The following is a 72,089-nucleotide window of genomic DNA, read 5'->3' as shown; positions in this document are numbered from 1 at the left end:
ATCTCCAAAATTTTAACTCAGAACTGCTCCTGTCTAAGGGAAATACAGAGACAAAGAGTGGTGCAGAGACTGAAGGAAAGGCCATCTAGAGACTGCCCCAATTGGGAATCCATCTCACATGCAGAAACCTAACCCAGACACTATTGCTGATGCCAATAAGTGCTTGCTGACAGGAGCCTGATACAGCTGTCCCTTGAGAAGTTTTGCCAGAGTCTGACCAATACAGATGTACTCAACCATTGGACTGAGCACCGGAACCCCAATGGAGGAGTTAGGGGAAGAACTGAAGGAGCTGAAGGGACCTTATCTGGCATCAATGGGAACAGAGGCCCCTGGTCCTGTGAATGCTAGAACAGTGAGGTGGGTGTGGGTGGATGGGTCAGAAGCACCCTCATAGAAGAGGGGTAAGGGGGATTTGATAGGAGGGTTGCAAAGGGGAAACCAGGAAAGGGGATAATATTTGAAATGTAAATAGATAAAATATCCAAACAAGAAAGAAAAAAAAACAACCAATTATCTTTTAATTTCAACTTCACTTAAAAACATAGAACATGGGCAGGATAAAACAAAATTCTTGGCAAATATATTACTCCAACAGTCAATTATATGAGATTATCTTTGTATTCTCCAGGGAACTCAGCAGCCCTCTACTGACAGTATTTCTTTCAGTAGCTGGTCTTCCAAGCCTCTAACACAATGACGCAAAACATCCTTATATTCAGAATGCTTTGCTAGCTCACTGTATCTAACTCTTCACAACTGTAGTCATGTTTATCAAACAACAACTTCACTCTCACCATCAATTTACCATAGTACTTACTATTCTTCTTCCTGAAATCAAAGTCATATCAATAGACACTTAAAGTGTACTACTATACTGTGACTCACAATGGAGTGCCATATGTACTACTGTAGTTAGAAGTGAGTTCTGCAAGGATAGAACCAGTTATACAACTTAAGACTTCTGTAAAATCTTAAGTGCTCTTAGATGCTGAGCTCTCTCCAGCCCACAAATTGTATATTTACAGTAAGTGCTAAAAATTGTTAGAAACTTAAGTTCAAACATAAAATAAAAATGGCTTGTGGTATAACAAGCAGGTGTATATAGACAATTAAGAGATGAAAACAACATTCATCTCTTGTAGGAAGTATCCACTACTCTACAGTTTTCTAGTTATATAAAATTCTGCCATAATAAGTTAAATTTGAAATTTTAATAATAGCTTAGTTTAGAGTATTTCTAAGATTTTCTTTTTAAAAAGGTCAAAATAAACTTAGGAAAGTCATAGTTCACTTGGCTTCTACTTCTATGTCATTGTCTATCATTGAAGGAAGTTGAGGCAGGAATTCAAGCAGAAATTTGTAGTCAGAAACTGAAATGGATACTATGGAGGAACATTGTTTATAGGCATGTACACTTGGATTACTCAATTTGCTTTCTTATAAACCTCAAAACCACCTGCTCACAAATTGTACTAACTTGGTGATGGATTCTTCTATACCAATTATCAATCAAGAGGAAGTCACCACAGCCTTGCCTACACTCCATTATGATGGAGGCATTTTCTAAATTAATGTTTCCTCTGCACATAAGACTCTCTTATCTCTTTCCAACATCACATTTTCTCTGCTTTTGAGTGTACACAGAACAATCTCCATTCTTTGTCTCAGGAAACAGACACAGACAAGATTGGCACAGGTTTGGAACTGAAATATGCACAACACATTAGAAAGAACTAAGGACAGACAGATCAGATACACAAACAGACAGAAGAAAGACCAGTCACCACAAACTACATACAGGCAGAAAAACAGGGACAGACATAAATAATTAAACTGTAGGCTCACTCTTTGTCAAACTAATGAAAGAAAGAGTTTATGTCTCTGTTCTTTAATGTGACATCTACAGATTTGGTATTTCCTCTGTGGTTTTTGTATTTTTTTCCGCCATGGAAAGTCTCATGTGTCTTCTATAGCTCCATTTATATTGTCTCTGACCATCAACATCAATAAAAAACAAACACCATTAATATTTAGCAATTTTTTATCATGAAATTCAGTTGCTGGCTAGTGTCATTGATTCTGAACAGAAGATGTTTAACAGTAAGCTAATTTCCCATAATTTCCTGTTGATAATGAACATAGGCATAACTATAAAGGGATATAAATATTATCTATTGATAAATATAAAAATGTAATTATTATTTCTGCATACAAAGTTAAGAATATTACAATCACATAATACATTGAAATTGACATTTTAGAAACTAATTTTGAATCTGTTTATTCTGGCTTCTATTTTTTCCTGTAAAGAGCAGGGGATATGTGCTCAGTATGTCATTATTTTTGCTCTATTATGGGTAGAAAACTAATGTCTGCAAGCATTTTTTGTTGTGCTGGAAAAGGATTTCCAAATGGATATTTCTGTATGTAATCAAGTCCCAGAGCTCACTGGAGTACAATAGTCACATTGTACAAGAGATATTCCAGCTGCTCTCATGTATTTTATCTGTCATGAAATTGAGGAAGCAGCTCATGTTTTCTAGCAGACTTGAATGGGCTCAATTTAAAATGAAGCCAGATGATTCAGGAACACCAAAATCTCAGGTTCAAGGTTTCTCTCTCTCTGTATTTATAGGTTATAATGTCTCAATGTGTCACTTAGAAACCTGTTTTTTCTAAAAATAACTTTAGTAATTTTTATACAATTACACTTACTTTGTCAACCAAATTTTTAAACAAAGCATGAAGTTAATAGAAAGAATTCAAAGAGTTAAAACATTTCAAATATGCAATAAAATAAAATAAGATAAAATTGAACTGCCTTTAATTTTATATAATAATGACGAGTAGCCAAACCAGAGTGAAAATATGAACCCAGAAACATAATCAACATCCCACTATTAAGGTGCTCTATATCAAGTTAGGTTATATCATCATAAAATTACCGCTTTATTTTCCCAATCAAATACTATATTCTTTATTTTTTAGACTTAGAGGTATATTTTTGTGTGCTTAGATTGTGTGTGTGTGTGTATGTGTGTGCATGCACTTCTGTTTTACATATCAGTACACATGGTGTTTGTTTCTGTGAAAATGCGTACAAAAGAAGGGAGTGATTATCAGAATTCACAGCATTATATCTTATTCTCTTAAGCAACACTCCTTAGAAATTTCAACTCACTGTTTTCTTAAATATATCCATGATGAAGTAAAAAGCTGGAATCTGCAAATCTCTTATCCACTAGTACTGAGCAATGTGAGCATTCATGTTTACATTCTGACATGAGTTATGAAAAATAAAACTCATATACACATTTTGACATTGCAACTATCTTTACCCATTGATTCATTTCCCAAACAGTATAAAATGCAATATTAATATCTAACAATAATCACAATTAGCCTCTTCCACATTTTTCTGATGGAATTTATCATTTCCTTATTCCTGAAAGTGTAAACCATAGGATTGAGCAATGGTGTCAGGACATTGACAAATATAAGTGTGTCTTTCTCAAAGGAGAATGGAGATGTATCTCGGGCATATATTAATATGCATGGGACAAGGAACAAAACCACAACAGTAATGTGGGCTCCACAGGTGGAGAGAGCTTTCCTTCGACCTTCAGAACTATGAGCTCTTAGAGAGAACAAAATGACACCATAAGAGACAAGCAACAGTGAGAAGATAATGATGCAGATAGCACCACTGTTTGCAAACACCAAAAGAACAAATATATGAATGTCAGTGCAGGCAAGTTTCAGCAATGGAAACAAGTCACACATATAATGATCAATGACATTGGGTCCACATAAAGGCAGCTGCAATGTGAAGATAATTTGTATGATAGCATGCAAGAAGCCCCCTGCCCAAGATATTGCTACCAAAATGCTACAGAGCTTCCGGGTAAGGATGGAAGTGTAGTGCAAAGGCTTGCAAATAGCCACATAGCGGTCATAGGCCATGACTGCTAGGACAATCATTTCTGCTCCTGAGAAGAAATGGACTGAAAACAGTTGTGTCATGCAGCAGCCAAAGGAGATGGTCTTCTTCTCATGTAAGAAGTCTATGATCATCTTGGGTGTGACAGTAGAAGAGACACATGCATCCAGGAAGGACAGGAATGCCAAGAAGAAGTACATGGGGGAGCCCAGCAGTGCAGGACTATACATGATGGTCACCACAATTATCATGTTGCCCCCTACAGTTGCCATATATACCAATAAAAATACAACAAACAATATTTTTTCAACTTTTGGGTTCTGAGAAAGCCCCAAGATTATGAACTCAGTAACAGAACTCTGGTTTTGCATAATTCTCAAGAAGTAAGTCCAAGTAAACTTTCTTTGCATATAACTTCAGTATGAAAATAGGCTTCCTATATGTTTATAATATTTCCATCAACAAGATATATATTCCTATGCAAATAGATATATTTGCATTGAGGACTCTATTGCAATTTAAAATAAAATATTAGAAAAAATGGAGAATATTCTAGAGTAACATGAATTGAGTGAATGCTGAATTATTGTATATTTCTAAGAAAACCTCTTTTAAATTTTGATTATGAACACATCCATTTGTATGAGTGGAATAAAATATTGTAACTTTGCATCATCAGCTCTTATATATCATTTTGGCTTTCCTGAAGTGAATATTAAAGAACATTTTAGAACTATAAACTTGATATTTATAAAAGGCCAGGATTGATTATCCTGTATTTTCTTGCTGAAGCACTGCCTTATATAGCAATTGAAGAAAAAGTAAACTATATATTAGGGGCACATAAAAATCCCAACTATATTTTAAATTTGTTTAAAAGTTAAAGTCATATTGTAATTCAAATAAATTGTTCTTAACAAAAGAAATTCTGTTGAAATTTTATAGTCTAACACTATACAAGATACATATGTTGAAAAAGTTAAAGTTTCACTTTTATTTCACTTTAAAGTGTGACCATAACTTTATGAAAGTCATCCAGTTGACATCAAATCAAAAAGAGATATAAAAAAAGTCTCCTTTCACATTTTCAAACTCCTGTTCAACAGTATATGACATTTTTACTATTTAATTTGTCTGATGTTCAAACCCAAAGAAACAAGGAACAGTTAACCATAGATTTTAAGAGACAGATGTTCCAAGAACCATGAGTCTTCCATGGAATCAACTAGATGAACAGTGATGTTGTTTATCTTGCTTATTGGAGCACTAGGAGTTGTTCTTTCTAGTTCCTTTCCTAAATTAAAACTAAAATATCTTCTTACGTTGATTCTATGTGAATGAAAGACCCCCACAAAGGAAGTAGTAAATGACGAAGGTTCAGAAGATGATGGACCAGAAACTCACATATGAAAATTGGTGATATCACATAACTGAAAAAGAGAAATTATTTATCAAATTAATTTTACAGACATAAGACATAATTATGTTACTTACTTGTGTTATGTTAATGTGTTAAGCAAGTATTTGGTTGGAATATTTATTTTAAAAATCTATGAGTAAAAATAATGCAGTTGTATCAAAAAGATAGTGGTAATCTTAATTGCAATAATTCAACTAGATCACAGACTATTTTACTTCTAAAACCTACACAATTCATTTAAGATGGAGAAGTTGAGCCGGCGTTTACATAAAGCTTTCATCCCTATGTTCCAGCATCTTTTGTAGAGTAACATACTTGCACAATATATAAAGCACAACAAGGACATCAAGCCAGTCACACACCCTGTATCTACACTGGTGCACTGCTTTCACATACCAATGTTTGTTGTAATTAAAATATCTGAAATGAGAGTACAGTGTAGTTGTAGTTTATGATTATATTTTAGAGCAGTCAGAAGATATGTAAATTAAAGGCAAGATGCATTCTTAGTCTAAATTGCAATATAAAAGGAATAACAGTGAGATATACACTTTACATGACTTAAGAGCTTCCTCCCTGAGTATTCATTTTCATTACACTTGGAATTGCTTGTAAACCTGCATGGTGAGTGCCAAACAAACCATATTCCACTATGAAGCGTATAAATCACAATCATCAATATGGCAAGATATAACTAAAGCAATAAGGTGGCACTCCTATTTCAGCAGTAACCAGCCGCTTTGGAATTGAACTTAAGAGCTAAATGCAACAGGAGGAAAACTATCCCCATTACTATCCAACTATAAGTTTAGTGTAGGCATGGGTCTTAGAGCAAAGTCTTTTTCCACCTCTTTACTAGATCATTCCAACCCCTAACTAAATCCAAACTCTTATTTTTAAACCTTTGGACAAGTTTAGATCTCATCCCCTGTCAAGGAAGTTATTCTTTGCAGCAAATGGAAACCACTACAGAAAACTGAACAAAATACGTGGATAGACTAATTATGAGGAACCCAATCCCAACAGAAAAAGCTACCACACAGTTTCAACAACTAAGTTACACCTATGTTATCTCAGAAATATGACTGCCTTAACAAGACCTGAATAATGAGTAGGACAATAGACATGCTAATGCGGGAAAGGAATTCTCATGGGCCCCACCGCTAGACAAAGAACCACAGGCCAATAATGACTGCTGAGGGACTGAGAGCTACTCTTTCCTCAGGGTGTGCTCCCTTTTAGGTGTCCAATAACAAATGGTCAGCCCTTATATCATTTGCATACATGCAACAACATACAAACTGAGCAGGTTGTATTTTTATATTTTTGTATTTATATATTATGTCACAATAATATTTTTTAAAAGGGACAAAATAATTTAGAGGTTGTTAAATGAAGATATGAAGAAGATTCTAAAACAAATAGGAAATACATTATAAATGTGCTTAACAAAGCAGCTTGATGTATAACACCCACTTGCCATTTCCTGACTTACCACAGGAGGACTTTTTACCCATAACAGTAAATAATCTTTATGTTACCAGTAGCGGAAAAGTCATACTTAGCCTAGGATGGATACAGGCTCACAATGTCTTTGAATTCTTGGTCCTGTTGACTCCATTTCCAACTTCTGGGATTATAAGCATGTGTAATCACAAGCAACAGAATGTATATATTTTAGTAATATATTCTGCAAATTGCATTTCAAGAAGAACGTGAATATTGATGTCAAGATTCTTTAAAAAGTGCTCTGTGCCAAAATTGAAATAAAATATTGAATCATTTAAAAATGTCTTTTTAAAAATAACATGTAAAAATGAATCTCAATGACTTTAAAATTATTTATTAATGCAGTAAATATAGAAAACATATTAGATATTATTTCAGAAATTTAAGTAGGTATTAATTTCTGAAACCGTCCTCAAGCCCACACTTTTATTCAAAATATTAAGTGAATTGAGAAACATTTACCATAGAATATAATGGAGTATGTATAATATTGAAAACTGAGAAATATGTAAAACTATCTTAAGAGTTCTATAATTAAGACTATTACAAATTACTATCACATGATACTACAAATAAAAACCTAAGTAAATGACATAAGAGAAGAGGGATTTAAAAACCTTTCTAAGTGAAAATGAGTATGTGAGAGGAATTTTAACAGATCATTCAGTGATATAAATAAATTTTAATATTTATTTATTGAATAAATAAAATGTTATTTTCTAGAAGAGAGCCCAATATTTTGACAAGTATGCTGTTTTACTATTAAAATACTATAAATTAAACACTAAGATTACACAAAATTTAAATCCCTCTCAATTTGTGAAAATAATGTCAGATTTTAAAACCGTTCATCTAATTATCAAGAGTGGAAGTAATGAATAGATATAACAGGGCATGTTAATGTGGATTATTTATACTGTAAGTTTTTCACCAACAACCATATATTGTTCTTAACCCTTCCTCAGCTCATTGTTCTTTGTTCCAAAGCCATATTCTTATTTAGGAAAAACTCATTTCTTTACATTATTATCCATATATATATACATATATGGATAGTGATATATATTATATAACATATATTGTATTATTTTAAAAATATTCCTTGATCTTTTCCATAGTAGTTATGCATTTTCAAATAACTTTAAGGGTAAAATATTGTGCTGAGGGATACAAAGCAGAAACTAGGGTTCCTGGATCACCTCCTAAGCATATGTAATATCCTTACCTTGCTTGATCAAGTGTCACTTCTATGAAAAATCCAAAGATAACTATCCTTTCCGTTCAGTCCTAACCAAGATTCTTTGTTGTTTTCATCTCTTCCTTATACATCTAAGAGATAGCAGAAGAGAAGTCCTGGTGGAGAACGTTATCTCTGCTTCTTTAGTGTTGTGTTCATCATGGTTACTGAACATCAGATAAATGAAGATGCCAAATGTTTCCTACCTCAATACATCTGGCATTTAAAAAGGTTTCTCTGAGACATCATGAATTTGTGAGACTAATTCTTAGCTCCCCAAGGTTTGTAAATTTTAAGGTCCCAGGAGATTCCATGACATAATTTTGTACAACTTTCAACTAGTTTCAAAGCTTATAATATTTCCACATCCATCTAAAGTTATCCTATGTGTTTCTACTATTTGGAAAGGGTTCTATATGAAAATAATTCTGTATGCTTCATTTGAAGAAGAGTAGACTCCTCTGTGCATTAATTGGTGGCATGTTGTATCTCTGTGCAGAACCTAAGGGAAAAGCCTTGTGTCCAGAGAAATGTGTTAATTTATTGGTAAGGAAAATGTCCACTGTGTTGTTAAATACTGTTAAAAACTGCTCAGGAAAAAATATTTTTGTAGAAATATATGTGAGGTACATAATAATTGAAATAAATTATGCCTTAAGATATTCATATTTTGTTTTCCTATTTATCACAATTCGATATACTTGCACAATATCTTATGATCACATATTGTTCATCAGAATCTCTTCCTTATCCATGTCCCATCCATCCTGTCCTCTTTTTATTATCAATATGCTCCCTGCTATATTCATGTCTCTTTTACTGACCACAGAATTTATTCAGGATGTCTTGTATGTATATGGATGGGACTTATTTCTGGGACCATGGACCACTTATCTGTGGCTTCAAGGTGAAGAAAATACTATCCATTTGGCATATAACTTGAATTGTCAATACTTCTCCAGGAAGTGTAGGACTTCATGAGACGATGATAAATGACTGATGATATGTTGCAAAACCTAAACTTAAGTTTGTCATATGTTGGAGTCTATTGTTTGTTAATGGCTAAAATGTCCATTCTGTCTATATCTGACAACATATCATAGTATAATCTTCCATTATCTAGGAATAAATAGATTACAGAGTATAGTATACTTGCATGAAAATATAGCAATTAAATGCTAGAGGTACTGAAGTCCAGGCTCATGGGTGTTGGGAGAGAGCTTATTAGGTATTAGAGGAAGGAAAGGTAAAGAAAAATAAATAATTATATTACAATAAAATTATTTGAATTCCTCAACAATAGGAGAAGGAGAAGGGGGATGAGGAGGAGAACAAGAAAAACAAGAAAAAAAATGAAATATAAGCAAAGTAGATATGAACACCTACTTTTAATTCTTTACACTCTTTCTAAGATCTGGACCTTTTCCCTTTACTGTGTCATGAATTAGGTTACATAATGTTCCTGAAATTATATATGTCTCAGATTTCATATCTGTCAAAGATTCTAATAGGAAAGATTAGCATCATGGCTTAGTGAACATTACTGTTGTTTCATGTAGCTTTCCTGTAGAGAGTACTAAGTACAGTAAGAAACTGTCAAAAAAATCCCTATGTTCAATTAAAAATTAGTTAAATCTAAGCTTCTTTCATGTGCAATTTAATATGATCACTAATTACAAACAAAGAATGCCATCATATTTTCAATAAAACACTTTATAAAATTAGTGTTAAAATAGCTTGTAGAGAGGATAACAGGGACATGTTTTATTATCACAAGGATTATGATCACAAATCTTAGTGAATATGATTTATGTAACACAAGATCCACTATGAAATATTTTTTTCAACATAGAAAAGATATTACTTGAAAATTAAACTAAATAAAAATAAAATTAGTTTTTTTTTTTTTAAAAATAGACAAGTGTATCCAACTTTTCCCTCATACTCTTGACTTCAGCATGCAAAGTAAAACTGTGTAGCAAAATCAAAGGAATGCATGTAGGTCCTATGTTGGAAACTTTTGTTCTGTCTGATGTATGTTACTCCAAAATTAGATCAAAATCAAAAGTCTGGAGAATGAGAAATGATGTGATCAGTACTACTGATCACAGTAGATAGTTATGTACCCACTGGCACACACGCAGTTACTAATGCTCAGAGAACAATATGGAAGAGAAGTGGGGGAGCATCCTAGCTAGGGGATGGGAAGGGTGCTCGTGAATATCCTCTGGACATGAGGAAGGCAGCTTCATGAACTCACTGAACTCACAGTAACTACGGTTATCTGCAAAGTACCTGCAAAGCGTCAATGAAGACAAATTCCTGGGTCTCTGTGGAAAAACATTGAAACTAATGGCTATAAGCTATTGTAAACAGGCAGCTTTTGTGGAAATTTACCAGCCTCAGTAGTCATAGACCTCGTAAATAGGTAGCCTTGGCAGATAGTACCAACTTAGATAAAGACAAGTGAATCATAGTCAAAGTCATAGTGACCTGTCCCCTGAACCTTCACCCAGCCCATACCCTGTTCTGAAAGATATCTGTACTCCCCCTGAACACCCATGATCTGGCATCATCCCCTTCCACATGTTCTGCCTTTTTGTGTTTATAATCCCTGTGTGAATAAGAAAAAATTATGATTTGATTTAAAAAATAAATAAAATGAAAGTATATTTTAAAAAAATGTAGATAATCATTTGAATGTCCCTATCACATTGAGGGGCTATTGACACTTGATAGTTGATGGGGTATGAAAAAGCATTCTTTACTGAGGATCTGGCCAATGGTAGATTAGCCAGTCTCCAAGGGCTAGTAAGTGACACATTTGCATATGGGCAACTGGATTAAGTTGATTGTCAAAAAAAGATGGGATTCATCATGTTGGAAAGGGCATTAAAAGTTGAGGGTAGATAGAAATTGTAAAATTGTACAGACAAATAACAACTGCTCACAAAGAAAAACTTAGTTTACTCCAATGTACTCTCAAAGGATATACAAATCATATTGAAGGACAGGCCCAATTCCCAGTTGTAATGGCCAAAACACAATGAACTAAATGATAATTTTGGAGATTTTTTAGTGTTACAAAGCTTTCTCTGATAATTTTTTAACTTACCGATCATTTGCTTACATGATATGATTTCTGGTTTTGTGTTTTAATGTGTGTGTGTGTGTGTGTGTGTGTGTGTGTGTGTGTGTGTGTGTGAGTGTTGCTAGTATTCATATTACATAATTGGTGGGGGACTTGAGACAAGATAAGAGAATGGAAAGAAGTAAAATATATTGTACAAAAAATAAAACCATTCAACAACAACAACAAAAAGTCAGATGATACAGGACAACTGGAGATCACATTGTAGAGATCAGGTTCTGCTTTAAAGTCTTTCTGCATTTCTAAGTTCTGGAGTCTCAGGATGCCATTTTATTTTTATATGGAATGAGGTCATTGTTCATCCGCTAAATTCACAATGAAGTAAAATGCTCACATCCACAAATCCCCTGTGCACAAGTACTAGATTAAAAATGTACTTCTCTAATTATGACATTAAAAGTTTCTGAAAAGTAAATTTCAAATTGTCATGTTGTCATATAAACTGTTCTTCCCCAATGAAACAAACATTATAAAATTTATCAGAAACTACAATCAATCTCTTGTAAAAATAATTTTGATATTTCCTTCTGGTCCCTTAGTTCCATCAATGATGACACTGAAACTAGTTATTATTAAATGACTAGTGCATAAGCTGTGGTTCATTACCACAAAATTATTTAACCCTTTTAAATCATTCTGTGTCTATCATGTCGTTAGTTACCTCTGCTTCAGTCCCACCATGCTTCTTTCATCTCCCAGCTTGTTTAATTCCTCTTAACCCTCTCTCTGTCTCCTAAATCTTCCATCTCAGCTCTCCTCTGGCTCTCTTTCATCTCTTAATACCTCCCAGAATCCCCTATCTTCCTGCCAGTGTCCCACCTTCTATTTCCTGCTTCAGCTCATTGGCCATAGGCTTTTTTATTGACAGATAATGTTTATAAGAGATTCTGTCTACAATCTTTTCCACATTTTCCTGATAGCATTCTTCATTTCCTTATTCCTGAAAGTGTAAACCATAGGATTTAACAATGGTGTCAGGACATTGACAAATATAAGCATTTTTTTCTCAAAGGAGAATGGAGATGTAGGTCTTGCATATATTAATATGCATGGGACAAAAAACAAAAGCACAACAATTATATGGGATCCACAGGTAGAGAGAGCTTTACGTCGACCTTCAGAGCTGTGGGCTCTCAGAGAGAACAAGATGACACCATAGGAGACAAGCAACAAAGAGAAGATTATAATGCATATAGCCCCACTGTTGGCAAATATTAAAAGGACATAAATGTGTGTGTCAGTGCAGGCAAGCTTCAGCAATGGGAACAAGTCACACATGTAATGATCAATGACATTGGGTCCACAGAAAGGCAGCTGCAATGTGAAGATAATTTGTATGATAGAATGCAAGAAGCCTCCTGCCCAGGACACCACTACCAAAATTCCACAGAGCCTCTGGGTCATGATGGAAGAGTAGTGAAGGGGCTTACAAATGGCCACATAGCGGTCATAGGCCATGGCTGCCAGGACAATCACTTCTGCCCCAGTGAAGAAGTGGACTGTAAACAGTTGTGTCATACAACATTCGAAAGAGATGGTCTTCCTTTCGTAGAAGCAGTCTATAATTATCTTGGGTGTGACAGTAGAAGAAGTGCATGCATCCAGGAAGGACAGGAATATCAAGAAGAAGTACATGGGGGAGCCCAGTAGTACAGGGCTGTAGATGATGGTCACCACAATTATCATGTTGCCCCAAATAGTTGCAATGTAGATAAACAAAAATAAAACAAATAGTATTTTCTCCACATTCAGGTTCTGTGAAAGCCCCAGGAGTATAAACTCAGTAACAAAGCTTTGGTTTTGCATGATTCATAAGACAGTGAAAGTAAACTTTCTTAACATAAAATTTTCAATGATGAGAAAAAAAGCTACTTATAAGTTCATGATGTCAGCATCAACAAGTTTGTACATATCTAAGGAAATTATTTTGATTGACTCTAGTGCAATTGAAAATAAAATGTGAAAATGTTTTGAAGGCTATAGTTGCGTAACCTGAAGAATTGAAGTAAAGATAGATTATTAAATACTTGAAAGTAGTTACAACTCAAATATTGCATACAAAGATATTTAGTTGTGTGAGTGGAAATAAATATTACATCTTTGAATTATCAGCTTTAAAAAATCTGTTGAATTTTCTTCAAGAGAAATATTAGAAAAATATTGAAATTATTACTTAAATAGTAATGAAGCAACAGAATCTATAAATTATTGCTCTCTATTCATGAATGAACCATGGCTGAGTAGCCTGCAGTATATTGTCAGAGCACTTCTTATATACCAATAGAAGAGACACAATACGTACTTTTGATTACCACTAAAAACTTGACTAGTCTCAAACTTTTTTTACTCTAGGAAGCAGATTATAACCTCAAATAAATTATTCTTCACTTCTACTTCATTTCCAATTGTGTCTAGAACTCTATGAAAAGTACTCTATTGTCATCAAACAGACATACACACAAAGTAAAATAAAATACCAAAGTAAAGTAAAATAAAATGCCAAAACATCCCATAAGCAAATAAAGAAAGAAAATGTTATAGCTCAGATCTCAAGCTCCTGGTAAATACTATTTGACCAAAGATATTGTTACTATATTTGTAAAATGTTTTAATCTAAATTATAAGATCAAATGAACAGGAAATCATTAACCAGTGATTTTAAGAAATGAATGTTCCAAGATCTTTGATGTCTCCAAGGAATCTATTTTGAACAGTGAGCTTTTAAATTTATTGCTCCATTGGTGGATACTCTTTCTATTCTCCTTCTGAGTATTAACATGAAAGCACCTTCTTATGATGTTTCTGTCTCAGTGAGGCATCTTGAAAAGACAACAGTAAATGATGAATGTTCAAGTGATGGACCAAAAATTCACATTGGTGCAAAGCATATCTACAGAAGAGAAATCATTCATTTAATTGGAATTAGAGTCTTGATATTTAATTATTTGCTATATAATTATGTATTGTTTACTTGCTAAGCAAATATTATTTAATAATATGATAAAACATACTTGGGGATTTGTAGGACATTACTATAAATCATGCTCAAAAACAATTTATACATTCAGCTTTAGGGATTATGAAAAAAAGTTAAATAGAAAAATATGAAAGTGCTATTCATAGTAACATGACTTCAACATTCTACATTCAATTCATTCATTTGAAAATTTGCCTGTCTCACATATAGGAAGCTCTTTAATAGACACTAAAATTATATTCCATCTTATGTACTCGTTTTCCCTCCTTTCCATCGCTTCAAAGCAGATTTGTTGCATTTCCTGTCTACACAACTGAAAGTTCATAATATGATTTTTATGTGTATATAATTCCTTGAACATATATGCACATATAAATATATATGAACAGATACATATTTGTTATTTCAAATCTGTAACTAAAATCAATTTAATTATATTGTGAAGAAAAAATGTGACAATTTTAATGACTATAATTTAAAACGAACAGAAAAAATTTTACTTACTAATGGTCCATCAGGTGCAATTGCTGTACTTAAACCAAGAAACCATTTCATAATGTTCTTAGAGCAGTTACTCATTAGAATCTGAATCTATTTACAGGCTACTTCAAAAGAAACAGGAGTAAACTAACCCTACAAGAACATTGGGTCAGAAAAATCATTTATGATAGACTGAGAAAACTACTTTACAATTTACTGATACGCATTGACTTATAAAGCAAGATGGACAATGTACCAGTGTAACTAAGAAGACCACAAGCAAGGTGCCATGTGTCAAAATATGATATTAAAATCTGTATCCCTTATAATGATAGTATTTGTGTAAAAAACAAAACCTATGCTAGAATCCTAGGCCCTGCTCCCAGCAGGCCTAAACTTCTACTGTTTACTGTTTCTGTCAGGATATTTTATACACCAAATATTCTATAATCCTTGGGTTTCACTTGTGCAAATACATTTCTTTAGAAGGAGTATGAAAAGTTCTTCTTGTGGAAAGCACATGAAAATAATGATGGAATTAGAATGTGGGAAGAATGGTATGAAATATTAAGAGCAAGTTGCTTACAGACAGGCAAGTAAGTGACCTTCACTTTCCTCTCCTCCAAGTCTAATCCCTTAGCCTCATCAGCAGTTCTGTAACAGATCACCTGCTGCAACCTCTAAGTCCTTTCTGCCACCATTTGCAGCAGATCACAAAGTTCTTTTCCAATAGTCTCCCTCACCACCCCATCACATTAATTTTGTCAACAGCTGCCACAGGCATTCCCTGGGAACCTGCGGGCCACACTGGAAAAGAAAGCAGGTAAACAAACTTCATAATATGTCTTCCTCCCCAAATCTAATCCCATAGGGTCATCCCACATACTATTGCACACCACCAACATAGCCTTTCACTCATCTTCACAGCATTTCCACTGGATTCTGCAGAGCCAGGTGGTATACCCTGAATTCCTACCTTCTGTGGAACCTGTCAGCCACCTCCTTCCATGCAATTCCAATTCCTAAGTGAAAGTGCCCAGTACTTAGTTTAAGTTCTACCTACAACATCAGTCCTCATACTAGGCATGGTTTCTGAAGCATTCTTACCAGTAAACACAGAGTCATTCTCCTCAGAACTAAAGAAGAAAACATATAATAATGAAAGGAATATCTACCCCATAAAGACAAGAACAGATATTAGCACAAAGGATTACAATTATGCCAAACTTAAATGCCTAAACTCAAATGTAAACACAGAATTAATGATTGCCAGGAGTCTATGTCTCCACTTATCTCAGCAAACCTGTGACAATAATCCCTAAGAAATGCAATATAGCTGAACAACAAGATGAAAACTTTCAAGTTGCCTTGAGGAATACAATAGAGGTCCTTAAAGAGGAAATAAATAAAGTTGTTGAAGAAATTTATGAAGACAAAAATAAACAGTTGAAAATTAATAAGCTAGAACAGCTCTTGAAAGCAGAAATAGAGCAAATAAAGAAAATTCAGGACCTCCAAATCCAGCAACACATCAAAAAGATCATCATCTACCATAATCAAGTACATTTTATTCCAGCGATTCAAGAGTTGTTCAACATACTTAAACTCTGTCAATGTAATCCACCATGTAAACAAGCTGAAAGAAAAAAACCCACATGATGATCTCATTAAATATTAACAGCCTTTGACAAAATCCAAAATCCTTTCATGGTAAATGTGTTTAAGAGATCATGTATACAAGGGACTAACCTAGACATAATAAAGTCAATTTACAGCAAGCTGATAGCCAACATCAAATTAAATTGAGAAAAACTCAAAGTAATTTCACTAGAATAAGGAATAAGATAACCTATCAACTCTCTCAATATATATTCAATATGATACTTAAAGTTCTAGCTAGAATAATAAGACAAATATCAAGGGAATACAAATTGAAGTAAAAGAAGTCAAAGTATTACTACTTTCAAGTTATATCATAGACTTGTATAATACAAACATCAAGTCCTTGAAGAAAAAGATTGAAGAAGATATCAGAAGATGGAAATATCTCTCATGTTGATAGATATTTAGGATAAACTTAGCAAAAATGGCCATCTTACTAAAAACAATCTACACATTCAATGGAATCTCTACCAAATTTCCAACACAATTCTTTACAGGCCTTGAAAAAATAATACTCAACTTCATATAGAGAAAGAAAAAACCTAGGATAGCCAAAAACAATCTTATACCAAAAAAAAAAAAACCTTCAAGATTCATATATCACCATCTCTGATTTCAAGATGTATGACAGGGCTGTAATAATAAAATCCACATGGCATTGCCACAAAAATAGAGAGTTGATCAATGGAATCTAAGAGAAGACTGAGACTTAAATCCACACATCTATGGACACCTGATTTTTTTAAATAAAGAAGCCAAATATATGCAGAAGAGTAAGAGACAGCTGCTGTTACCACTGTTACAAATTCCATAAACATACCAAGATCCTCAGCTCTAACATATATGCAGAAGTCCTAAGTCAGACCCCTACAGGTACCTTGATCTTTGCCAGTCTCCTTGAGTCCCAGTCAGTTGGTTCTGTGGGAATGGAAATGGAAAAAGAAAGCATCTGAAACAAATAGTTCTGGTCTAATTGGTATTACATGCAGAAAAACGCACGTGGAACTTATCTATTGCCCTGGACACAACTCAAGTCCAAGTGGATCAAAGACTGTAATATAAAGCTGGACACACTGAACCTGCTAGAATAGAGTGGGAATACCCTTGCATGTGTTGACACATAGTACAACTTTCTAAGAACATCGATAGCATGAACACTAAGAAAAATCATTAGTAAATTGAACTTCATGAAAACTAAAAGATTCAATAAAGCAAAGGACACCATCCATAGGCCAAAATACAGAACAGAAAAGGATTTTTATCAAGTCTACATCTGACAGGGGGGATAATATGAAAATATAAAAGAACTTCAATAAAAAGTGAACAATCAACAAACAAAAAACCCAATTATTAATGGAGTTCAAATATAAAAACAGAATTCTCAAAAGATGAATCTCAAATAGTCAAGAAACAGTTTTAAAAGTATTCAACATCTTAGATATCAGAGAAATGCACATCAAAATGATTTTGAGATTCTGCCTTTTGCCTATCAGAATAGCTAAGATGAACAACAAAAGTGACAGCTCTTGCAGGTAAAGATACAGAACAAGGAGAACACTCTTTCCTTCCTTGGTGATGGGAATGAAAACGCCTAGAGCCACTTGGTAATCAATATGGGAGTATCTCAGAAATCTGGCAATCTATCTGCCTCTGGACTCAGCTATACCACTCCTGTGTATTTACCCAAAGGAAACGTCCATTCTACCACAAAGACACATGCCCAAACTATGTTCATAGCATCTTTATTCATAATAACCACAAACTGGAAACAATATAAATGCCTGAACCCCCCCCAAAAAAAAATGGACGAATAAAGTGTGGTACATAGTGGAGTATTACTCAACTGTTAAAAAAAAGACATTATGAAATTTGCAGACAAATGAATAGAACTATAAAAAGTAAATATTGTAGTTACTATGTACTGTTTTATCCTAAAATACTGCATGAGGTTTTTTTATAGAAGACATGAGTTTGAAAATTCTATAGGTCTCAATTACTTTTCTCAGCAGGCTCAAAGCAGAAAGGAAAGTCATTGTACTATCTCCTAAGCAGTGACCTAGGGAAGTGTGCCTTCTGTGCCCACCGCCCACATTGTGCAGCGAGAGTTTTGTCCACACTGCTTTAAGTTCCTGGCGAGTTGCAAGCCCACTCCCACACAGGAGCTATCTCTGTTCCATAAGTAGAAGCACACACACACACACACACACAGAGTTATTCTTAAAATGCCTTTGCTAACTCAAGGATTGGGCACTTCTAAACCTTCCCCTGCCACCCTAGATCCATTCGTGGAAGTGGCCAGTGGCCATTTACTCGAAAATTCACATTGCTGGTTGGATTTTTTCCTGCAGCTACTGTATTCCCTTCTCCCTCATCCTCCCTATTCTCTCTCTGCATCCTAGCCATGCAACTCTCAGTGTCTCACCCTATGTTCAACCATTACCTCCTGGCACCTTTATTGATAGATCAAAATCCAATTGGGAACAAGGACCTTCAGTGTCAGTAAACACAGATTCTGGATCAGAATCACCCTTTGTAGCAGAACCGCCCTTTATAGCATTGTCTAGTATTTCTTTCCCATTCATTTAAGCAGTTCAATTAATTGTAGTATCAATATACCCTCAGACAACAGGAATGTCTTCATTAACTGTGAGGCACATGCAACATCCAAAATGGCCAATGAGGTGAATATAGAATTACTATTATGAATAATTGTTTTTAAATATATTTAAAATAAATGGACATTTGTTTATTCTTTTCTTATACATTACACCCTGACTATAGTTTCCCTTCTCTTCTCTCCTCCCAGTCTCCCAACCCCCTCTCTCCCCCAGATCCATTCCTCCTCCATTTCCCTTAAAAAAACAAGAGCAGGTCTCCCAGGGATGTATTACACGAACATGGCATAACAGGTTACAATAAGACTAGTGACAAGCCCTCACATCTAAGATCCCAGCAGTAGGATTGGACTATCAACCCAACTCAAAAACTTAAAATCTTTCCTACCTACAAAATGTGCTGGGGAGATAGTGCTACATAACTCCTGGAAGTGACCAACCATCGACTTGTCCAACTTGAGGCCGCAGAGACCATAATAGAACCAAATACACAAACACAAGTTAAAGAAGGAGGAGGAGGAGGGTGAGGGTATGCGGGAAGGACGAGGAGGAAAAGGAGGAGGAGGAGGAGGAGGAGGAGGAGGAGGAGGAGGAGGAGGAGGAGGAGGATGAAGAGGAGAAAAGGCTCTATTATTTTTATAGATTATAGGCTCTATTATTTTTAATATATTATTAAAAATTTACATGAAATTATCCCATGTGCTTGCTTTCATGTATCAATCCTGTTTTTTAAACTGAAATTCTTCTCTACCAGTAAACTTCATTTCCTCTGATTATAGCTAACAAGTTTCATTTACTTGACTTTCTGGAAACTATGCTTCCTTCAGATTACTGTTCTTTTCTCTGCCCACCCAGTTGTTCTTGATTTTCCAAATGTCTCAACTTTAACTGTCCAACTATTTCTGGAGTATAGGGGAAAGAGATATTCTCATTTATTTCATGTCCTTCCTATTGCATTTCTTAAGCCTTTTTGATGTCTTAGTGATTCTGATCATTTTAAGAAAGAGAACAAGCCAAAATCCTAGCACTAAAGAGCTTCACTCACTTAGTTTTCCTAATTGTTCAAATGCTAATGATTTTTAGGAATCTATGAAGATAGATAAAATTAGAAAACTTCTCTATATGACTTGAGTTGAACTTTCTTAACCTGTATTCCTTCTATGTAATCTGTACTAGTGAGTATTTGTGGAACTAGAATATTTTATATTTGATTTCTAAGCTACTTAAGGTACAGAATCACCCTGCTATTTACCATCTTATGTTACCATTATTTATAAAATTTCAAACCATTTAGCCTTTCAATGCAGCTTTATAATGGTTAATTACTAATTTATATATAAGAATATATTTAGATAACAAAGTATTATCAAACAGATAATAAAAAAATATATTTGAGCTGCATTTGTAAATAATTGATTTTGGTATGAAGTTGAAAATTAAAAATATGTGTAGTATCGCTAACCCTAGATAAATGAATGCTTTTATTACAAGAACTTTCCTGGAGCAAAAAAATAGATGTACTTTCTGCTAATAACAAGTGTTATTTTATCCCTGTGAGATCTTGAATAATTATTTTTATGAAGTACTATTCTCTGGTCTCCTCCTATATAATTTTACTAAATTGATAAAACACTAATTTTTGTCATAAAATTTCTACTATGATAAGTCTCTCAAGAATAAATAATTGGGATGAGAAAGAGGCATGATTTCCTAAACGTAGTAGGCTGCATACAATACCCACATGTTACTTCATTTTATCACAAGTTAAAAATCTTTCATAAAAGCATATTGCTTTACCTCACTAAATGTCCCTTCTGTGAAAAATCTGCAGATTGCTGTCCTTTTCATTCAGTGCTGATCAAGATTCTCTGCTTGTTTCAAGCTCATACTTCCATATCGATTAAAAGCCACAGAGAAGCTCTGGCAGTAAGGGTGGAGATTACCTCTGCTTCCTGGCTGATGAATTCACCATGGTTGCTGAACAAAACAAAGGATCCAAAATTCCCTCCTCATTACAGTTGAACTTTAAAAAGGATTCTCTGAGACAATGTTAATCTGTGAGACTAATTCTTAGCTCTCCCAGGATTTGAAAAATTTCTGGCCACATGAGATCCAGGAACCAATTTTGTATAATGTTTCATTTACTCTATAATGTGCAGTGCTTTCATGGCCATCTTGTATTTATTTTCAATTTAGAGGAGGTTTTATTTGATGATAAATTCATATACCATCATTTTCAGAAGGAGTAGATTATTTTATAGTAGGTGAAATACAGTGAGTGACTCTTTGCAGTAGATAGTTAAAATACTGTCTGTCAAAGACATCTATCAATGAATATGTAAGGAAATATGCAAAGACTGTTCACTAATAAAAATACTTTATTTATCAATATATATGATACACATAATAGGATCTTTTTCCAAGACAAAGGCAAAATAAAACTAGATTCTTAAGAGAACAAAACAAACAAACAAACAAACAAACAAAACACTCCATAAATTTACAATAGTTCAGTTCCTGATATAGTCCTCTCTCTGATGAATCTCAGAATCTCTCATCTCTCCCTTTTAAATCCCATACTGCTGGAAGCTGTGAAGTAAGCTATCAGAGGATAAAACTAAGCATCAGTCTCACTCAACTGTGATTCCCTGAAAGATTCGATAATTATTCACCTGAACAAGTAATGTCCACTGGGGTAATTGGGCATAAAAGCTACTTAAGAAACCAATGACTATCTGGTTGCATTTAAGACCTGTCTCACCAAACTGAATCCATTCCTTGTACTGTTAACAAGAGTAAGAACTAGTGGTAATATAGGTCATAGGCCATATGAGGAAGGCTATTATTATTCTGTTAAGTGGACATAATATTAAACGACTCAAATAACTTCATTGTTATACTCAAGATTACTGCATATTTCAACTGTCATTTTTCTAATCTTTCAATTTTCACAGATATTTGTTGTTAGTGTAAGAAAATTAACACATGCACCTACAAATGGTCAATTTGCAAAGAATAAGAGAATGAGAAGTGTGGATAGTGTGCACCAATGGAATGTGTACATCACACATCTTCCCACAAGACTCAGGAGCTTTTGAGGAAAGGGTACTGAAAAATCGTAAGAACCAAAAGTGATGGATGAATACAAGAAAAATGTTTTCCAGACAGCACAACACTGAAGTATGCATGAAATCGCATTAGTTCTAACAGTCTGAGAAAGATCAGAGGAATCCCCAGCATGAAGGCAGTGAAGGGGTTGGATGGGTAGGGAAATGGAAGTAGATATCACAGGTGCTCGGGTGGCCAACATAATTAACTGCATTGTTTGAAATTCTCAAAAAATTAAAACATTATTTAATTTTAAAAAAGAATCATGCTATTGAGAATTCTTTTTTTTGTTGTTGTTTGTTTGTTTGTTTTCGAGACAGGGTTTCTCTGTGTAGTCCTGGCTGTCCTGGAACTCACTCTGTAAACCAGGCTGGCCTCGAACTCTCGAACTCAGAAATCCGCCTGTCTCTGCCTCCCAAGTGCTGGGATTAAAGGCATGCACCACCACCACCCGGCATGCTATTGAGAATTCTTAAGAGTATGCTGTTTGCTTGTTTGTTTTTGTTATTGCTTTTGTTGTTGATGTTGGTGGTAATGGTATTGATGTGTGAGTGTGTGTGTGTGTGTGTGTGTCTGCATGTAGTTTGCCTAAAATACACTCACATCTCAGCCTCCTTTATGTGGGAACTACAGGCATTATCTTTCATTCATACTTTCTAATTTTTTAATCTTTCAAATAAAAAGGTCTAAAATTCAAATTTTGTTTTTATAGCTTTAAGTCAGGTGGAGAATTTTTTCTAAGTTTTCATGGATGCCATTGAGTGTGAGTTGAATACCTAGTGGTTTCATGTTGACCATACCGCTCCATATTGCAGTAGCTTTCTTTTAATTTTCACACTAAGGCATGGTCTAGTTGCTCTCATAACAGGTATACTCACACCTCACATTTTCATATTGTTTAATCCACCTTTTCATTAAAGATTATGTGCTTTGATTTTCTTAATTATGTACTCTAATAATAAATAACTATTCATTTGTGTATATATGTATGTATGTATGTATGCATGTACGTATGTATGTATATATATGTATGTATGCATGTACGTATGTATGTATATATGTATGTATGTATATGTGGTGTATTTATGAGTTTCTTTGTGTATGAATATGAGTATAGATGCATAAGTAAGAGGTCACCGATGAGGTCTCTTCTTCTATATTTCTTCACCATATTTTTGAAGTAAGGCATTGTCTTGAACCTGAACCTCAACCCTTCAACAATGTTCACTCTACAGTGAGCTTTGTGGATACTGATGCCTCTTTCTCCAATCCAAAAATCATTGCAGGCATGCCATACTATTCATAGCTTTTAACATGAATAGTTACATGAGCTAGGTATCTGAACTTAGATTCTCACTCTTTTCAGGAAGCACTTTATCAAATTAGCTATTGAAATTTTTATTTTATCTACTTAGTAGAGTTATTTGCATTATCATCTTTCATAATTTTTATGTTTGTTGATAGTAGACAAAGATGAAAATGATAGAATATTAGTATTTTAGACAAAGAACAGATATGTAAGAAGTGTTACAGGATAAGGGAGAATGTAAGCCAGGCTATAGTTTAAGACCTATAGTAATGATAAAAAATTATCCTAGAAGATAACTACCAAAGATTTTGACTATGAATTTATTTTATCTAATTTATATTCTAAGAAAGTATTATCTGAAACACTTTTACTTTGAAAGCATCTTTTTGTGACCATCATTTGAATCTCCAGACAGATTTTCATTTTCATATTTACACTCACAATTTACTTCCAAACATTTTGATAATACATGGTGGCTCACTATGTATCACCTTTCATATCACCACCAAAGAGTCACAGGAAAAGTCCATCTCTGTGAAGTCTAGACAATATGGACTATGCAAACATCTAGGCCAGCCAGGGCTTTATAGTGATCCCCTGCCTCAAAATCTTTAACTAGTCACCAAACCTACAATAAGTAAGTAAGAATTAGCAAAGTGTTATACTGTTAGAATATTAAAACTATTTTAATAATTTGACAATACTTAAACAAAATCAAATAGTAAATGTGAAATTGAAAGCTAAAAAACAAAATCTTAACTAAATTTTTATCTTTAAACCACTATAATCACAAGTAAATGGCTTTTAGTAATTATTTTCCAGCTAAAAATTTTTATTTATTTTTTTCTGATGTATTATTACCAAAGTTCATAAGTCACACTTGGAGTTAATATACTAAATAATGTTTAAATTTAATGTATGATTGAACAAAGTAAATTTGGTTGGTTCCTATGTAGTACTCAAAGTATTATTTTATTTCACAGTTTTAAATTTCTGACAATGAAAGCACAACTTCATAACCACTATGAGATCTTTGTTTTTTTAAGTTAATTCTTAATTTCTTAATGATAAGAAGATTTATGCACAGGGCAACAGTTTGACTGTCTAAATATGAACTAAACAAGGATGATACCAATGAACATGCCAAACTGCATGTAGAGGAACCCAAAAGGCTTCAACCCGATACAAATATTATAGACAACAGAGCAAATCTGGGAACTGGAAAAGTAGTCTTTCTCAGGGAAGAACACACCAACTGGTTGACTAGTGCCAAACAGCCAGCCTGAAAAACATGCATACAAGTAGGACTATAAACAGTGAACATGTTATATTCATTTAGTAATACATTTGTTTTTTAATAGAGACCATAAATTAGTTGGAGAGTACAGAGGGGTTTATTAGAGGGTTTGGTGGGAAGAAAAATAAAAGGTTGTAATCAAATTATAAGTGTAAAATAAAATGGAAAAAGAAATTTAACCTGCTATGGGTCAGATGAGAGGCAAAAAGACTAGGTGGACAAACCCTGGCATATTCAAATGTTATTTTTACCTCTGATCTTATATGATTCACATGTGGATTTTTTTTGTATAGGTTGAAACAAAATTTTAATTCTTCAAACATTCTCTAATGATAAATCAGTAAGATCTCACAAATATTCTAAATGTTAGGATGCTTTGGCAAAATCACCCATTATTTAGTATTTTTGGACAAAAAGCACAGTTGGCCTGAGGTTCTGTGGTTATGAAAGGAAAAGTACATTATACAAATTTAATTTCCTGTAACTTCCACGGGCCAGTTTTAATGTAATGAAATATAATTGTGAAGTGATATAAAATACATAGCTTTCAATTATCTTTTATAATTATTTGAATTACTTGCATGTAGATACACAAAGTTGGTAATATTAAAGTTACGAAATTAATTGAAATAAGTTACTCTAAAAAATAATTTTATTTTTCCTTATTTTTTATTTAAAAAATTTTAATTTTGACCATATTCTTTCCAACCTCAAGGCCAAAATTCACTCCTTTCCTTACCCACTTAACTTTGAGATTTTTCTTAAAGAAATAAAAACCTAATGCAACAAAACCCATACCCAAATGAAGAAAACAAAATAAAACATTACCCTAATAGAAAAAAACAAACTATCAGACAATGAAGTGGAAATGTCTGTTTTCTTTGGAGACCCAGCTGTGTCATGTGATGTTTTTCTGGAAACTGTAATATAAGAGAATATTTTTGTTGAAGCAGACTTACGGAAGGATGTTTTGTTGAAAACATATACATAGTGTTTTTCTGGAAGCAGTCTAGGAAAAGGACATGTGATACTTTGCTAAAGTAGGTGCTTGAGAGAATATGTGATGTTTGGAAAGGGTATACATCTAACCCAATAGAGAGTAGACAATGCTGTGTGGTATTGGTGTGCCTTGTCACTCTGTTGGTCATCCTTTATCATGATTTCATTGAGAGAAACACCACCAAAGAACTTCTGGTGGTGCAATTGGCACAGCCTCATGTATTTTTTTTTTTTTTTTTGGATCAAACTGCCATTACTGCTGATTTGTATGAACTGAGCTGCTACTGATATCTTGACAAGGCAGATTAGATTTGCAACAGAAAAATTATTTCTAAACAGATCTATATTCTCTTTTGTTCTATCAACCATTCCTTTTCTCTACATTTGGTAGGTGGTAGGCTAGAAGGAATGTTAAAACATTTACCTATATTTATTGAAGTACGATTTGAAAAATATGTATACAAACCCACAAACAAGTAAATGCACAAACACAAAAGTTATACAGTGCATTATGTGTTGATCAGCCACTCCTAAACATGAGTCCTGCATTGAAGTGGTTTATATACACAGTGTCACTCCATCTGAGAAGACAAATTTTCCCTCTCCAAACAGGTACAAATGTCCATTCAGTTATTAACTTCTCCCATGGTTGCAAGGTTCTCGTTCATTATTTAAAAATATAACAAAATACAATAGATCAATCAGAACTAGCATTTCAAAGCTGGAGAGGGCAAACGAACAGAAGAAAAAGAGTCCAAGAGAAGGTACAAGAATCTGAAACCATTTGTTAACACACTCAGGTATCCCATAAAAACCACTAACTGAAAATCATAATATATGCACATAGGTTGTGATACAGACCCTTGCAGGCCCTGTGCATGCTGCTTTGCTTTCTGTGAGTTCATATGACCTTTGCTTCTGTTAATTTAGAGAGCCTTGCTTTCTTCGTGTCCTCAATCCTCCCTGCCTTTTATACTTTCTCTCTCCTCTTATGCAGGATTCCTTGAACACTGAGGAGAAGAATTTGACAGGAACCTCCCATTTAGAGTTTTGTGTTCCAATGACTCACAATCCTATTTAGATCTGAGTGTTTCTCTCTCTCTCTCTCTCTCTCTCTCTCTCTCTCTCTCTCTCTCTCTCTCTCTCTCTCTCCTGTATCCCCCCTTTCTCTCTCTCTCTTTCTGCCTGCAGCTCTCTGTATTTTCTCCCATATGCTGAAGGAAAAATCTTCTCAGATGATGGCTGAATAAGGCACTGATCTATGAGTATAGCAGAATAATTTTTATCTTTTAAAAAACTTTTTTATTAAAGTATTTTATTTACTTACAAAGGTTGCTCCCCTTTCCAGTAGCCCCTCAGAGTTCTTCACCCCATCCACCCTCCCCTTTCCCTCAGAGGAGGTTGCTGCCCACACATTCACCCATACCTACCTCACACACCTCCAGCATTACTCTTCCCTGGGGCATCAAGTCTCCACAGGATTAGGCATATCCTCTTCCACTGAGACCACACAAAGAAGTCCTATGCTACTTATATGTCAAGGGCCATGAGCCAGCCCATGTATGATCTTTGGCTGGTGGCTTAGTCTCTGGAAGCTCTGAGTGGTTAGGGTTAGTTGATACTGTTGGTCTTCCTATGGGGTTGACTCCCCTTCACCTTCAATCCTTCCCCTAATTCATCCATAAGGGTTCCTGACCACAGTTCAATGATTGCCTTTATTTATCTACTTCTGTCTAAGTCAGTTGCTGGTAGAGCCTCTCAGAGGATATCTAGGCTAGTAGACTCCTGCCTGCAAGCACAACATGGTATTAATAATAGTGTCAGGGTTTGGTGACTACCCATGGGATGAATCCCAAGTTGGGCCAATCACTGGATGGAGATGCACTCTAATACAGGCAAAATGGAGGGAGGATGGCAGATGTGGGATGGGGAGGTGGTGGAGAGGTAACTGGGCACTGGGCTATCATTGGATGAGGGGGGGTTGGTGGAGGGGGTAACTGGGAAGTGGGATATTATTTGAGATCTAAATGAATGGAATACTTACTAATTTTTTTAAAAAAATAAAAAATAATTAAGTTTTATAATAAATTTAAAAAGCCAATCATATTTTTATTTCATACTGTTAGGTACCAATGAAATATTGATTGCTGCTATGTATAGCTACAGAAATTCCTTTCAGCTACTCTCTGAGAACTACTTATTTTCTTTTCAGGTTACTAATAGTCTCTCTCTCTCTCTCTCTCTCTCTCTCTCTCTCTCTCTCTCTCTCTCTCTCTTCAAGTTTGAAATGCTGGGTTCCCTAAATGTCTCAACTTCCTGGTCTTGCTATTTCTGAAAGGTATGGGAAAGGACTTTTCTGTCCTTACCATCACCATCTTCATAATGAATTATGGACTTCTCTTTCAGTGTCTTGGTGATTTGGATATGCTTAAACAATTATGCCATGACTATAAGTGCTAAAGCAGATGCTAACTTCATATAGGATTTTCCTGAGGCAGAAACCTAATTGTTAGGGGAAATTAAGTGTAATTTCCACTTCATTCACATCATTCTATTTGTGGCATTACTTTGATCATGTTCCTTTAGTTTTCTTAACTATGGGTGTCATATAACAGTGTAAAACAAATATTTTATATTTGTTTGCAATATTGCATAGAGTTTATCAGCATGTCAATGTACTATGACCATTTACCAATATCCTTTAAACAGTCTCAAGAAATTCTATATTTATATCCAAACAGGAAAGATAACTTTATTCACAAGAGTTGAATATGTACTTAGAAAGCAAGCGAAGTATTACTGCAAAGATAATGTAAAACTCAAATGTTGATGCATTCTACACTACTTGATTTCTACATGAAGATGAAACAGTTGAAATATGTTTAATTACATTAAACATGAATAAAAGTTGAAAAAGAATGGAAGAAAAACGATGTTCAAGAAAAAAGCAAGCAGTATTATTAGAAAACTGGAGGAAGGGAAGAAAAAAGGAATGAGGGAAGGAAAGAAGGAAGGAAGTCATTAAAGAGTGAAGGTATAAAGGAATTGGGGAAGGAACAAATGAAGAGGAAAGAAGAAAGAAGGAAACAAGGAAGAAAAGAGGAGGAGAAAAGGCAGAAAGGACTTGGCTCTATCACTAATATTTTAGACGCTTAGGTAGTTGCTACTTTAAGTGCTATTTTATTGTGTCTTTCTATAATACTTTTAGTAGCTTCTGTGTATCTTGATTTGGGTCATAAAATTGAATTACAAATAAAATATGAGTATGTGATGCCCTCACGTGCCCAGTTATGAAGTAAAAACCTCAATGTTTTCATTAAACACACAATGTCCTGACCATAAAAACAAATTTAAAGCACCTTTTCATACTTAAAAACTTTCTGAAAATGTAAAATTATGTTCGTCAGTCCTACCATGCAATGTTTTGGTGAAATATCTAGAGATTTCCAGTTCTTATTCTCTATGAAGAAACGTTCATTCAGTAGTAACCAAAAGGTAATATTTGTAGCCTATTCTTCCTTCCATACTAAGACATATACTAGTGAAGGTGGAGAATGCGCCCAATGTTCCTCTCACATACCCTTAATTACACTTTAAAGATAAAGGAGAAATAATAGAGCCAAAAACCCTCCTTAATTGCATGTAGAATTTAATGTGATTTTCCTGAGAGATGATCTACTTCTGAGACTTACCCTAAACTCCCTGAGGGTTAGAACAATTTCTTGCCTTTGACTTGCTGAGAAACAATACTGTATACTTTTTCAGTAGCTAGAGTATTTACACATCTATTACATCCGAAGTCAGCTTTAGAAAGTACTTTGAGAGGCTCTAGTGACGATCCTTTATACCATCATGTCAGGGAACTGACAATTGCATATGTCTCTAGGAAGAATTTAAGTAAAATTCCTGTACACTCACCCAATGTCACAGATTGGTTTTGTTGTAAGGAATCTATTAATCAATCTGTACGAATAATATGGATTATTCTTGGGAAACAGTAGTAACAACAGTATGCGATAAGAGCAATGTCTTTATTTTCTCTAGGATATTTTACTTCATTTTTATCTTTTGACAGTTTTACACATATGTACACTATATGACAATATCCACAGAATGTCCTCTCTTATTTCCTTCCCATACTTATGACTAACTTCTTCTCAAATAGTCTTTCTATATTCTTTTTTCTTTTCTTTTTTGTTTTTTGTTTTGTTTTGTTTTGTTTTTCAAGACAGGGTTTCTCTGTATAGCCCTGGCTGTTCTGGAACTCACTCTGTAGATCAGGCTGGCCTCGAACTCAGAAATCTGCCTGCCTCTGCCTCCCAAGTGCTGCGATTAAAGGTGTGTACCACCACTGCCTGGTGTATTTCTATATTCTTGTTGTTTGTTTTTGGCCCCAGTATCTTCAGAATTGCTTGTAGAAACATGAGTAGAGGATTATCAAGGCCTGGGAAATTTCCTTATGGATACAGAACTGATGAAACTGTTACTCCTTTCTTAGCACCTTTGACTGTCAATACTCCTCAGTGAAGAGTGGATACTCATGAGTCCCTCCTCTATCCAGGATATGGTGTTGACAGGCCAAATCCTCTGTCAGTCTTATGCAAGTACTACAGGTGCTATGTGTTCACAGTGTTAGCAGCTATGTTTTGTCAATGTGATGGTTTGTATATCCTCAGCTGTGGGAGTGGCACTATTAGATGGTGTGACCCTGTTAGTATAGATGTGGCCTTATGAAGTAGGTGTATCACTTGGGTGTGGGCTTTAAGACCCTCATCCTAGCTACCTGGAATTCAGTATTCTGCTAGCAGCCTTCATGTGAAGATGTAGGACTCTCAGCTTCTCTTGTACCATGCCTGCCTGGATGCCACCATGTTCCTACCTTGATGATAATGGACTGAACCTCTGAACTTCTAAGCCAGCCCCAATTAATTAATGTCGTTATAAGAGTTGCCTTAGTCATGATTGTCTGTTCACAGCAGTAAAATTCTAACTAAGATTTGGGGCTACAAAGGGATGGTTTGGTCTCCCAGGTTGAGCACTGGGTTTGAGATAGCCGTAGACCCAACAGGGGCATGGCCTGTGAGGGATGGCATGTGGCCTACATCTCCATTAGCCTACATCTTGTAGACACATTTAGCTCAGAGTAGCTCCTCCCAGAGAGGTCACCATCCAGGTAGAGGGCGTGACTAACAGAGATTTCCATATTCATGAGTTACCTAAGTGGGAGGGCATAGCTAATTAAGATATTCCCTCCTCCCCTCCCAGTTCCTCCTCTTTCCCCTTCCCTATTTAAGCTAACTCCCCCTGGCTTTTACAGAGGCGGGAACATCTAGACTCAACTACCACACCATGAACAATAAACTTTTAGATCCACGGACTCCACATGTCTTTTGGGACCTGCCACCACCAAAGCTTCCAGCCTTTGAAACTTCAGACTTCCTCCAGTATGTGGGACCTGCAGGCATGGAAAGCCACCAAGGACTCCACCGCCTTCCTGTCCATGGAGCCAGGGCACCCCTACATGAGTTTTTTCCCACACTAAGACAGTCCAGAGACAGAATTTCATAGCACTCATTCTAATTTTCCATGTCAAACATTGTCGCTACCATCTCTTACAAGACATTTATTGGTTCTAGGAGCAGACACTAGTTATGAGCTTGGACAGCCATACACTCTCTATACTTGGCTAAGTTAGGTGTCTCTATTTATCACCAAACAATGCAAATGTAAGCATCTTTCACTGATGATAAGAGGTACTCCAGTTAATAGACATGGAGGCCTGCCATTGTGTTCTTCTATCTTACAAAAGCCGTTGATTCTTCCTCAGGTCTGTGACATTCTTCTTCCTAGACTTAATAGGATTAAGATGCTAGATACATATTCATCTCCTGTGTACAGGCCTCAAATACTATCTGTATCTGTTTAACAACCTCCAAAGACTCATGCCATCAATACACCAATGGATACTTCTATGTTGCTGATAGGGCTGTATTTAATCATGCAGGGTCCACACAGCATCTAAGGAATTTGAATGTTTTTTGTTTCCTGTTTTTTGTTTTGTTTGACTTGGTTTAGTTTTCTGAATAGAGACTGCTTAACACTTTCTAGGACTTAATACACTAGACAGCAGAAAATAATATTTTGAGAAATTCTTAACAATGAGCACCTATGAAATCAAATGAAGTTTCATATTTCCCACTTATAATAGCACAAATTAAATGTTCTTATCACAAAAGGAAGAAGTGATGGCACAAAAATAAATCATAGAACAAAAGCAGTAACAAAATTCAGTTGAACAATTTACTAATCCTGCTGATCCATGTTCCTGTCATCTTGATTTGTATTGAAAGCATTGAGAGCAATAAACATTCTGTAGTTAAAACACTCCCAATCTGCTGACCAGTTTGAGAAAAATCCTCTCAAAGTATCATCTCTACTTTAAGCATTTTTTGCCTATGTAACATGGCCTGAAATCTCTGAACCCTAGTATCTCCATTGCCAATAAGGCTATACCTTTACAGCTTTAAGGAATGACTTATCTGATGTACCATGAATGGAATCCAAGTTTTCTGCCCATTGCTAAGATTCAGTCTCTATCAGAAAATTAAAAGCAAAACTGTAAATCCTGAAATTTTACATAATTCATGACTACAAATACAGTACCAGATGTACAAAACTGCTAAAATTGCCTGACACTTCAAGATGTGCCCAAAACCTTTTGGTTCACAGCTCTATGAGCTTCTATGTCCTCAAAAGGGGAAACATTTTCCTGGGAATCTTTCCAAGAGCAGTGAATTTTTTCCAGGTATATTCTGAGATGATACTTCCTCCATTAAAATAAGTTCACTTTTTCTCATTTCAGAGCCTTTTGTGGGTAGTATCACTCCTTACGCTCATTTACTTTATCACAGTTCAAAAAAGAATGTTTCTCTTTAGCAAATTAACCTCTTTTTAAGGACATATCTTGCTATGTGAATTCTTCTTACATGACAAAATATACATTTTTAAAAGAGAAAGGCTCTTTTTCTGTATGCATAATGTTATTGTACACTCCATGAAGTTTATCTTTGTGTTATTCAAATGCTGAATTCTCTGCCCTCATATTTTTTTCCAAACGGGACATCCCATTTGTAATGCTTATGTCAAGACTCTCCTGTCTCAAATTTGTATAACCCATGCTTACTATTTATTTTCTGCCTTGTCAATAACAGCTGATCACCCAAAGGGTGAGCAGAAAGAATAGAATGGGACTTCCACCAGCGAGGGAGGGAGAGACAGAGGAATAAGACAGAGTGAGCCACATGAAGAAGGAGGGGAGAAAGCATGAGAGTTCAACTGGAACACACAAGGCTCCAAATGCACATATTATGGGGATTTTGGCTGACAGGTGGCCAGATTAGTTTAGAAGATTAAAATATTGATCAATGACCACCCAGGATTATGGTAAATCTTTAAATAAATCTTGGTCTCCTTGTTTCACTATTGAGGAATTAGCTAAGATAAAAAGAAAGAGTTACTGTGTTAATTTACTACATATATTTATATTAAAATTTTCTGTTGCATTTTTCTTACTTGGTAAACTACACATTCATAAGACTATTTTTGCACACATTTTCTGCTCTCTTTCATTGAAGACTATGATATGTGCAATAATATATAGTCATGAAAGAGAGTTAATGTTCACTTGTCCTGAAATTTCCTCTGGAAAATTAACTATTTAACTAACTTTACACTCAATTTCACTCAAATACACAGAACATGAGTAGACTCACACAGGATTCTTGACAAATATATCACACAAGATATGCTCAATTTTATGAGATAGTCTTTATATCCCTTGGAGATATCAGGAGCCCTCTAGTTTCTATATTTCTGTGATTAGCTGCTCTTCTAAGATTCTAACACAACGACTCAAAACATCCTTAGCTTCAGAACACTTTGCTAGCTCGGTGTATCAAACTCTTCTCAATTTATCATATTATTTACTTTTCTTCTTCCTGAAATCAAAGTCATATCAATAGACATTTAAAGTTGAGTGCTTTACTGTGGCTCACAGTTTGGGTATGTAAGCTATCACAATGGAGTGTCATAACTACTACAGTAGTTAGAAGACAGTCATGTAATGATGGAGCCAATTAAGCAACTTGTGGCTTCTGTAGAATAGGTGCTCTTAGAAGCTGAGCTCTCTTCAGCGTCCCCCCACATACACATACACACACACAATTGTGTTTGCAGTAAGTAGTAAAAATTAATGGATGGTTCTAAAGTTCAAACATATAACAAAAATGGTGTATGGTATGACAAGCAGGGATATATATAAGCAATAGAGAGACAAAGACAACATTTGTCTTGTAGGAAATATCCAATATTCTATGATTTTCTAATTATATAAAATCCCTAGTGTGTCAAATTTGAGATTTTAATACTGTCTTAGTTTAGTTTATTCTAGGAGATTGTTTTAAAAGTGATCAAAATGAGATTGGGAAGGTAGTAGCTTATTTGGCTTCCACTTCCATGTCTTTGTCTATCATTGAGGGAAGTAGAGGCAGAAGTTCAAGCAGGAACTTGGAGGTAAGAAGTAAAGCAGACACCATGGAGGAACATTGCTTACAGGCTTGTACACCTAGATTACTCAATTCAGTTTCTCATAAACCTCAAGACTACCTTCTCAGGAATTGTACTACCTTGGTGGTGGAACCTTCTATACCAATGACCAATCAAAGAAATACCCACTGACTTCACTACAGGTCAATATGATGAAGCCATTTTCTAAATTAATGTCCCCTCTACTCTAATGACTCTACCATGTGTCCAGTTTTAAAAAAAAGAATCAAACACGTTCTAAAGATATTAATTGAATTTTATTAAAAATATATTTCACTTCTTTAGTAAGATTTATTCTAAGATGTATTTTCAGACTATTTAAATAATGTTCATTCACTGATTTCTTTCTTAGTTGTTTTGTTGTTTATGTATAGAAAATTTACATATTGTGTGTGTGTGTGTGTGTGTGTGTGTGTGTATGTGTATGTACATGTGTATGTACTGTGTGTGTCCTACTACTTTGCTGAATGTTTTTATCAGGTGCAAAAAATTTTTGGTTTTTTTTATTGTTTTTTTTTGTTTTGATTTTGGTGTGTGTGTGTGTGTGTGTGTGTAGAATAATATCATCTGAAAATAAGACCACTATATCTGTACTGTGATATATATTTCCTAAAATTAGTCAAAAGGTTGAAAACAGATTTAAACAAAATTTCCCATAAATGTTGGAAAAGCATATTCATTTAATAACATATGCATGTGTTTTTGAATACCATTCTGGAACACCTGAAGTCAATAAACTTACTTTTCCCTTGTAAAAATCTGGTAACATTTGTTGTAAAAATGTCTTATCCCTTTCCCATATCACATTTTCTGCTTTTTAGTGTACACAGAGCAAGTCCCTTTCTTAGGCACATAGACACAGAAACTGGCACAGACTTGGAACTGAAATATGCACAACATGTCAAACAGAAAGTAGGACAGACAGGTCAGACACACAGAGCAGACAGCAGATAAACCAGTTGCCACAAACTAGAGGCAGATAGAAAAACATGGAGAGCCAGAAATAAATTGTGGGCTCACTCTTTGTCAAACTAATCCCAGAAAGAAATTTTTGTCTCTGTTCCTTAATGTGACATCTGCACATTTTGATACCTCCTCTATGGTTCCTTTAGTCATTAACTGATACACCAAAACTGAGTTATTTACATTTTCCCAAATGTAAATTCTCATGTGTCTTCTGTAACTCTACATGTATTGTCTATGGCAGTTAAAAATCAATGAGAAACAAATACTATTCATATTCAGCAACATTTTTACCATAAAATTTAGCTGCTGGCTAGTGTTGTTGATTCTAAACAGAAGGTGTTTAATAGTAAGTTAATTTTCCATAAATCCCTCTTGATAATAAACCAAAGTATAACCATGAAGTCACATAAATATTCTCCATTTATAAGTATAAAAATGTAATTATTATTTGTACATACAAACTTACAAATATTACAATCACATACTACCTTGAAATTAACTGACATTTTGGAAAACAATTTTATATCTGCTTATGTTGGCATCTATACAGTATGTCATTATCTTTGCTCTCCTGTTCCTATGAAATTAATGCCTGCAAGCTTTTTGTGTTGTACTGTAATTGGAGGCCTACATCAGTATTTCTCTATATAATCAATTCCCAGAGCTCATTAGAATGGGATAGTCACATCAGCCAAGAGAAATTCTAGCTGTTCTCATATATTTAATCTGTTATGAATTTGAGGAATCAAATCATATTTTCTAGCAGATATGAACACTCTAGCTTATAATGATGCCAGATGATGCAGGAAACTGGAGGATAAATTCTCATTTCTCTCTCTACATTTATAGGTTATAAGGTCTCAAGTCACTTAGATACCTGTTTCCCTTAGAATGACTTTTGTATTTTTCTTGTCCAAATACACATTTATTTTGTCAACCAAATTTTTAAATGGAGCATAGTTAATAAAAGAAAACATTTAAATAGTTAAAACATTTCAAATATACAATAAACTAATGATAAGGTAACATTGGACTATCTTTAGTTTTTATATAACAATTCTGAGTACCCAGTCCAGAGTGAAACTATGAGCCCAGTAACATATTCAACATCCTACTCTTGAGGTACTCTGCATAAATTATGTTATTTCTTCAGAAAAGACATCATTGTTTTATTTGACCAATAAAATACATTTTTTAAACATTTTTTCTTATATTTAAAAGTATATTTTTGTTTGCTTGTGTGTGTCTGTTATACATGTTAGTCTACATGGTGTTTGTGTCTGTGAACATGCATGAAGATCTAAAAGAAAGAATTGATTATAAGCATTTATATCATTCTACCTTACTTTTTTGAGACACGATTCCAATGAAACTTGCACTAACTGTCAAATATATTGTGGTGAAGAAAATCCTGGGATCTGCAAATCTTATATATATCAGTACTAGATAAATTGTGCTTTCATGCTTAGAGTCTGACATGAGTTGTGAAAAACAAAACTCATGTACTCATTTTGACGTAGCTAATATCCTTTTCCATCGATTCATATCCCCAACAGTATAAAGGCAATATTAAAATATAACAAAAATCACTTTCATTCTCTTCCACATTTTTCTGATGGCACTTATCATTTCCTTATTTCTGAAAGTATAAACTATGGGATTTAGCAATGGTGTCAGGACATTGACAAATATAAGTGTGTCTTTCTCAAAAGAGAATGCAGATGTATCCCGGGCATATATTAATATGCATGGGACAAGGAACAAAACCACAACAGTAATGTGAGCTCCACAGGTGGAGAGAGCTTTCCTTCGACCTTCAGAACTGTGAGCTCTCAGAGAGAACAAAATGACACCATAGGAGACAAGCAGCAATAAAAAGATAATGATGCAGATAGCACCACTGTTTGCAAACACCAAAAGAACAAATATATGAGTGTCAGTGCAGGCAAGTTTCAGCAATGGAAACAAGTCACATGTGTAATGATCAATGACATTAGGTCCACATAAAGGTAGCTGCAATGTGAATGTAATTTGTATGATAGAGTGTAAGAAGCCCCCTGCCCAGGATATTGCTACCAAAATACTACAGAGCTTCCGGGTAAGGATGGAAGAATAGTGCAAGGGCTTGCAAATAGCCACATAGCGGTCATAGGCCATGACTGCTAGGACAATCATTTCTGCTCCTGAGAAGAAATGGACTGAAAACAGTTGTGTCATGCAGCAGCCAAAGGAGATGGTCTTCTTCTCATGTAAGAAGTCTATGATCATCTTGGGTGTGACAGTAGAAGAGACACATAGATCCAGGAAGGACAGGAATGCCAAGAAGAAGTACATGGGGGAGCCCAGCAGTGCAGGACTATACATGATGGTCACCACAATTATCATGTTGCCCCCTATAGTTGCAATATATACCAATAAAAGTACAACAAACAATATTTTTTCAACTTTTGGGTTCTGAGAAAGCCCCAAGATTATGAACTCAGTAACAAAACTCTGGTTTTGCATAATTCTCAAGAAGTAAGTCCAAGTAAATTTTCTTCACATAAATCTTCATTTATGACAAAAATGTTTCATATATGCACACATACATATATATACAATATTTCCATCAGTAAAACAATATGTCCTATACAAATGGATGCATTTGCCTTGATGTGTCTATTGTAATTTAAAATAAAATATTAGAAAAATGGAGGGTATAACAGTAACATGAATTGATTAAGAGATAAATTTTTGTACAGTTTAAAGAACCTGTGTATTAAATTTTAATTATGAACACATTCACTGTATGATTGGAGTAAAATGGTGTAACTTTGTAACATCAGCCTTTGTAAATCACTTTAGTTTCCTTGAAGTGAATATTAAAGGACATTTTAAACCTGTTACCTAGATGTGCCTAAGTCAAGGCCAGGGTTTCGTATCTTGCAGTGACTTGTTGGAGCACTGCCCTACCCAGCAACAGAAGAAAAGGCAAGCTGTATGTTTGGGTGCACACAAAAATCCTGACTACATTTAAAATTTGTTTAAAAGTAGAAAATATATTGTAACTTCAAATAAATTATTCTGCACAATAGAAAATTCTGTAGAAAGTCTCTAGCACTACACATGATATTACCATGCCTTTATGAAAAGAATCGTGTTGTCATCAATTTTAAGAAAGAAATAGTTAAAAAAAAATAGCAGGTCTCCTTCTGTGTTTTCATACTTCTGGTCAACAGGTCATTTCATTTTTACTATTTAGTCTGATGTTCTAATCTAAGTATAAGAGAAAGGAGATGGGAATTATAAACCTGGGATTTTAAAAGACATACGTTGCAGGAACCATGAGATTTACTGGAATCAACTTTATGAACACTGAGATTATTAATCCTACTTACAGTAGCACTAACAGTTGTTCTTTCTAGTCTCCTTCTCTGAGTTAACACAAAATCACCTTCTGTCTTTGTTCCTACGTGAATAAGAGATCTTGACAAAGGCAACAGTAAATGATGAAGGTTTAGATGGTGATGGACCAAAAACTCATATGAAAATTGGTGATATCAAATAACTGAAAAGGAAAAATTATTTATTGAATTAATTTTATAGATCTGAGACATGCTTGTGTTACTTATTTATGCCATGTTAAGTTGTTAAGCAAGTATTTAAAGGGCTTATCTTTGGAAACCTGCATTTTAAAGTTCTGTGAGTTAAAAATAATACAGTTGTGTCGAAAAAGTCATGGTAATTTTAATGGCAATATTTCAACTAGAAAACAGATGATTTTACTTGCAAAACTCATTTGGGAGAAGTCAAGTTAGTGCCCATTTAGATTTTTCATTCCGATTTTCCAGCATGTTTTGTAGAGGAATATACATGCACCATGTATAAAGAGAAATATATACATCAAGCCAGCCACAAACCCTGTATCTACAATGGTGTACTGCCCTAGCATCCTAATGTTTGCTGTAATTAAAATTATCTGAAATGAGAGTATAGTATAGTTACAATTTATGATTATATTTTAGAGCAGTCAGAATATATGCAAATTAAACACAAGATGCAGTATTTGTCTAAATTTTTTCCTATAACATAAAAGGAATAATAGTGGGGTATAAGCTTTAGATGACCTAAATATGACCTGAGCATTAACTTTCTATAAAAGAAGTTTCTTGTCAAGCTGCTAGGTGGTATGATAATCAATAATCATAATCTGCTGTGATGCTTATATACCACAATGAGAAATATGGTAAGATATTCCTAAAGAAATGAAGAAGAGACACTCCTATTTTAGCAGTAACCAGCAGCCCTCGAATTGAGCTTACGGACTAAATGCAACAGAAAAACAATGCCCATTACTCACCAACTACCCAAGGCTAGTATAGCCATAGATCTTAAAGGTAAATCTATTACTAGATCAGCTCAATTCCTAATGGAATCTAGAAATGTATCCTTAAACCCATGGATAAGTTTAGATCTGAGCCCTTGTCAAAGAAGTTCATCTTTGCAAAGAATGTAGATCATTACAGAAAAACTGATCAAAATATACAGCTAGAGTAATTACAGGGAACCTAGTCTCAAAGTATGTAGCTACCATAGAGTTTCAACAACAAAGTTTCAGGGAACATTTCTGGATAAGTACATAAAAAATTGTAAGAACTATAGTACAAGATATGAGATTATGTTTCCTAGAAATGACAAAGAATCTATACCTATGTTATCTCCTACATATATGTGATCATTGGTTGAACAAGACCTGAATAGTGACCTGAATATGGCTACCTTAACAAAATCCAAATAATGAGTAGGACAGAATGGGACATACTAATGTGGAGAGGGAACTCTCATAGGTCTCACCTCTAGACAAAGATCCACAGGCAAATTATGACTGCTAAGGGACTGAGAATTACTTTCACGGGGATGAGCTCCCAGTTAAGTATCCAATAACAAATGGTCAGCCCTTATATCATTTACATACATGTAACAATATACAGACTGAGTAGGTTGTATTTTTTAAAGTTTTCCATTTATATATTATGTAAAAATGATAATTTTTTACACAGACAACAACTTGAGATATTGTGAAAAAGAAGATAGGAAGAGGATAGAGTGAGTGTGCTTGGGAGGGGTTAGAGGGAGAAACAGAAAGGAAGAAGTTATTTTACTATATCTCAGTTGGAAAGTAAATAAAGTTTAACAAGGAAAGTAGTCAAATACATATCTAAATATAAATAATTTTTTAGATGAGGCAAATTTTCACACTTTTTCTACATTATCTTGACAAATGAATGAACACTAAACTAGTATGGCAGACTCAAGTGAATCTATATGAGGTACCATATGGAGCCTGTGTTTTATGTTATTTCTGTTCATCTAACATTAGGCTAAATAAAATGATAAATGGAAATTAAAATGTCATTTATTTTTTATTGGGGGAAGGTCTGGAATATGATCATGATACATTTTACACACACTTGAAATTCTCAAATGAATAGGAAGTACATTATAAATGTGCTTAACAAAACAGCTTGATGTATAATATCCACTTGCCACTTACTGGCCTACCACAGGAGAAGGACTTTTTCCCCATAACAGCAAATAGTCTTTATCTAGTTGTAATGGAAAAGTCATAGTTAGCCTAGGATGAACACAAACTCACCATGTCTTTGAATTCTTGGTCTTCTTGACTTTACTTCCAACTTCTGGGATTATAAGCATGTATGATCACATACATTTTATTAGTATATTCTGAAAACTACATGTTAAAATAACATGAATATTGATGTGAAGGTTCTTAAAAAAGGGCTCTGTGCCAAAAATGAAATAATGAATCAGTCAAAATAAGATTTTTAAAATAAAGTTTTAAAATCAATGAATTTAGTAATACATTTATTAGAGCAATAAATATAGAACATGTATTAGATATTATTACAGAACTTTAAGCATGTTTTAATTTTTGAGACAGGACTACTCCCTACACTTTTATTCTAAATATTAAGTAGGTTGAGAAACTTTTACCATAGAATGTGATATAGTGTATAAAATATTGAAAAAATAAGAAAAATGGAAAACTATCATAAGAGCTATATAATTGAGATTATTACAAACTACTACACATGATATATTATTATAATTAAAAAACTGAAATTAGCCACCAAGATGACACACATAAAATCTAATTGCCTCTCAATTTCTGAAAACAATGTTAAATTTTAAAAATACCCATCTAATTACCAAAATTGAAAACAATAAACTGATTTCACAGGGCATCTTAATGTGGAATATTTTATTTGATTATAATTTTTCATTGACAACCATATATTGGCCTCAATCTTTTTATCACTCATTGTTCTTTGGTTTTCAATTCACAATCTCATTTAGAAAAAAACTCATTTTCTTTATATTATTATACATAAATACAGTAGATGATAGGTATTATTTATTGCTCTAAAATATTCCAAGATCTTTTCCATACTGCCATCAATTTGAATATCCTACAGAGGTAAAGTGCTTTGCCCAGGGATTACACAGCAGAAATTGTTTTCACTGAGCTATCACCTAAGCAGCGACTTAGAGGTCCACCACTCACATTTCCCACTATTTCCTCCCCATTCATTTATGCAGCTAAAGAAATTGTAGAATTGACATACTCTCAGACAACACAATGTCTTCATTAACTGTGAGGTACATGTAACATTCAAAATGGCCAGAGTAGTGAAAGTGGGTTACTGTTGTGAATAGATGTTTTTAAATATATTTAATATAAATGGCTAGTGTTCTTACAAATGGTGATAGCTTATTTAAGTTTTTACATGAAATTGTCCCATATGTTAAATTTTAGATCTGTCTTATTTTTAACTAAAGTTATTATCTATCAATACATGCTTCCTTTCCTTTGTTTGTAGCTAACCAAATTCATTTTCTCAACTGTTTGAAAAATATGTTCACTTCAGATAACTAATCTTTTCTCTGCCCACCATGTTACTCTTGATTTCCCTAAATATCTCAACTTTACTTGCCCTACGAAGTTTGGAATGTAGGGGAAAGAGATTTTTCTTTTTCTTTTTACATCCTTCCTGACAGATTTCTGAAGCCTATTTGATGTTCTAGTGATTTTGCTCATTTTTAGACGGAGAACAAGCCAGAATCTTAACAACAAGACAATCATAACATTACCTACTTAGTGTCCCTAAGAGTTCAAAGAATGTTGATGCTTTAACAAATCTAAGTAGACATAATTAAATCAGAAGACTTCATATGTGAGTTGAGTCAATCTTTCTTAATTTGTATTCCTTCTGTATAATATGTACTAGTGTGTATTTCTGAAACTAGAATATTTTATATTCAATTTCCATACAAATAGAAAGTGTAATGATGCATCTTTTTTCATGTTCTTATGTTAGCATTCTTGTTTTTTCTTTTGCCTGAAACTCAGAAATCCGCCTGTCTCTGCCTCACAAGTGCTCAGATTAAAGGCATGCGCCACCACTGCCCGTCTCTTTATTTTTATGCAAAAAGCAAGAGGAATTTTAATGATCCAATGCACTGGGGTCGTCCTACACCAAAGGTGGTGTATCAACCCCAGGCAATCATTTTGCTCAGTGTTTTTTATAGATTTTAGGACAGCGGCCATTAGGCACAATGTGATTGGAAGAACAGTGTGAAGTTTCTTTTTATTGGATATTATATTTATTTACATTTCAGGTGTCATTTCTTTCCCCATTTCCTCTCACTAGAACCCCTATCCCATACCCCCTCCTACTTTTTACTTTTATGTACAACCTCAAATCATTCTATCTTTTAATGCAAGCTTCAGAATTGTGAGATACATGAGTATATGATCAGATAATCAAGCAATTTTCAGAGAGATACTAGAAATATAAGTTTGTGCTGGCTATCTTAGTTTTTGAATTTTAATATGATGATAAAAATTTGATGATATATACGATTTCATTAAAACTTAAAAAAACAAAAGCTCAAAAACCTAATGGAATTGATGAATAGATGGAAGAAGACTGCAATATTAAAACAGTTATTTGAGCACTGTGAGCATTTGAACAATTGTTTATCATGAAATGCTAGTCCATCATCTCCTTATGTAATATTTTATTCACTAAAATGTTGATTTGGGTTATAACATTTATTCAAAGGTAAGTAATCTGAGAATCAGGGTCTATGAAGTTCTCACAAAAATAGATACTGGTAAAGTGAAAGGGCTATCGTGTTGTTAAACACAGTAGACTGCTCATAATTCCCACATTCTAAATCACTTTGTTACAAATTTTAATAGATTTATAAAAACACATAGGTAATGTTCTTACTTTGCTTCACCAAGTGTCACTTCTGTGAAAAATCTGATGATAAATATCCTCTCTGTTCAGTCATAACAAAGATTCTCTGTTGTTTGCAACTCTTCTACATCTGAAGGACAGCAGGAGTGAAACTGTGGTGCAGAATGCTACCACTGTTACTTTAGTGCTGTGTTCATCATGGTAGTGAACAAAACACAGAAGAATCCAAACGTGTCCTACCTCACTTCATCAGGTATTTAAAAAGGTTTCTCAGAGACATCATGAATCTGTAAGATTAATTCTTAGTTCCCCAAGGTTTGTAAATTCTCTGGTCCCAGGAGAATCCATGACATACTTTTGAGCAGTTTTCCACTTATTGCAAAACTTATAATGTTTCATGCCCATGTAAAGATGTGCTGTGTGTTTTTACAATTTGGAGATGATTTTATACGAAAATAAATCCATATACTTCATTTTCAGAAAGAGTAGATTGTTCTGTTCTTTAATGGATGTAACACAATGTCTTCATGCAGAACTCAAGGGAAAAGTCTTGTGTCAAAATAAATCTATCAATGCATCTGTAAGGAAACTAATCATAGTATTGTTGAACAGTGTTAAAAACTTCTCAGTAAGGAAAATATGTATGTATAAATATACGTGAGGTATATAATAATAGAAATTTTTTTTCAAGAAAATGCTTGTACTTTGCATTTACTTATTTTTCACAATTACGTATACTTGCACTGTGACTTATGATCACACTGGCCATCAGCATCACTTCCTTTTTTCACCCATCGTATCTTCTTTTCACATGCCCCCTTCTATATTCATGGTTCTTTTACTGACCACGGATTTTATTCAGGGTGGCTTAAGTTTGCATATATGGGCCTTATTTCTGGACCATAGCCCACTTACTTGTGATTTGATAGGTGAATAAAATACTATAAATTTTGCATATAACTTGAATTGTCAATACATCTCAAGGAAGAATAGGGCTTCATGAGACCATGTAAAATCAGTGATGGTATATTGCAAAGCCTAAATTTAACCTTATCATATGTTTTTGTCTACTGTTTGTTAATGGCTACACTGTCCATTCCATTTATTTCAGACAGCGTATTATAGCATACCCTCCCATCCTCTAGGAGTAAATAAATCACAAAGTATAGAATACTTGCATGAAAATATTACAAGTAAATGCCGGAGATATTGAGGTACAGGCACATGGGTGGAGATGGTGTGAAAGAGATCATGAGGTGTTAGAAAATAAAAAGCGAGGGGGAAAATTGGAATGATTATATTTTAATTAAATGTTTTAATTCTACACCTACAACAAAGAAGAAGAGAAGGAGAAGAAAGATGAAGAGGAGGAGACGGTGGAGAAGAGAAGGAGGAGGAGGAGGAAGAGGAGGAGGAGGAAGAGGAGGAGGAGGAGGAGGAGGAGGAGGAGGAGGAGGAAGAGGAGGAGGAGAATAGTCAAGGTAGATATGAGTAATTTTTTTTTTACACTTTTCCTCAGATCTGGACCCTCTCTTTTTACTGTGTCATAAATTAGGTCATATAATGTTTCTGAAAATGTTTATGTCTCAGAATTCATATCTGTCTAGGGTTCTAACAGGAAGGATTAACATCATGGCTTTATGGGCTTTCAAAGGAAAAGGGATTCATCATATTGGAAAGGGCATTAATGGTTGAGGGTAGATTGGAAAATGTATAATTATATACATGTGTGGTTTTGCAATATGTTGAGAAACTAAACATATATTTAAATTAGTTCAAATGTAATAGACAGTGGGAAATGTCCACTTCTTAATCTTAAATAGTCAGAACAAATAAAACAAATGAACAAAAACCACCAGTACCAACAACATAGAGCTTTCGATATAACATTCATTTGTCATAGAACAGACTGACAGTCTGGTCATGATATTCCATAATTTTTCCTCTATCAGCTTCAAAGTATTGGGTCTTCTGTTGGTGTCTTTGATCCACTTGAAAATGATTTTTTTTTCTAGAATGAGATGTAGAGTTCTAAGCTAACTTTTTTACATATGACTGTTCTGTCTGATCAGTACCATTTGTAGAAGATGTTATCATTTCTTAAATGTGTATTATTGACTTTGGTAAAATTCAGTTTGCTTTAGTAGAGTACAAATATGATAGGTATGAGATGGAACCCATACCTGGCACTTCCTGCTTGGTTAAGATCCTGAAATTCTATATGCCAGGAACAAGGGGAAAAATGAATACTATAAAAGAAATTATAAATAAACTTTTGATATATCCATACATAAATGTTTCACTTAGCTATTTTCACTTAGCTATTATCAGAAAAGGATCTCCTTCAGGTGATAGCAAATAATGCAGAGACCCACAACCAGGCAATAGGCAGACTAGGAGAGACATTTGAACATTCAGTCCTAAATGGGATATCTTCATCAATCTCTTCTCCTCAGGGCTAAAGGGGTTGTGCAGATGAGGCAAAAGAACTGTAATAGCCAGTAGGAGACATCGGAGAAACATGGTCTTATAGGCACCACAGGGCTGACATACCCACTGGGTAAAAACTAGTCTGTTTCTGCATATATGGGTCCTGCAGACATTCAAGAAAAATGAGTTTTCAGTACAGGAAAGTGGACTAGACATCAGCATCCATGCCTAATCAAGAAGCTATCTACAAATAACAACTGCTAACAAAGAAACACTTAGTTTATTCCAATTGAGTCTCAAGGAACATACAAATCACACTTAAGGACAGGCCACCTACTCAGCTGTAATGGCCACCTGGATGTTTATTTATGGAGACATTTTAGTCTTACCAAGTTTTGTATTGTCATGTTTAATTTACTTGTCTTTTGCATACATGTTACGATTTCTGATTTTGTGTTTAATGTTTGGGTCTGTGTTTGTGTGCACATACACTTCCAGAGATTTACTTTGTCTTGTTTTGATTTGTTTTATTGTATGTTTTATTTTCCTCTTTGGTTTCTCAGGGGAGAGAAAGGGGTGTAAAGAAAGTTTAATTAGTGGAGTCCTGGGAGAACATAAAGGAATGGAAGCAAGCAGAATATATTGTATGAAAAAAAAAGAAAAGAAAACTTTTCAACAACTACAAATACTAATCAAATGATATAGGGATAACTACATGTCAGGTTCTGTTTTAACATCTTTCTGCATTTCTAGGATATGGAGTTTCAGGTTGTCACTTTGTTTTCTCTTGAAATGACTTCAATAATTTTCCTCTCTCAATTTCAAGCGTACATTTATTTTGCCAACCAGTGTCAATTAAACTTTAAAAATAAAAGTATTCCAACAGTTAAACGTTTTCAAATAATTAATGAATTAAATGAGAGAATAAAATTAAACTGCTTTTATTTGTAATATACCAACATTCAGTGGTTTTCTAAAAGTGAATGTGTGAACTCAGAAACATAAATTCTCACACCCATTATTGATGCCTTCTTTATTGAAATATGTCATTACATTGTAAAGAGTTAAGAGCATATTTGTCAAATAAATTTTTGAATGTTTTTATTATTTTCATTGAGTTGTCCAGGTGTTTTGTTTGTTTGTTTGGTTGGTTGGTTGGTTGAGTAATTTACTGATGGATTGATTGATTGATTGATTGATTGATTGATGATTGATTGTGTTTATGTGGGACGTGAGGTAGGGTGTATATCTGTTGGTATGTGTGCCTTCACATGTGAATGCATGTGAAGGGTAAATTGTATTTATGCCTTTTAATCTTCATGCAGAACCAAACGAAATCACATTTCTATAACTCTCTATTATGTTTCACCTTATTTTCTTAGAATAATCTCCACTGAACCTTGAACTCACTGTTCTTCAGCTGAATCCACAATGAAGTAAAATTCTCAAATTCAAAGATCTCCTGTGTACCAGCACTGGATGAAGTACTTAGATAGGACATTGGAAGTAATAGAAACTAAATCTCAAATCATTCTGTTTGCATAATAAGTATCCTTACCCACTGAAGTAGAATATTTTAAAATTTATCAGAAACCACTATTAATCTCTTCCACATTTTCCTGATAGCATTCTTCATTTCCTTATTCCTGAACGTGTAAACCATAGGATTTAGCAATGGTGTGAGGACATTGATAAATATAAGCATGTTTTTTTCAAAGGAGAATGCAGATGTAGGTCTTGCATATATTAATAGACATGGGACAAAACACAAAAGCACAACAATTATATGGGATCCACACGTAGAGAGAGCTTTACGTCGACCTTCAGAGCTGTGGGCTCTCAGAGAGAACAAGATGATACCATAGGAGACAAGCAACAAGGAGAAGATTATAATGCATATAGCTCCACTGTTGGCAAATATTAAAAGGACATAAATGTGTGTGTCAGTGCAGGCAAGCTTCAGCAATGGGAACAAGTCACACATGTAATGATCAATGACATTGGGTCCACAGAAAGGCAGCTGCAATGTGAAGATAATTTGTATGATAGAATGCAAGAAGCCCCCTGCCCAGGACACCACTACCAAAATTCCACAGAGCCTCCGGGTCATGATGGAAGAGTAGTGAAGGGGCTTGCAAATGGCCACATAGCGGTCATAGGCCATGGATGCCAGGACAATCACTTCTGCCCCAGTGAAGAAGTGGACTGTAAACAGTTGTGTCATACAACATTCGAAAGAGATGGTTTTCCTTTTGTAGAAGCAGTCTATAATTATCTTGGGTGTGACAGTAGAAGAAGTGAATGCATCCAATAAAGACAGGAATACCAAGAAGAAGTACATGGGGGAGCCCAGCAGTGCAGGGCTGTAGACGATGGTCACCACAATTATCATGTTGCCCCCAATAGTTGCAAGGTAGATAAACAAAAATAAAACAAATAGTATTTTCTCCACATTCAAGTTCTGTGAAAGTCCCAGAAGTATGAACTCAGTGACAAAGCTCTGGTTTTGCATGATTCATAAGAAGACTGTGAAAGTAAATTTTCTTAAAATAAAATCTTCAAGTATGAGAAAATTGCTACTTACAAATTTTTAGTATCACCATCAATAAGTTATATATACCTATGAAAATTACTTTGATTGAGTCTTTTGCAATTGAAAATAGAATGTAATAGGATTAGTGAAGGTAAAAGTTTTGCAACCTGAAAATTTGATGTAAATATAGAAGATTAAGTACTTGAAAGTGGCCAAATTCAAATATTTTACAAAGATATTTACCTGATTGAGTGGAAATAAATACTTTATCTTCTAATAATCAGCTTTTTAAATCTTTTGTGTTTCTTCAAGAAAAAATATGAAAACAATACTGAAACTATAACCTAGGCAGTAACTAAAGACCAGAATTTATAAAGGATATCTGTTTCTTCGTGGAATGAGCCATAGCTGAGTATTCTGCAGTGACTTGTCAGAGCACTCCTTATGTACCGATAGAAGAGGCAAAGTGTACTTTTTTGGTGCACACAAAAACCTTGAATACTTTTACAATTTAATTTACACCAGGAAGCATACTAATAAATTATTCTTCCCTTCTACTTCATTTTAAAATTTGACTGGAACAATACAAGAAATACTCTATTGACATAACAAACATACTAAAGAAGAGAACTCCCCCCGAAAAAAATCCAAAGTAATAAGGAAATAAAGCAAATTTTATAGGTCAGGTCTCAAGAGCTCTGTCTTATAAACATTATAAGACAGAGGTTATTGTTACCTTTTTATTCGTACAATGTTTTAATCCAAGTTGCAAGACCAAATAAACAAGTAATTGATAACCAGAGATTTTAAGAAATACATGTTCCAAGACTTTTGAGATCTCCAAAGAAGCAATTTTTGAACAGTGAATTTTTTTCTTATTTATAACTGCATTGGTGGATATTCTCTCTATTCTCCTTCTAACTAGCAACAAGAAAACATCTTGTGATGATCTTCCTCTGTCAATGTGGCATCTTGACAAAGACAACAGTAAGTGATAAAAGCTCAAGTGATGGAGAAAAAAAACACACATATAAAAACCGGTAACAACACATATCTGCAGAAGAGAAATCATCCATTGAATTTGAATTAGAGTCTTGAAAATTAATAACTTGCTACATAATAATGTTTTATTTACTTGTTAGACAAAAATTATTTAATAAGATAATATGACAAATAGTTAGAAATTTGTATAATGTTACTATAAACCATTCTGGTAAACAATTTATTTGCTCACCTTTAAGGATTATAAAGATGGTCAAATTGAAAGTGTGAAAATGCTATTCATTGTCACGTGACTGCAAAATTCTACATGGAATAAATTCACTTGGAAACCTATCTGCCACTTTAATAGACACTAAAGTAATATTCCATCTTATGTGTTCATTTCCCCTCCTTGCCACTATACCAAGAATATCTGTTACTTTCCCTGTCTATACAACTGAATGTTCATAATAAATATGATTTTAAGTATAAATTATTATTTTTGAAATACATATTATATATATATATATATATATATATATATATATATATATATATATGGATAGATGCAATTTTTATTTGAAATCTGAGATTTAAAATAATTCAATTGTATTATGAAGAAAAATTGTGACAATTTTAATGACAGTAATTTTAAAAGAACACAAACGATGTTACTTTACTAATGTGTCTATTATGAGGCGCTAATATATTTAATTTAAAAATCCACATTCCTTATAATGATACAAAAGAAAACCTATTCTAGATTCCTGATCCCTGCCCCCAGCAGGCCTAAATGCTTACTATTTTCTGAGGCATGAGTCACGCAATTTTATACACCTAAAATTCTACAATTCTTGGGTTTCACTTGTGCAAATAAATTTCTTTGGAAGGAATTTGCAAAGTTCTTTGTGGAAAACATGAAAATAATGACAGAATTAGAATGTGGGAAGAAAGGTATGACATGTTAGGGACAAGTTGCTTACAGACAGGCAGGTAGGTGACTTCACTTTCCTTTCCTCTAAATCTAATCCCTTAGCCTCATCAGCAGTTCTGTAGCAGACCACCTGCTGCTCCCTCCAAATCCAGCTCAGCCACCTCCTTCTGCACCATTCCAGTTCCTAAGTGTCAGCTTCCAGTACCTTGAAAAGTTATAAGGAGATCTTTAATCCTCACACTGGAAATAGATTCTGAAGGATTCTTAGCAGGAAACACACAGTTCTCCTGAGAACTAGGTAAGGAAACAGTTATTAGCACCAAAAATTACAATGATTGCAAACTTAGATAACTAAACCCTAGTATAAAAACAAAATCATTGATTGCCAGGACATGTGTCTCCCATTGATCCCTGCCAAACAACTGTAATAGGTAGTGAAAAATGCAATATAGTTGAGGCATAAGATAAAAACCTTAAAACTGCCTTCATGGGGATATTACGGTCCTTAAAGAGGGAATAAATAAATCCCTGAAGAAATTTATGAAAACACAAACAGGCACTTGAAGGAAATTGATAATATATGCAATGCCTGAAACTGTAAATTGAGCCAATAGAGAAAAATCGGGACCTTTAAACCTGGCATAACATCTAAAAGATCATCTACATGATCAAGTAAGTTTTATCCCAGAGATTCAAGGATGGTTCAACACACTAAAAACTTGTCAATGTAATCCACCATGTAAACAAACTGAAAGAAAAAACTCACTTGATTATCTTATTAAATGTTAATAGGCTTTGACAAAATCTAGCACCCCTTCATGATAAAAGTCTTGGAGAGATATATCAGAGATGCAAGGGATATACCTAAACTTAATAAAGGCAATTTACAGCAACCTGATAGCCAACATCAAATTAAATGGAAAGAAAAATCAAAGTAATTCCATTAAAATCAGGATCAAGATAAGGCTGTCAACTCTCATGATATCTATTCAATATGATACTTAAAGTTAAAAATTGGAATTGAGAGGTCAAAGTATTATTTTCAAATGATATAATAGACTTGTATGATAAAAACTTCAAGTTTTTTAAGAAGATTAAAGATGGTATCAGAAGATGGAAAGATCTCCCATGTTCATAAATCTGTATGAGAAACTTAGTAAAAATGGCTATCTTACTAAAAGCAACCTACAAATCTGATAAAATCCCCACTAAAATTCTAACACACTTCTTTACTGACTTCAAAAAAACATTATTCAACTTTATATAGAAAAAAATCTGGGATAACTAAATCAAATCCTATACTGTAAAATAACTTCTAAAGGTATCTCCATTCTGATTTCAAACTGTATTGAAGAGTTGTAGTGAAAAAAATCCACATAATATTGGCATAAAAATAGACAGGATGATCAATGGATTTTAATGGAAGACACAGACATAAATCCACACACCTATGAACACCTGATTTTTTGTAAACAAGTCAAAATACACAAAAGAATAAGAGACAACCCTTGTACTCACTGTTAGGAATTGCACTAGAACATCAAGCTATACAGCAATTAAAAAATATGCAGAGTTTCTAGGTCAGACTCCTACAGGTTCTCTGATCTCCAACAGCCTACCTGAGTCTCAGGCAGTTAATTCTGTGGGAATGGAAATGAACAAAAAAAATCTGAAACAAATGTTTCTAGTCTAACTTGATATCTGCATGTAGAAAAATGCAAGTAGATACATATTTATCACCCTGCACAAAACTCCATTTGAAGTGGGTCAAAGACCTCAATATAGAGAAGATTCACTTAACCTGATATAAAAGAAAGTGGGAATACCCTTGAATGCATTGGCAACAGACACAGCTTTGTAAAATCATCACTATCACAGGCACTAAGATAAATAATTAATAAATGGAATTTCATGAAAATGGAAACATTATAAAACACATTCTTACACACACTGACAAGTGTAGCTCTCATCCCTCATCAAAGATGTTTTCCTTTGCATCAGAAGGACATGCTTACAGAAAAGTAAATTTGGTCAGATTATCCAGATCCACCTAAAGCTCAAATCCAGCACCTAAGGCTCAGGGGGAACTCTGGAGAGGTATAGAAAAATTGTAATAGCCAGAGGACAAGGAACTCTTCTGTGAGACTGTCTCCCAGAAATGACACAGACATTAAACCTCTGGTATCTCTCAGCAATATGGCTGTTAAACAAGAACAAGGACAGCAATAGGCATGCTAATGTGAAAGACAGAAATCCCATGGGCCCACCTCTAGACAAAGAACTAGAGGCAAATAATGACCCATTGAGGGAGGGAGAATTGGTCTTTCCCAGGAATGAGCTTCCAGTTAGGTGTCCAATAACAAGTGATCACCCCTTAGATCATTTATACACATGTAACAATAAACAGATTCATTCAACCTGAGCTGTATTTTTTTTGTATTATTTCACTCATATATTATGTTACAATAGTAATAAAAAGAGTCTCTCAGTTTGATGTTTGTTAGGAAGAAGACACAGAAAGCATAGAAAGAAGGGGTTTGGGTGAGGTTGGAAGGCGAACAAGAGAGTGGGAATTATGAAATTATATTTATTTTGAAAAATAAATAAAAAATAAATATGACAATAGAAAATTTACTCAAATGTAAATAGAATTTATTATTTAGATGAGACAAACATTTGTATTTTTCCTTCATTATCTTGACAAATGAATGGATAGTAAAATAGTGTATTAGTATCGAGAAGAATCTATGTGACATATGATCTGAGCTGTCTGTTCTGTGTTGTTACTCTAAAAATGCACTAAATAAAGTATTACGTTGAAATCAAAAATATGTTTATTTACTGCAGTTGTGGGAGCTATGATATGATCAAAATACCTTGTACAAATGTATAAAATCCTCAAATGTACAAAAAGTTCTCTATAAATATTGTTGACAAGCAAATGTGAACTGAGTCATAAACCAAGTGACCACAGTACAATATGAACAGACTTTATTCCAATGGTACTAGAAAAGACTGACGTAGACCTGGATTGTCACAAACTCATCATATAGAATAGGATGCCTATGAATTCCTACCTCTGCCTCATAGCTCTGGCATTATAAGTTTGTGTAGCTGCATCCAGTCAAATGAGTAAAATTTATCATTACAACCAAAAATTATTTATTAAAAATACATGTTAATATTGACATCAGCATTTTCTAAACATACCTGCCTGTTAAAGCTGAGAGAAAATATTGAATCAGTCAATGGAAAATGTATTGTAACTTACATTTAAAAATATACTTTAATTACTTTGACCCTTCTTTATTCATGCAATAATAATGGAATACATATTAGATATAGTTGCAGAACCTAAAAAAAATTTTTTTGAAAGAGGATTCCACACTACTTACAACATAATACAATGCAGTATCTAAAAACTGAAAAATGAGAACACTATAAAATATTCATAATAGCTGATATAGTTAAATAAGACTTACAAATTAGAATTACATAATTTTTTAAATAAAACTCTAATCATATGATATCAAAAGTTATGTTTTTTAAAGTAAAGTTTTATGAAAAAGAAAATATGAGGAACATTAATTCATCATTCACAGGTATTATAAAATTAAACTATTTTCTAGAAGGGAGCTTAAAATGATAAACTCCATCAGTAAGAAAGTTTTGCTTTTATTGGATTAAGAAACTAGAAATTTGATACCAAGTTTAAATGTAAAAAATCTAATTTTCTCTCAGTTTCTGAAAACAATATCAGATTTTTCTGTCCATACTAATTACCGAAATTGAAAGTAACAGTTTAACTTAATAGAGCATCTTATGTGGACTACTTCCTTATATTATAATCTTTTCATGTATTGGATGTGACCCTATCCCAATTCATTTCTTTAGGGTTTCCAATCCATACTCTCATTTAGAAACAACCGATTTATTTTATATTGTTATCTATAGTAGGTAATATCTACTATATTACACTAAAATATTGCATAATCTTTTCTATAGCAACCATGAATTTGAAACTCTTACATGGGCAAACTATTTTTCTAAGGAGCACAAAGTAGAAAGTGAGGTCACTGAACTGTTTCCTAAGAAGTGACCTATGAAAATCTACAATCCACATTGCCCAGTATTTCCTTAACACTCATATAAACAGCTCAAATAATTGTAGTGTCAGTATACCTTCAGATGACAGAAGGTCTTCATTAACTGTGAGGCACATGAGGATTGTCATTATGAGTAGTTGCTTTTAAATATATTTAAAATAAATGTCTATTTTTTAATTCTTTTCTTGTACTTTACATTCTGATGAGAGTTTTCCTTCCTTTTCTCCCCCAGTCCCCTAACCTCCACTCTCCCCCAGATCCACTTCTCTATTTCCCTTAAAAACAAACAAACAAACAAACACACACACACACACACACACACAAAAAAAAAAACATGAGAAGGCCTCCCACGGGTATCATCTAAACATGGCAAAAAATGTACAATAACACTAGGCACAAACCCTGACATCCAGGATCCCAGCAGTGGCACTGGGACATCAATCAAGCCACAAAACCTAATTCTGTCCTGCCTGCAAAATGTGCTGGGGATAAATCTTGCATAGAACTTCTGGAAGTGCTCAACCAATGACTTTTCCAAATTGAGGTCCTAGAGACCGAGGACAGAACTAAACATGAGTATAAAAAGAAAAAGGAAGAATGAAAACAAAAAGGTCCATTGTTTTTATAAATAACGATAAATTATTAAAATGATACATGAAATTATTCCATATGCTTAATTTCATAAGTCCATCCCATTTTTAAAAAAGATTATTATCTACCAGTAAAAACTTCATTTCCTGTGATTATAGATAGCATGTTATGTTTACTTGACTTCCTCAAAACTACATTTTCTTCAGATTACTGATCTTTTCTCTACCATGTTATTCTTTTTCCCTAAATGTCTCAATTTTACTTGCCCAATATTTCCTGAAATGTAGGACAAAGAATTTTTTTTCTGTTTTGTTTTTTTATGTCCTTCCCGATGATTTTCTTAAGCCTCTTTGATATCTTACTGATTCTGCTCATTTTAAGAGAGAGAGCAAGCCAGAATCCTAGCACCAAAGAGCTTCACCCACTTAGTTTTCCTAAGAGTTCAAAGGAAGAATGCTAATGTTTTGAAAAACCTAAGTGGACAAGATTAAATCAGAAGGCTTCACTATATGACATGAGTTAAATTTTCTTAACCTGTATTCCTTCTATATCACCTATACTAGTGTGTATTTGTGGAACTAGTATATTTTATATTTGATTTCTATAACTTCTTAAGATACAGAGATGCTGCTATTTATCATCTTATGTTAACATTATTTATATAACTTCAAAGCATTCTGCCTTTCAATAAAACTTTATAATGGTAAGTTACTACTTCATTAATGAGCACATGTTTAAATAATGAAAGTGTTGACACACAGATAATAGGAAAATATAGTTGTGCTGAACTTGTAAATTGTTTGATTTTAATATGAAGCAGAAAAATTGAAAATATGTCTAATTTAATTAACCCTGGAAAAAAATGAATGCTCTAGAAATTATTGGAAAGAACTTTCTTAGAGAAATAAATAGATGGAAGGACTTTCTGCTATAATAACAGTTATTTGAGCACCATGTGATTATGAACAATTATTTTTTATGAAGTACTATTCTCTTGTCTCCTATTCACATGTTTTATTAAATTGATAAAAATCTATTTTTGTCATAAAATTTCTTTTTTTTTATTTTTTTAATTTATTTTATTGGATGTTTTATTTACATTTCATATGTTGTCCCCTTACCCCATCCCCCACCCACCCAGGAACCCCCAATCCCCTAACCCCTCCTCCTTCTTCTCTGTGGATGTAACCTCTATCTACTCTCCCACTCCCACCTCCCCACCCTCAAAATTCCCACCACCTGGGGCGTTCAGCCTTCATGAGGTCAAGGTTCTCTTCTTCCACCTATGCCCAGCAAGGCCCTCCACTCTTATATATTCAGTTAAAGCCCTGGATCCGTCCCTAAGTGCTCCCAGGCTGGTGGTTAGGACCCTGGGAGCTGTGGTTGGTTGGTATTGTTGCTCTCCTCATGGTGCCCCAAATCCTTTCACTCCTTCAGTCTTCACTCTAACTCCTCCATTGAGAACCCCATGATCAGTTCAATGGCTAGTTGTGAGCATCTGCCTCTGAATATGTCAGACTCTTGAAGACCTCTGAGGAGACATCCATATCAGGCTCTTATCAGCATGCACTTCCTGACTTCCACTATATAAACAAACTTAAAAGAACCACATGATCATCTCACTAGATGCTGAGAAAGCACTTGACAAAATTCAACATCCCTTCATGATAAAAGTCTTGGAAAGATCAGGAATTCAAGGCCCATACCTAAACATAGTAAAAGCAATTTACAGCGAACCAGTAGCCAACATCAAGCTAAATGGAGAGAAACTTGAAGCAATCCCACTAAGATCAGGGACTAGACAAGGCTGCCCACTCTCCCCCTACCTATTCAATATAGTACTGGAAGTCCTAGCCAGAGCAATTAGACAACACAAAATTTCTACTACGAAAAATAATCTGAGCATCAGGGTTGATGGAAGTCTCTCAAGAATAAATAATTAGTATATGAAAGAGGCACGATTTTCTTAATGCACTGGGCTGCACACGATACCCACATTATTCACTTTATTATTAGTTAAACATCCTTCAAAAAGGTGCATAGCATCTTGCTTTACCTCACTAAATGTCCCTTCTATGAAAAATCTGCAGCTTGCTGTCCTTTTCATTCAGTGCTGATCAAGATTCTCTGCTTGTTTCCAACTCATATTCCCACATCTAAGGAAAAGCAGAGAGAATCTCTAGCAGTAAGGGTGGAGGATGTTATCTCTGCTTCCTGGTTGCTGTATTCATCATGGCTGTTGAGCAAAACATATCAAAGGATCCAAAATTGCCTCCTCATTACATCTGGAATTTAAAGAGGATTCTCTGAGACATCATGAATCCGTGAGACTAATTCTTAGCTCTCTCAGGACTTGAAAAATTTCTGGCCACATGAGATCCAGGAACCAGTCTTGTATAATGTTTCATTTATTATATAATTTGCAGTGCTTTCATGCCTATCTTGGATTTGTTTTCAATTTAGAGGAGGTCTTATTTGATAATAAATTCATATACCATCATTTTCAGAAAGAGTAGATTACTTTATAATTGGTAAAATACAGAGTCTCTTTGCAGAACTTAGTTAAAATGCTGTCTGTCAAAGTTATCTTTCAACGAATATGTAAGAAATTATGCCAAAACTGTTCACTAATAAAAATATTTTATTTTAAATGTATGTGATACACACAATGAGAGGATCTTTTCCCAGGACAGAGGAAAAATGAAACCACATTCTTAAAAAAAACAAAAACAAAAACAAAAAAAACCTTTTTATTGATTATTTTGTTTATTTACATTTCAAATGTTATCCTTCCTAGTTTCTTCTCTGAAAACTGCCCATTCCATCCCCCTTGTCCCCTGCCTCCACGAGGATGTTCCTCCACCCACCTGCCCACTCCACCCCTACCACCCTAGCTTTTCCCCACACTGGGGCATCAAGCCTTTCATGAAATTTCCAGGTAAATGTGTAGAACTAGAAAATATCATCCTGAATGAAGTAATCCAGTCACAAAAGAACACACATGGTATGTACTCACTGATAAGTAGATATTAGGGAAAAAGCTTGGAATACCCATGATACAACTTAAAGACTATATGAAGGTCAAGAAGGAGGAAGACCAAAGTATGGATGCCTCAGTCCTACTTAGAATGGGGAACAACATGATCATTCAAAATAGTGGGTGGGCGGGACTTAGGAGGAAGGGAGGAGTGGGAGAGGAAAAAGGGGGGTAGGATCAGATGTGGGAGGAGACAGGGGGAAGGGAGATGTTCAGAGGATCAGGAAATTGAACAGAGGTGTGTAGCAATGGGGATGGGGAACTTGAGGTAGACAACAGAAAGTCCCAGACCCCAGGAAAGCAAAAGGCTCTTAGGATCAACAGGGATGACATTAGCTGAAATACCCAACAAAGAGGAGAGAGAACTTGTAGCAACTGTAGTCAGAGGTTAGGCACTGTCCCTGGTTGAGGGATGGGGCACCCTCCCTTCTAAAACTTTTAACCCAGAATTGCTCCTAAATAAAGGGACAAAGAGTGGAGCAGAGACTGAAGGAAAGGCCATCCAGAGACTGCCCCACCTGGGGATCCATCCCATATGCAGCCACCAAACCCAGACACTATTGCTGATGCCACAAAACCATATTAAGAAATACCCTATAGACTTCCCTTCCACCCCTGCCTGGTCCTTTGGGCTGGGGCAGACACAGAGTTGGTCTGCTCCTGTGGAGATGCTGAATCCTGAGCCATCCTAGAGTAGCCACTGCACTCAGAGCAGCCGGTAAGAATTCCATCTCACTCTCTAAGCCCCAGAGATACATCTGGGAACCAGGGAAATTCAGGACACAATAGCTACCCAAACCCGGCCCCTCCAGAATTCCACTTCCCTTCTGCCCCTGCCTGGTCCTTTAGGCTGGGGCAGACACAGAGTTGGTCTGCTCCTGTGGAGATATTGAATCCCAAGCCATCCTAGAGGAACTACTGCACTCAGAGCAGCCAACACAGAGTTGGTCTGCTCCTGTGGAGATACTCAATGCTGAGCCATCCTAGAGGAGCCACTGCACTCAGAGCAACCAAGGAGCCACTGCACTCAGAGCAGCAGACACCAAGGTGGTTTGCACTTGGGAGACATCATATCCTGAGCCATCCTAGAGGAATCACTGCACCCAGAGCAGAAGGATTATCAGATCCAAGAGGTGGCCTGAGTCCCAGGAGTTCTTCCACCCAGGAGATTAGGATCATAAGACCACAGAGACATCTGGACTCTGAGGAGCTCTTCCACAAGCAAGATAACTGGAAATACAGACTCCAGTCTTACACAGTGAGGGCAGGTAACACTAGAGTCAACCAGATAGCAAAAGGCAAGCACAAGAACATAAGCAACAGAAACCAAAGTTTCTTTGCATCATCAGTACCCAGTCCTCCCAATATAGCAAGCCCTGGACACCCCATCACACCTGAAAAGCAGGATTCAGAATTAAAATCACTACTCATGATGATGACAGATTATTAAAAGAAGGACATAAGTAACTCCCTTAAAGAAATACAGAAGAGTACAAGTAAACAGGTAGAAGCCCTTAAAGAGGAATCACAGAAATCCCTTAAAGAAATGCAAGAACACAAAGAAGGAATTAAACAAAAACATTCAGGATCTGAGAATGGAATTAGAAACAATAAGAAAGCTCAAAGGGAGACAACCATGGAGATAGAAAACCTAAAAAAGAGATCAGGAGTCATGGATGCAAGCATCACCAACTGAATACAAGATATAGAAGAGACAATCTCAAATGCAGAAGATATGGTGGAAAATATTGACACAGTTGTCAAAGAAAATGCAAAACGCAAAAAACTCCTAACTCAAAATATCCAGGAAATCCAGGACACAATGAGAAGACCAAACCTAAGGATAATGGGTATAGATGAGAATGAAGATTCCCAACTTAAAGGGCCAGTAAATATCTTCAACCAAATTATTGAGGAAAACTTCCCTAACCTAAAGAACAAGATGCCCATAAAAATACAAGAAGCCTACAGAACACCAAATAGACTAGACCAGAAAAGAAATACCTCCTGTCACATAATAATCAAAACATCAGATGCACAAAACAAAGAAAAAATACTAAAAGCAATAAGGTTAAAATGTCAAGTAACATATAAGGGCAGACCTATAAGAATTACACCAGACTTCTCACCAGAGACTATAAAAGCCAGAAGAACCTGGACTGACATCATACAGACCCTAAGAGAACACAACTGCCAGCCCAGATTACTATACCCAGCAAAACTCTCAATCAATATAGATGGTGAAACCAAGATATTCCATGACAAAACCAAATTTGCACAATAGCTTCCCACAAACCCAGCACTTCAAAGGATAATTGATGGAAAATGCTAACACAAGGAGGGAAACTACAACCTAGAAAAAGCAAGGAAGTAATCTTCCAACAAACCCAAAAGAAGATAACTATACAAACATAATTCTACCTCTAATAACAAAAATAACAGGAAGCCACAACCACTTTTCCTTAATATCTCTTAACATCAATGGCCTCAATTCCCCAATAAAAAGATGCAGACTACCAGACTGGATACACAAACAAGACCCAGAATTTTGCTGCATACAAGAAACACACCTCAGTGACAAAGACAGACACTACCTCAGAATAAAAGGGTGGAAAACAATTTTCCAAGCCAATGGTCCCAAGAAACAAGCTGGAGTAGCCATTCTAATATCAAATGAAATCCACTTTCATCCAAAATCAATCAAAAAAGATAAGGAAGGACACTTCATACTCATCAAACAAAAAAATCTACCAAGGTGAACTCTCAATTCTGAACATCTATGCTCCAAATGCAAGGGCACCTACATACATAAAAGATACTTTACTAAAGCTCAAAACACACATTACACCTCACACAATAATAGTGGGGGATTTCAACACACCACTCTCAGCAATGGATGGATCATGGAAACAGAAACTAAACCGAGACACTTTGACATTAACAGAAGTTATGAACCAAATGGACTTAAAAGACATATATAGAACATTTCATCCTAAAACAAAAGAATATACCTTTTTCTCAGCACCTCATGGTACCTTCTCCAAAATAGACCATATAATTGGTCACAAAACAGGCCTCTACAGATACAAAAAGATTAAAATAATCCCTTGCATCTTATCAGATCACCACGGACTAAGACTGGTCTTTATTAATGACAAAACCAATGGAAAACCCACGTGCACATGGAAACTGAACAACTCTCTACTCAATGATGACTTGGTCAAGGAAGAAATAAAGAAAGAAATTAAAGACTTTTTAGAATTCAATGAAAATGAGGACACATCCTACCAAAATTTGTGGGACTCCATGAAGGCAGTGCTATGAGGAAAACCCATAGCTCTAAGTGCCTACAAAAAGAAACTAGAGAGAGCACACGCTACCAACTTGACTGCACAACTAAAAGCTCTAGAACAAAAAGAAGCAAATACACCCAGGAGGAGTAGAAGGTAGGAAATAATCAAACTCAGGGCTGAAATCAACCAAATAGAAACAGAAAGAACCATACAAAATATCAACAAACCCAGGAGCTGGTTCTTTGAGAAAATCAACAAGATAGATAAACCGTTAGCCAGACTGACCAGAGGGCACAGAGACAGTATCCAAATTAATAAAATCAGAACTGAAAAGGGAGACATAACAACAGAAACTGAAGAAATTCAAAAAATCATCAGATCCTACTACAAAGGCCTATACTCAACAAAACTGGAAAACCTGGATGAAATGGACAACTTCCTAGACAGATACCAGGTACCGAAGTTAAATCAGGAGCAGATAAACCACCTAAATAGTCCCATTACCCCTAAGGAAATAGCAGCAGTCATTAAAAGTCTCCCCACTAAAAAAAGCCTAGGACCAGATGGTTTTAGTGCTGAATTCTATCAGACCTTCAACGAAGACCTAATACCAATTCTCTTAAAATTATTTCACAAAATAGAAACAGAAGGAACACTACCCAAATCGTTCTATGAAGCTACAATTACACTCATACCCAAAACTCACAAAGACCAGACAAAGAAAGAGAACTTCAGACCAATCTCCCTAATGAACATTGATGCAAAAATACTCAATAAAATTCTAGCAAACCGAATCCAAGAACACATCAAAACAATCATCCATCATGATCAAGTAGGTTTTATCCCCGGAATGCAGGGATGGTTCAATATTCAGAAATCCATCAATGTAATCCACTATATAAACAAACTGAAAGAAAAAAAAAACACATGATCATCTCACTAGATGCTGAGAAAGCATTTGACAAAATTCAACATCCCTTCATGATAAAAGTCTTGGAAAGATCAGGAATTCAAGGCCCATACCTAAGCATAGTAAAAGCAATTTACAGCAAACCAGTAGCCAACATCAAACTAAATGGAGAGAAACTTGAAGCAATCCCACTAAAATCAGGGACTAGACAAGGCTGCCCACTCTCCCCCTACCTATTCAATATAGTACTAGAAGTCATAGCCAGAGCAATTAGACAACAAAAAGAAGTCAAAGGGATACAAATAGGAAAGGAAGAAGTCAAAATATCACTATTTGCAGATGATATGATAGTATACTTAAGTGACCCCCAAACTTCCACCAGAGAACTCCTAAACCTGATAAACAACTTCAGCAAAGTGACTGGTTATAAAATCAACTCAAAAAAATCAGTAGCCTTCCTCTACATGAAAGATAAACAGACTGAAAAAGAAATTAGGGAAATGACACCCTTCACAATGGTTGCAAATAATATAAAATACCTTGGTGTGAATCTAACCAAGCAAGTGAAAGACCTGTATGACAAGAACTTCAAGTCCCTGAAGAAATAAATTGGAGAAGATCTCAGAAGATGGAAAGATCTCCCATGCTCATGGATTGGCAGGATTAATATAATAAAAATGGCCATCTTGCCAAAAGCAATCTACAGATTCAATGCAATTCCCATTAAAATCCCAACTCAATTCTTCACAGAGCTAGAAAAGGAAATTCTCAAATTCATATGGAATAACAAAAAACCCAGGATAGCGAAAACTATTCTCAACAATAAAAGAACTTCTGGAGGAATCACCATCCCTGACCTCAAGCTGTACTACAGAGCAATAGTGATAAAAACTACTTGGTATTGGTACAGAGACAGGCAGGAAGATCAACAGAATAGAATTGAAGACCCAGAAATGAACCCACACACCTATGGTCACTTGATCTTTGACAAAGGAGCTAAAACTGTCCAGTGGAAAAAGGACAGCATTTTCAACAAATGGTGCTGGTTCAACTGGAGGACAACATGTAGAAGAATGAAAATTGATCCATTCTTATCTCCTTGTACAAAGCTCAAGTCTAAGTGGATAAAGGACCTCCACATAAAACCAGATACACTGAAACTAATAGAAGAGAAGGTGGGGAAGAGCCTCAAATACTTGGGCACAGGGGAAAAGTTCCTGAACAGAACACCAATGGCATATGCTCTAAGACCAAGAATTGACAAATGGGACTTCATAAAATTGCAAAGTTTCTGTAAGGCAAAGGACACTGTCAATAGGACAAAAAGACAACCAACAAATTGGGAAAAGATCTTTACCAATCCTACATCTGATAGAGGGCTAACATCCAATATATACAAAGAACTCAAGAAATTAGACTTGAGACAACCAAATAGCCCTATTAAAAACTCGGGTACAGAGCTTAACAAAGAATTTTCAATGGAGGAAACTCGAATGGCCGAGAAGCACCTAAAGAAATGTTCAGTATCCTGAGTCATCAGGGAAATGCAAATCAAAACAACCCTGAGATTCCATCTCATACCAGTCAGAATGGCTAAGATTAAAAACTGAGGTGATAGTAAATGCTGGCGAGGGTGTGGAGAAAGAGGAACCCTCCTCCATTGTTGGTGGGACTGCAAGATGGTGCATCCACTTTGGAAATCAGTCTGGCGGTTCCTCAGAAAATTGGACATAGCATTACCTGAGGATTCAGCTATACCACTCCTAGGCATATACCCAGAAGATGCTCGAACATATGACAAGGACATATGCTCAACTATGTTCATAACAGCCTTATTTATAATAGCCAGGAGCTGGAAAGAACCCAGATGTCCTTCAACTGAGGAATGGATTCAAAAAATGTGGTATATTTACACAATGGAGTATTATTCAGCTATTAAAAACAATGAATTTGAGAGGTTCCTAGGTAAATGGATGGAACTAGAAATTATCATCCTGAGTGAAGTAAGCCAATCACAAAAGAACACACATGGTATTCACTCACTGATTATTGGATATTAGCCCAGAACCTTGAAATGCCCTAGATGTAACTCACAGGCCACATGAAGCTCATGAAGAAGTAAGACCAAGTGGGGGTGATTCAGTCCTTCTTAGAAGGAGAAACAAAATACTCAAGGGAACAAATATTGAGACAAAGTGAGGGACAGAAACTGAAGGAGGGGCCGTCTGAAGACCATTCCACCTGAGTATCCATCCCATGTGCAGTCACCAAAGGTAGATGCTGATGTGGAAGTCAGGAAGTGCATGCTGATAAGAGCCTGATATGGATGTCTCCTCAGAGGTCTTCAAGAGTCTGACATATTCAGAGGCAGATGCTCACAACTAGCCATTGAACTGATAATGGGGTTCCCAATGGAAGAGTTAGAGTGAAGACTGAAGGAGCTGAAAGGATTTGAGACCCCATGGGGAGAGCAACAATACCAACCAAACATAGCTCCCAGGGTCTAAACCACCAGCCTGGGAGCACTTAGGGAGGGATCCAGGGCTTCAGCTGAATATGTAAGAGTGGAGGGCCCTGCTGGGGATAGGTGGAAGAAGAGATCCTTGACCTCATGAAGGCTGGGTGCCCCAGGGGGTGGGAATTTGAGGGTGGGGAGTTGGGAGTGGGGGGGGTAGTTAGGGGTTACATCAGCAGAGAAGAAGGAGGGGGGTGAGTGCATAGGGGGTTCCTGGGTGGGTGGGGGATGGGGTAAGGGGATAACATATGAAATGTGAATAAAACTTCCAATAAAAAAAAGAAAAAAAAAGAAAAAGAAAAAAAAAGAAATACCCTATAAATTTACCATAGTTCAGTTGCTGACATACTCCTCATCTCTCTTATGAGTCTCAGAATTTCTCATATATACTAACTACCTCTCATAGTGCTAGAAGCTGTGAGGTAAGCTATCAGAGGATAAAGCTAAGCATCAGTCTCACCAAACTGTGATTCCCTGAAAGATTTGATAATTATTGACCTGGACAAGTTATGTCCACTTACCAGTAAGTTATGTCCACAACCATAAGTTACGAAAGTAGCCAATGACTATCCAGGTGCATTTAAGACCTTCCCTACCAGAGTGAACTCATGCCTTGCACTAACAATAACCAGTGGTTACATAGGTCATAGGTCCTATGGGAAAGCCTCTTATTATTCTCTTAAGTGGACATAGTATTAAATGACCCAACATTAGGCATCTTTCAACTCCCTTTTTCTCTTTTTCTCAGTATGCAGCAAAACTTCTTGCGGACTCCCATCCTCTCTGCTTCTTACACTCTTTCATCCTCCTCTTCTGCAGGATTTCCTGAGCACTGAGGAGGATTTGAAGGGAACATCTCATTTAGCATTTTATGTTCCAGGGACTCTCTCACATACCATTTAGTGCTGTGTGTTTGTGTGTTTCAAGGATCTCTCTCTTTCTCTCTCTCTCTCTCTCTCTCTCTCTCTCTCTCTCTCTCTCTCTCTCTCTCTCTCTCTTTCTTTCTCTCTCTCCCTCCCTCCCTTCCTCCCTCCCTTTCTCCCTCTCTCCCTACCTCCACTGTCTATCTGTGAATCTCTATATTTGCTCCCATCTGCTGAATGAGGAAGCTTCTCAGATGATGGCTGAATAAGGCCACTGACGTATTAGAAGAGCAGAATAGCATTAAGAGTCATTTTATTCCTATTTTTAAATTTATTTATTGAAAACAGTGACACTTGTTTTTACTATAGGTCTTTAGGTTAAAATCTGTTGCCTTGATTATTTTCCCTCTGAATTGGTAGGCCACATATGCTCAAGATGTTACTTTCTCATAAAGAGTACTGATGAAAAATGATTCCCAAATTCCTCCTTCTTGTTGAAAAGGAGGTGCTATGGGTGACAAAGGACAATGAATTAGATGATTCAAGAACACCTAGAGGTGAGGTCCTGTTTTTGCTCCTCTCTCTGCATTTTAAGGTTCTGAGGTCTCATAAACTCATCTTTTCTTAGAAAGATTTCTCTTTTCCTTCTCATAATTTCAAATGTACTTTATTTTGTCAGACAATTTTTAAAATGAAAATACTGAGAATTTGAAGAGTTCTACTAGCTCCAAAGGGAAGAGTAAGAATGCCAACCATTCTACCATTCTAGTTTTAAAAGCAAGAGTCTCTTTGATTCAGCGAAGTTTAAAATTGAACTGGTTTTAATTATTATATAACAATATTGAGTAGCAAAGTCAGAGTAAAATCTTGAACAGAGAAAAACAGTTTTCTCACCTCAAAATTACCGTACATCGTAGTAACTGATGTCTTGTTTTCAGAATGAGTTAATAAATGCCATACTTATACAAATCAATATTAATGTTTTTATTCTTTGCTTTTAGTTTTCTATGTTTAAGTTTTTATGTGTGTTCTTATATGTATGTGTATCTATTATGTGGTATGAGACATACATATCTGTATATATGAGAGGTGGACAATATTTCTTTCTATACACATGAACTTAGAGCCAAAAGAGAGCACTTATGATGGCTATCTATGACATCAAATCTCATTCCTTTGTGCCTAAGTCTCCACTAATCTTTGAACTCACTGTTGTTGATTAGTAGTCTGGCGAACTCATTGATCATAATATCATGAAAATTGAGTTAAACCTGGAGTGATACGGCTGGCTTCTGACATGGATTCTGAGAATTCCACCTCATATCATAATTAGCAACTACTCTTACCCATCCCCTCAGCACTGTAAGTATACTATTTTAATAGTTATCAGAAACTACTTTAGATCTTCTGCACATTTTCCTAATGGCATTCTGGATTTCCTTATTCCTGAATGTGTAAACCATAGGATTGAGCAGTGGTGTCAAGACATTGACAAATATGACCACATATTTCTCATATGGGAATGGTGATGTAGTTCGTGCATATATTAATATGCATGGGACAAAGAACAAAACAACAACTGTAATATGGGATCCACAGGTAGAAAGAGCTTTAAGTCGTCCTTCAGAACTATGGGATCTCAGAGAGAACAAGATGACACCGTAGGAGACAAGCAGCAAGGAGAAGATAATGATGCAGATAGAGCCACTATTTGCAAACACCAAAATAACAAAAATGTGTGTGTCAGTGCAGGCAAGCTTGAGTAATGGGAATAAATCACAAATATAATTGTCAATAACATTGGGTCCACAGAACGGTAGCTGCAAAGTAAAGATAATCTGTGTAATAGCATGTAAGAATCCCCCTGCCCAGGCTACCCCCACCAAAACACCACAGAGTCTCCAGGTCATGATGGACGAGTAGTGAAGGGGTTTGCAAATGGCCACATAGCGGTCATAGGCCATAGCTGCCAGGACGATGACCTCCGCACCAGTAAAGAAGTGAAAAGCAAAGAGTTGTGTCATGCAGCTTTCAAAGGAGATGGTCTTTCTCTCATAGAAGAAATCTAAAATCAGCTTGGGTGTGACAACAGTAGAAGTGCAAGTATCCAATAAGGACAGGAATATCAAGAAGAAGTACATGGGAGAACCCAGCAGTGCAGGGCTGTAGATGATGGTTGCTATAATCATCATGTTGCCCCCAACTGTTGCTAGATACACCAACAGAAATACAACAAACAATATCTTCTCAATTTTGGGATTCTGAGAAAGCCCCAAGAGTATGAACTCATTGACAATGCTCTGGTTTTCCATGATTCTCAAAAGAAAGGTGAAAGCAAAATATGTTCATGTAAAAATCTGTAACAATAATAAAAAATGTCATATAAGTTTATTATGTGTCAATCATCATTTATTGATTGATTTTATAATCATTTAAAACAGAATATTTAAAATTAAAGAGTATAGTTGTGTGATATATAGAATTGAGACATAAAATTATTGATTACTTAAAATTAATTACATTTTGATATTAAGGATAAAAAAATCTTAAAGTATCTCCTATTACTTGGGTTAGAGGATAGAAATAGTTTACCTTTGAAGTGCCCATTTTTATCACTTTTTATTGATCTGAAATATTAGAAAATAATTGTACATGTGAATAAAATACTATAACTTATGAATTGTATCAGGCCTTCAAATGCGATGACGCAGGAGTGTGGAGCCTACTGTGGCTGATTGAAGCATTGCCTAATTAGCAGATAGGAAATAAAAGGCAAATTGCAGTTCGATGCTCCTAACATTATGTTTCTATTTTAAATTTCTTTAAAAGTACAAGATAGATCGGAACTTCAGATAAATTAATTTATTATTTATAATAATGAAATAGCTGTGGTGTGGGTCAGTATTACAAATCAAATGAATATATGTTAAAAGTGGTAAAATATCCCTCTTAATTCATCATTTTAAAACATGATCAAAAGTTTATGAAAATTATGCTGTTGTCATGGCATCAGGGTGAGGCTGCTGAAAAAGTAAATAACTGCTCCTCAAGACTCAACTTTATAATCAATGTAAGGGGAAGGGTGGTTGTTATTTATGTCTGTAAAAATTACACTAAAAATTTAAAGTACAGAAAAAGAACTTATTAATTCAGGAATTTAAGAAACAGAGCCTTCATGCCGACAGGTCTTCATAGAATCAGGAATTATGAAGGGATTTTTCTTAGTGAGGATTTTATTTCACTGTTGTTCTCTATAGTAGCCTCTCTATAAACATTAAAGCATCTTTTTATGTTGTCTCTGTTATGAATGACATATATATTTATAACATAAAAAGAGTAAATACTTATTCAGAAGATGATAGACCAGTTACATACGGAAATTGTGGGCAACACGTAGCTGAACAAAAATAACTTGTTGAATATAATGTAAATTCTTAAGATTTAATTAATTGGCATTTACTTATACAAAGTTAAGTTGTTTAAGAAAATATTCTATAAGGCATAATATAATGCATGATATAATTTTATATTAAGTATTCATAAAACACATTCATAAATAGCTTATATAGTCATCTCTAAGTGTTATGTGGAGGAGCAAATGGAAAATGTTAAAATACCATTCATGTTAACATGTCCTTACCATAAAAAGGGCAATTTATTAATTTGAACACTTAGCTACCTTACTTATACACAGCTGATCCATAAACACTACAGAAGTAGTATAGCTCACTATCATCTGCAATCTGAAATTTGTATCTATCCACAAGCAAAAGCCAAGGGAAGAACAGTGTAAAAAGTACTTTATGAGTGATTGGATCAGACAATGATAAAAAATAATTGACAGAGAGATTAATTTACATATTATCATTCAGAGACAAAGCAGAAAAGGCAGAGACATGCAATGAGTAAGAAAAAAACAGGGCATGCTACACATGCTTGAATATGTCATTATGAAACTGCATTTCTTACAGTGATGTCAGGCATATGTGGGAGAGGAGGTCCTGGGTCCCGTGAAGGCTGGATGCCCCAGTGTGGGGGAATTTGAGGGTGGAAAGGTGGGAGTGCATAGGTGAATGTGGGCACATCCTCATAGAAACAGAAGGAAGAGAGATGGGATAGGGGGTGTCTGGGGGGGGAATGGGGAAAGAGGATAACATCTGAAATCTAAATAAATAAAATATCCAAATAAAAAAATAAAACAAAAATAAACAGGGCGTGCTATACATGCTTGAAAATGTCATAATGAAACATGGCATTTCTTACAATGATGATACTTTGGAAATAAAAAGGGAAACTTCTCTAGATTCCTGAGATTTACATTCATATACAAATCCTTGCCATTTTCTGTAGCATTGATCAGGTTATGACCCTAAAAATGTATAAGCCTTAGGCTTCAATTATAAAAGTTGATTTCAGCAATAGTGTCAGGGTTTGGTGTCTGCAGTAGGGATGGATACCTAGGTGGGGCAGTCTCTGATGGCCTTAACTTCAGTCTCTGCTACATCCAAGAAGTGCAGACAGGAGCCTGATGTAGCTGTACTTTGAGAGGTTCTGCCAGCACCTGACCAGTACAGATGCAGATACAGCCAACCATTGGAGATAGCCCAGAAACCTCAATGGAAAAGTTAGAGGAAGGACTGAAGGAGCTGAAAGGGATTGCAACCCCTAGGAAGAACAATATCAACTAACCTGACCATCCAGAGCTCCCAGGGACTAACTCACTAACCAAAGTGTATACATGGAGGGACCCATAGCTCCAGTTATATATATAGCAGAAGATGGTCTTATCTGGCATCAGTGGGAGGGGAGGCCTTTGGTCCTGTGGAGGCTTATACCCCAACCTAAAGAGATGCTGGAGCAATGAGGTGGGCATGGGGGGCTTGAGGGGAGCACCCATGTAGAGGCAAAAGGGAGGGGGCATGGGATGGTGGGCTTTGTGGAGGGGAAATCAGGAAGGGGGACAACATTTAAAATATAAATAAATAAAATACACAATTAAAAAACTGGTTTAATTGGAAGCTCTTTTGTGAAAATCACATAAAAAATAATGGTGATAGCTTAACGGTGGTGGCACATGCCTTTAATCTCAGCATTTAGGAAGCAGAGGCACATGTGAGTTTGAGACCAGCCTGGTCTACAGAGCAAGTTCTAGGACAACCAAGGGTACATAGTGAAATCATACCTCAATCTCCTCTCCCCATATGATAAAATAATAAATACAAGAAAAGAAATTATGTATTAAAAATAAGATGCCCTATAGATTCACACAGGGCTTATAGGGTAATTATGGTTTCAAGTCTTGTACTTGCATAGCAAAAGCTCACAAATGATTTTCTTTATTTTATTCACAAAGTAAACTGTTTCATTTCATTGAGTGCAGTAGGATAGGATAGCTTTAATGCACAATAGATTCTAACATTCTTAATCTGTAGTACAGTGTGTTTCCTCCCATATCTACCCACAGGCATTTCTGTTAAGAAGAGGTTTTTAAATACTTTTTAGTGGGTGCTTCTAATATATAAAGAGAAGTGAATATGATTACAATAAATTATGTATATGCATAAAATTAACTTTATGTTCTATTGAAGATACTCAGTAGTTCTTAACTAATGACACAACCATTTCTGCATTAAAGTGTTTCTAACATGTAAGTTACAGCATCCAGAATGGAAGTAAAGTGTAATCAAATTTATGATCATAAAGTTTATGATATTATCATTTAGAAGTTAACCGGCTTAAACTAAGGAGTAGTCTGAATTGAGTTACACAACTCATAAAAGGATAATAGTTGAAATTCAGTCTAAACAAAAATAAAATTTGCTGTGTAGTTGAGGCAATTGTGTACCTGTATACTTTATTGTATTGTGAAACACATACATGGCAAAACATTGTGACCATACTTAATGAAAGGGGTGATAGCCTAGAACCTTCTATACATTTTTGTCTGTCCTATTCAAAATTAAACTACATAAAACTGTTAAAAATAAATTTTAAATATTTACTTTCTCTATGTGTGCTTCTAATAGAAGAAGTAAATATGTTTGCAATAAATTGTGCACATGTGTGAAATTATCTAAAAATTAGCAAAATGTATTTTAAAAGTAGGTAATCAAGAATTTGGCATGTAAAAGCCATGAGCAGTTGAATCATCTACAGCCTCAAAGATTTTGGGCAAAGAATGATACATGAGAGTTTTATATTTTAGAAGAATTGACAAGGTCAGATGTAGCACACCCTGAAAACTAATCCATCATGTAGCTTCTGATGACATTGAACTACCAATCGTTATGTTTCACCTCTAAGTACTGAGATTACAAGCCCCAAAAGGAACATGTGAATATAAATGTCAACA

At 35.0% G+C, this 72,089-nt stretch overlaps 5 protein-coding genes across 5 annotated transcripts; all 5 read right to left on the bottom strand.

Annotated features, from left to right (window-relative positions):
* Positions 1-3,378: 3,378 nt before the first annotated feature.
* Positions 3,379-4,317, bottom strand: LOC114637376 (olfactory receptor 4C15-like). Its single transcript, XM_028785604.1, has one exon. The coding sequence runs from the start codon at positions 4,312-4,314 to the stop codon at positions 3,379-3,381; it is 936 nt and encodes a 311-aa protein (XP_028641437.1). The 5' UTR covers positions 4,315-4,317.
* Positions 4,318-12,065: 7,748 nt separating this feature from the next.
* On the bottom strand, positions 12,066-13,156 carry LOC114637369 (olfactory receptor 4C15-like). The gene has a single exon (XM_028785598.1). The coding sequence runs from the start codon at positions 13,064-13,066 to the stop codon at positions 12,152-12,154; it is 915 nt and encodes a 304-aa protein (XP_028641431.1). The 5' UTR covers positions 13,067-13,156; the 3' UTR covers positions 12,066-12,151.
* Positions 13,157-36,846: 23,690 nt separating this feature from the next.
* On the bottom strand, positions 36,847-37,785 carry LOC114637383 (olfactory receptor 4C15-like). Its single transcript, XM_028785611.1, has one exon. The coding sequence runs from the start codon at positions 37,780-37,782 to the stop codon at positions 36,847-36,849; it is 936 nt and encodes a 311-aa protein (XP_028641444.1). The 5' UTR covers positions 37,783-37,785.
* Positions 37,786-47,550: 9,765 nt separating this feature from the next.
* On the bottom strand, positions 47,551-48,516 carry LOC114637372 (olfactory receptor 4C15-like). The gene has a single exon (XM_028785601.1). It carries the CDS (start codon positions 48,484-48,486, stop codon positions 47,551-47,553), a length of 936 nt encoding a protein of 311 aa, XP_028641434.1. The 5' UTR covers positions 48,487-48,516.
* Positions 48,517-67,075: 18,559 nt separating this feature from the next.
* Positions 67,076-68,081, bottom strand: LOC114637378 (olfactory receptor 4C15-like). The gene has a single exon (XM_028785606.1). It carries the CDS (start codon positions 68,047-68,049, stop codon positions 67,114-67,116), a length of 936 nt encoding a protein of 311 aa, XP_028641439.1. The 5' UTR covers positions 68,050-68,081; the 3' UTR covers positions 67,076-67,113.
* Between the last annotated feature and the right edge of the window lie 4,008 nt (positions 68,082-72,089).

Source organism: Grammomys surdaster, unplaced genomic scaffold, assembly GCF_004785775.1.
Source record: "Grammomys surdaster isolate TR1022 unplaced genomic scaffold, NIH_TR_1.0 125284, whole genome shotgun sequence".
Classification (NCBI taxonomy): Eukaryota; Metazoa; Chordata; class Mammalia; order Rodentia; family Muridae; genus Grammomys; species Grammomys surdaster.
This window is presented reverse-complemented; position numbering and strand designations above follow the sequence as displayed.

Coding starts and splice junctions, on each gene's coding strand:
- LOC114637378 (XM_028785606.1), bottom strand. CDS start 68,049: ATGGAAAACCAGAGCATTGTCAATGAGTTCATACTCTTGGGGCTTTCT.
- LOC114637372 (XM_028785601.1), bottom strand. CDS start 48,486: ATGCAAAACCAGAGCTTTGTCACTGAGTTCATACTTCTGGGACTTTCA.
- LOC114637369 (XM_028785598.1), bottom strand. CDS start 13,066: ATGCAAAACCAAAGCTTTGTTACTGAGTTTATACTCCTGGGGCTTTCA.
- LOC114637383 (XM_028785611.1), bottom strand. CDS start 37,782: ATGCAAAACCAGAGTTTTGTTACTGAGTTCATAATCTTGGGGCTTTCT.
- LOC114637376 (XM_028785604.1), bottom strand. CDS start 4,314: ATGCAAAACCAGAGTTCTGTTACTGAGTTCATAATCTTGGGGCTTTCT.